The sequence below is a fragment of the Loxodonta africana genome, chromosome 3 (assembly GCF_030014295.1).
Source record: "Loxodonta africana isolate mLoxAfr1 chromosome 3, mLoxAfr1.hap2, whole genome shotgun sequence".
Lineage (NCBI taxonomy): Eukaryota > Metazoa > Chordata > Mammalia > Proboscidea > Elephantidae > Loxodonta > Loxodonta africana.
In genome coordinates this window covers 72,932,299-73,004,387 of record NC_087344.1, presented here as the reverse complement: position 1 = coordinate 73,004,387, position 72,089 = coordinate 72,932,299, and positions in this window count along the sequence as shown.

Below are 72,089 nucleotides of genomic sequence, written 5' to 3'. Positions count from 1 at the left end.
CAGTAGACCCAATGTCTTTTCTGTCTGATTTTATTCTTCTGTACATTTCCCTAATTGTCCCTTCTCTCTTCTGAAAATAAATCATACTTGGAGATTAAATTGCTGTCTTTCAGTCCTTTTGCCCAAAACAGGCAGGAAAAGCAAGAGTTTTTAGCTGGCATTCAGAAAAGAGCCAGGATGGCTGCCTGGTGTCACCTGCAGGGGGTGGAGCAGGCAGGAAAACAGCAGCTGTGGGCTGTAACCAACTTCACTTTTTTGCAAGGCTCCTGTAAACTCAGATTCTTCTCGATTGTCTCCTGAGTTGTGGTTCTTTCTTCCTTTCTTTGAAGGTAGGATGATACTCTCAACCTTCAGCAGTAAATAAGCTCCATGTTTTTCACTTTCCCTGAGAGGCGGCTGATGTCAGAACTAGAAACAGCTCCGCCCTGCACATGGACCACCCCTGCACTTGGCCTCACATTATCATCTAACTTTTGTCTCCTCGGAAGTTCTAAGGCCAGCTTACTCTCAGGGGAGAGAGAAGTGTCTTCTACCTCTCTCTCTTGTCTTTTCCTTTCCCCTCTCCTCTCCCTTCCTCTTTACTCACCTCCACCTTCCTGCCTTCTCTTCTTTTTCTCTCCCCCTTTACTCCCTGCCCTCTGTTCCAATCCTCTTGCCAGTTGCCCTCATTGCTTCCTCCCTCATCTTGTCCCTCCCTCTTCCCTCTCTTCCTCCCTCCCCCCTTGGTTCACACTTTTCCTTCCTTCCTTCCTATTGTTGATAGCCCCAACTCATGGGACCTCATGCACAATAGAACGAAACACTGCCCAGTCCTGTATCATCCCCGTGGTGGGATGGGGATCAGACCATTGTGATCCATAGGGTTTTCACTGGCTGATTTTTTGGAAGTAGATTGCCAGGCCTTTCTTCCTAGTCTTTCTTAGTCTGGAAGTTCTGCTGTAACCTCTTCTGCATCATAGCAACACGCAAGCCTCCACTGACAGATGAGTGGTAGCTCTGCGTCAGGTGCTTTGGCCAGGAATCAAACCCAAGTCTCTCGCATGGAAGGTGCGAATTCTACCACCAAACCACCACTGTCTCCTCCCGCTTTCCTAGGTTTATATTCTCCACAGGCCACCCAAGACTCAAACCCACTGCCATTGAGTCAATTCCAACCCATAGTGACCACACAGGGCTTCCAAAACTGTAAATATCTATGGAAGCAGACTGCCACATCTTTCTCCTGCAGAGCTGCTGGTGGTTTTGAACCACTGAACTGTCACTTAACAGTCAATGGCTTTAACCCCTGTACCACCAGGGCTCCTTATCCACAAGCCACAGCATCCTGAAAATACCTCAGGCTTAAAAATCAAACACTTCTTGGTTCAAACCCCAGCTCTAACACTTTGCTTCAGTTTTCTCACCTATAATATGGGACAAGTAAGACCTCCTTCTCAGGGCTGTTGTGGAAATCCAATGTGATCGTGTAGGTAGCTGTGCCTGCCCTAGGACAAGGCACAGGGAAGAGCTCCACCTATTTTTATTTCACCTCCCCAAGAGAGCTAACACAGATTGGCGTTTCCTCCTAGAGGCAGAAGGAAACGGATGAGGAGGCTAAATCAGAAAGCCCCCTGCTTCTCATTACCACTTTGCAATTTGCTGAGAGGGAGGCTGCCCCTGGGACTCAATGCCACCCTCTCCCAGCACCTCCCACCCTTGCTGGAGGGGTTGGGAGGGATGTCTGGCACTGGCTTCTCCAGCAGGAACCACCAAAGTGCCACCAGCACCATCTGGTCTGCCCACATCCGCATCCTCACACAGAATTTATTACCTATTCCCTCCATTAGCATAAATAATATGGAGCTTGGGTTTCATGATGGTTTACATAATAAATAAAACAGGTCAATTGCCCACAAAACTAGTCTCTGTGAACAGTAACAGATTTAATTAGATTTATTTTGCCCTGGGTTTTCTGGAGTGAGGCAGATGTCTCTTGTGCCAAGGATAAACCTCCCCATAAACTTCTATTTCTCGGAAGGCAGATCCCCAGCCTTCAAGGAGAGAAAAGAAGAGGGAAGAGGGAGGGATGAAAAGAGGGGGAGGAGGCGACAGAGAAGACAGAAAGGAGGAATAGGAACAGAGGTGCGGCCCTATATCACCCTTCACCTTGCACAGGTCATCTGGTCCCTCCCCTGTCTCTGTGCAGACACACCTGAACCACCCCAGCTACCTCAGACCACACACATCTGAGTGAACCGCTACCCTGCTCAGAACCCTTTACTGGCTTCCCATTGCCCAAGATCAAGTCCAAGCCCTTAGCAGGCCTCTCCTTCCCATTATTTTCCTTCCCAACCCCGTCAGCCTTAGCTCTCACCAACCCTCCGACAACCTGTCCCCATGTAGACCCTCCAGCCACACATGTCCACTTGAAGGTACTAAACGTTCCATCCTCTCTCAGGTCTTCATACCTTTGTTCGGGCTGTTACCTCTTTCTGGAACACTTTGCGTCCAGGCCACTCCTGGCTTTACCTGGCTAACTCGCAGTCATCCTCCAAGTTTAAAAGCCAGTTCATAACTCCAGGCAGACTTCCCTGCCAAGACTCACCTCCCAGCTAGCATAGGCACCCATCCTGTGTGCTTTCCAGGCACCCTATGACCTACTCGACTGTCTGTTATATCTGTATGTGTGTTCTCCCACACTGAACGGATGTCTGTGAAGGTCATAACTCTGTGTGCATCACTGCTTAGTTCCCAGTACTCCGAACAGTGCCTAGCCCATGGTATTCACTCCTTATCTTGAGCACATGGGTGGTACAAATGGTTAATGTGCTCAGCCACTAACCAGAAGGTTGGACGTTCAAGTCCACCCAGAGGCACTTCGGAAGAAAGGCCTGGCTATCTAGTTGCAAAAAATTAGCTATTGAAAACCTTGTGGAGCACAGTTCTGTTCTGATACACATGGGTGGAGTCTCCATGAGTTGGAATAGGCTTGACGGACTGTTGTTTTGTTTCATTTTGTTTTTCCAGAACACCTCACAGTTCCTGGCATGTGGAGGTTTTCAATCCATGTGTGGCAAATAACTTATTCTCTCAAGAATTTCTAGTCTTAGTTAGGGGAGGTGGAGCCAAGATGGTAGAAAAGACAGATGCTTCCAGCAAGCCCTATTTACAACAAAGACCCGAAAAAACAAGTGAAACGAGTATATTTATGACAAGCTAGGAGCCCGGGGCATCGAAGGCAAAGTTACAAAACAAACTGAGCGGCAGGTGGAGGAAGAGACAGCTCAGAAGCAGAGATGAGTTACCGGTCCTGAATCGTGGGGAGCCCTCAGGCACCATTCCCAGAGTGGTGGCGGCAGGCAGGTACTAGCATTCAGCTGCAGTTTCCTCAGGGAGAAGAAGCCAGCCACACAGCCCATTCACACCTCCGGAACCTGAGAAGAACGGCTCTCTCGGTAAAAGCTAAGTACTTGCCTATATTTTACCGTAACCCACCAACCCCCAAGCCGGCTTCAGTGGCTGAATTCCCTGGGCCTGAGATAGGCACTGCTGAGTCCCTAGAGCCATCCTCCCAGCCCTAGAGAAGGAAAAAAATTGCGATTAGGTGAAAAGATAATTTGCCAACTCCACTAACTGGGGGAGCTCAGGACAGAAGCAGCTCCTGTCAAGGCATAAACGGTCCATGGACTTTGAGTACCTTTCCCCTCTGCATGGACCTGTGTGGGTCTGTTTCAGGAGAATAGGCCCTTGTTGGCAGACACCAACCTTTTCAGCTGTGCTGTGGAGACGTGACTGTTTGATGTTTGACATTGCTTTGCCTATTAAACAAGGTCCTCATCTACCCACATCAGGGGCCTAAGGACTGGTAGCTCCACTCAGGGCACCCAGCCACCCGTGACAGGGGCCCAAGGATAACTGGTACCTCCCAGTCCTTACAACCAAAAGCCTTGGGTGCCCTTGCTCCATCTGCAGAGCCCACCTACCTGCACGCTCTAGGGAACAGGGACACGCTTTCCTCAGAGACACTCGGGGGTTGGTTCTCAGTCCCCTGCCATGTTCAGAGCCCCCTGCTGCAATCAGATACCGATAACTACACCAATCACCCCTGTGCCTCTAAACCTGTAGGACAGAGCCTGTACCACACACTTGATGATCAGCTACCTGGACAACTGAGCTGAATTCAAACAAGAAAAGTGAATGGACTCCTAGACTGATATACCTGATAACAGCTCTAGCCATCTGGGGGCAGGACTTCAGAGCTCCAAAGGTGAAAATAATCAAGCTAGCTCACTCAAGCAACCAATTTGGGCATATCAAAAAAAAAAAAAAAAAAGCAAGAAGCTACGACACAGTAAGCATGCATAAACTAATACAATAACTTATACATGGCTCGGAGACAACAGTCAATATCAAGTCACATAAAGAAACAGACCATGACCACCTCAACAAGCTCTCAAAACAAAGAACCCAGGGATCTTCTAGATGAAAGTGCATTCCTGGAATTAACAGAGCCAGAATACAAAAGATTAATATACAGAACTCTTCAAGATATCAGGAATGAAATGAAGCAATACAAAGAACAAGCCAAGGAACACACAGTTAAAGCAATTGAAGAAATTAGAAAGATTATTCAGGAACATAATGAAAAAATTAATAAGCTGGAAAAATCCATAGACAGACAGCAATCAGAAACTAAGAAGATTAACAATAAAATTACAGAATTAGACAACTCAATAGAAAGTCAGAGGAGCAGAATTGAGCGAGTAGAAGCTAGAATTTCTGAACTTGAAGATAAATCACTGGGCACTAATGTATTTGAAGAAAAATCAGATAAAAGAATTTTAAAAAAATGAAGAAACCGTGAGAATCATGTGGGACCCTATCAAGAGAAATAACCTACGGGTGATTGGAGTACCAGAACAGGGAGGGTAACAGAAAATACAGAGAGAATTCTTGAAGATTTGTTGGCAGAAAACTTCCCTGATATCGTGAAAGATGAGAAGATATCTGTCCAAGGTGCTCATCGAACTCCACATAAGGTAGACGTTAAAAGAAAGTCACCAAGACATATTATAATCAGACTTGCCTAAACCAAAGATAAAGAGAGAATTTTAAGAGCAGCTAGGGATAAACAAAATGTTACCTACAAAGGAGAGTCCATAAGAATAAATTCAGACTATTTGGGAGAAACAATGCAGGCAAGAAGGCAACGGGATGACATTTAAAAAATTGAAGGAAAAAAATTGCCAGCCAAGAATCATATATCCAGCAAAACTCTCTCTTAAATATGAAGGTGAAATTAAGACATTTCCAGATAAACACAAGTTTAGGGAATTTGTAAAAACCAAACTAAAACTACAAGGAATACTAAAGGGAGTTCTTTGGTTAGAAAATCAATAATATCAAGTATCAACCCAAGACTAGAACACTGGGCAGAGCAATCAGAAGTCAACCCAGACAGGTAAATCGAAAAACAAAGCAAGATTAAAAAAAAAAAAAAGCTCAAAACAGGGAAATAACGATGTTATTATATAAAAGAAGACAACATTAAAACAATAAAGAGGGACTAAGAAATGTAATCATATATCTTCCATATGGAGAGGAAGATACGGCAATACAAAGAAATAAAAGTTAGGTTTCAATTTAGAAAAATAGGAGTAAATAATAAGGTAACCACAAAGGAGACAAACTATCCTACTCATCAAAATAAAATACAAGAAAAAAATAGAGACTCAGCAGAAACAAAATCAACAACAACGAATATGAGGAAAGAACAATATATAAAGATAATCTACTCAGCAGATAAAATTAAGTAGGAAAAAGAAACTGTCAACAACACACAAAAAAAGACATCAAAATGATAGGACTAAATTCATACTTATGCATACTTATGCTGAATGTAAATGGGCTAAATGCACCAGTAAAGAAATAGAGAGTGGCAGAATGGATTAAAGAACAAGATCCGCCTATATGCTGCCTACAAGAGACACATCTTAGACTTAGAGACACAAACAAACTAAAACTCAAAGGATGGAAAAATATATATCAAGCAAACAACAATCAAAAAAGAGCAGGAGTGGCAATATTAATTTCTCACAAAATAGACTTTAAAGTTAAATCCATCAGAAAGGATAAGGAAAGACACTATATAATGATTAAAGGGACAATATACCAAGAAGATACAACCATATTAAATATTCATGCACCCAATGACAGGGCTGCAAGATACATAAAACAAACTCTATCAGCATTGAAAAGGGAGATAGACAGCTCCACAATAATAGTAGGAGACTTCAACACACCACTTTCGGTGAAGGACAGGACATCCAGAAAGAAGCTCAATAAAGACACAGAAGATCTAAATGCCACAATCAACCAACTCGACCTCATAGACATATACAGAACACTCCACCCAACGGCAACCAAGTATACTTTCTTTTCTAATGCACATGGAACATTCTCTAGAATAGACCACATATTAGGTCATAAAGTAAGCCTTAGCAGATCCAAAACATTGAAATATCAAAAAGCATCTTCTCTGACCATAAGGCTATAAAAGTGGATATCAATAACAGAAAAAGCAGGTAAAAGAAATCAAACACTTAGAAACGGAACAATACTCTGCTCAAAAAAGACTGGATTATAGAAGACATTAAGGATGGAATAAAGAAATTCATAGAATCCAATGAGAATGAAAGCACTTCCTATCAGAACCTTTGGGACACAGAGAAAGCAGTGCTCAGAGGCCAATTTATATCAATAAATGCACACATCCATAAAGAAGAAAGGGCCAAAATCAAAGAATTATCCCTATAACTTGAACAAATAGAAAGAGAGCAACAAAAGAAATCCACAGGCACCAGAAGAAAAAAAATAACAAAAATTAGAGCTGAACTAAATGAAATAGAAAACAGAAAAACAATTGAAAGAATTAACAAGACCAAAAGCTGGTTCTTTGGAAAAATTACCAAAATTGATAAACCATTGGCCAAACTGACAAAAGAAAAACAGGACAGGAAGTGAATAACCCGAATAAGAAATGAGATGGGTGATATTACAACAGACCCAACTGAAATTAAAAGAATCATATCACATTACTACGAAAAATTATACTCTAACAAATTTGAAAACCTAGAATGGATGAATTCCTAGAAACACACTATCTACATAAACTAACACAGAGTTAGAACAACTAAATAGACCCATAACAAAAGAAGAGATTGAAAAGGTAATCAAAAAACTCCCAACAAAAAAAAGCCCTGGTTCGGACGGCTTCACTGCAGAGTTCTACTAAACTTCCAGAGAAGAGTTAACACCACTACTACTAAAGGTATTTCAGAGCATAGAAAAGGACGGAATACTCCCAAACTCATTCCATGAAGCCAGCATATCCCTGATACCAAAACCAGGTAAAGACACCACAAAAAAAGAAAATTGCAGACCTATATCCCTCATGAACTTAGATGCAAAAATCCTCAACAAAATTCTAGCCAATAGAATTCAACAACATATCAAAAAAATAATTCACCGTGACCAAGTGGGATTCATACCAGGTATGCAGGGATGGTTCAACATTAGAAAAACAATTAATGTAATCCATCACATAAATAAAAGACGAGAATCACATGATTTTATCAATTGATGCAGAAAAGGCATTTGACAAAGTTCAACACTCATTCATGGTAAAAACTCTCAGTGAAATAGGAATAGAAGGAAAACTCCTCAACAGTATAAAGGGCATGTATACAAAGCCAACAGCCAACATCATCCTAAGAGGAGAGATTCTGAAAGCATTCCCACTGAGATCGGAAACCAGACAAGCATGCCCTTTATCACCACTCTTATTCAACATTGTGCTGGAGGTCCTAGCCAGAGCAATTAGGCTAGATAAAGAAATAAAGCGCATCCAGATTGGCAAGGAAGAAGTCAAAGTATCTCTATTTGCAGATGACATGATCTTATACACAGAAAACACTAAGGAATCCTCCAGAAAACTACTGAAACTAATAGAAGAGTTCAGCAGAATATTGGGACACAAGATAAACATACAAAAATCAGTTGGATTCCTCTACACCAACAAAAAGAACATCGAAGAGGAAATCACCAAATCAATACCATTTACAGTAGCCCCCAAGAAGATAAAATACTTAGGAATAAATCTTACCAGAGATGTAAAAGACTTACACAAAGAAAATTATGATACACTTCAGGAAGAAACCAAAAGAGACCTACATAAGTAGAAAAACATACCTTGCTCATGCATAGGAAGACTTAACATTGTAAAAATGTCTATTCTACCAAAAGCGACCTATACATTTAATGCAATTCCTATCCAAATTCCAATGACATTCTTTAATGAGATGGAGAAACAAATCACCAACTTCATATGGAAGGGAAAGAGGCCCCGGATAAGTAAAGCATTACTGAAAAAGAAGAACGAAGTGGGAGGCCTCATTCTACCTGATTTTAGAACCTATTATACTGCCACAGTAGTCAAAACAGCCTGGTACTGGTACAACAACAGTTACGTAGACCAATGGAACAGAATTGAGAATCCAGACATAAATCCATCCACATATGAGCAGTTGATATTGACAAAGGCCCCAAAACAGTTAAATGGGGAAAAGACAGTCTGTTTAACAAATGGTGCTGGCATAACTGGATATCCATCTGCAAACAAATGACACAAGACCCATACCTCACTCCATGCACAAAAACAAGCTCAAAATGGATCAAAGATCTAAATATAAAATCTAAAATGATAAAGATCATGGAAGAAAAAATAGGGACAACGTTAGGAGCCCTAATGGCATAAACAGTATACAAAACATTACTAACAATACAGAAGAAAAACTAGATAACTGGGAGCTCCTAAAAATCAAACACCTATGCTCATCCAAAGACTTCACCAAAAGAGTAAAAAGATTACCCACAGACTGGGAAAAATTTTTTAGCCATGACATTTCTGATCAGCACCTGATCTCTAAAATCTACATGACACTGTAAAAACTCAACTACAAAAAGACAAATAACTCAATTAAAAAATGGGCAAAAGATATGAACAGACACTTCACTAAAGAAGACATTCAGGTAGCTAACAGATACATGAGAAAATGCTCATAATCATTAGCCATTAGAGAAATGCAAATCAAAACTACAATGAGATTTCAACTCACTCCAACAAGGCTGGCATTAATCCAAAAAACACAAAACAATAAATGTTGGAGAGGCTGTGGAGAGATTGGCACACTTACACATTGCTGGTGGGAATGTAAAATGCAAATCGATTTGGTGCTTCCTTAAAAAGCTAGAAATAGAACTACCATACAATCTAGCAATCCCACTCCTTGGAATACATCCTAGAGAAATAAGAGCCTTTACATGAACAGATATATGCACACTCATGTTCATTGTGGCACTGTTTACAATAGCAAAAAGATGGAAGCAACCAAGGTGCCCATCAACAGATGAATGGATAAATAAAATATAGTATATTCACACAATGGAATACCATGCATCAATAAAGAACAGTGATGAATTTGTGAAACATTTCACAGCATGGAGGAATCTGGAAGGCATTATGCTGAGTGAAATTAGTCAGTTGTAAACGGACAAATATTGTATAAGACCACTATTATAAGAACTCAAGAAATAGTTTAAAGAGAGAAGAAAATACTCTTTGATGGTTATGAGAGAGGGGAGGGAGGGTGGGAGAGGGGTATTCACTAATTAGATAGTAGATAAGAACTACTTCAGGTGACGGGAAAGATAACACACAATACAGGCAAGGTAAGCATAACCGGACTAAACCAAAAGCAAAGCAGTTTCCTGAATAAACTGAATGTTTCGAAGGCCGGCATAGTAGGGGCGGGGGTTTGGGGACCATGGTTTCAGGGGACACCTAAGTCAATTGGCATAACAAAGTCTATTAAGAAAACATTCTGCATCCCACCTTGGAGAGAGGTGTCTGGGGTCTTAAATGCTAGCAAGCGGCCATCTAAGATGCATCAATTGGTCTCAACCCATCTGGATCAAAGGAGAATGAAGAACACCAAGGACACGAGGTAATTACGAGCCCAAGAGACAGAAAGGGCCACATAAACCAGAGACTACATCAGCCTGAGACCAGACAAGCTAGATGGTGCCCAGCTACAACTGTTGACTGCCCTGACAGGGAACACAACAGAGAACCCCTGAGGGAGCAGGAGAACAGTGGGATGCAGACCCCAAATTCTTGTAAAAAGACCAGACTTAATGGTCTGACTGAGACTAGAAGGACCCCGATGGTCATGGCCCCCAGACCTTCTGTTGGCCCAGGACAGGAACCATTCCCAAAGCCAACTCTTCAGACAGGGATTAGACTGGACAATGGGTTGGAGAGGTATGCTGGTGAGAAGTGAGCTTCTTGGATCAGGTGGACACTTGAGACTACTTTGGCATCTCCTCCCTGGAGGGAAGATGAGAAGGTAGAGGGGGTTAGAAGCTGGCAAAATGGACACGAAAAAAGAGAGCGGAGGGAGGGAACGGGCTATCTCATTAGGGGGAAAGGAATTGGGAGCATGTAGCAAGGTGTATGTAAGTTTTTGTGTGAGAGACTGACTTGATTTGTAAAAATTTCACTCAAAGCACAATAAAAATTAAAATTAAAAAAAAAGAATTTCTAGTCTCCTGAATACTCTACTCCAACGGGTTTCTCTATAACTATTATGTGATGGCTTGAGGTCAAATTTGACTAAATATGGAAAGGGTTAGAAATGTCCTGCTATAACCCTGATACCAAAACCAGGTAAAGACACCACAAAAATAGAAAATTACAGACTTATATCCCTCATGAACATTGACACAAAAATCGTCAACAAAATTCTAGCCAACAGAATTGAATAACATATCAAAAAGAGATTCATCATGATTGGGTGGGATTCATATCATGTAATCAGGGATGGTTCAACATTAGAAAAGCAATCAATGTAATCCATCACATAAATAAAACTAAAGAGAAGAACCACATGATCTTATCAATTGATGCAGAAAGGGCATTTGACAAAGTCCCACAACCATTCCTGATAAAACCACTCAGCAAAATAAGCATAGGAGGGAAATTCTTCAACATAATAAACGGCATTTGTACAAAGCCAGCAGCCAACAGCATTCTAAACAGAGAGTGTATGAAAGTATTCCCCTCGAGAACGGGAACCAGATAAGGATGCCTTTTAACACCACTCTTATTCAACATTGTGCTGGAGGTCCTAGCCAGAGCAATAAGGGAAGAAAAAGAAATAAAGGGCATCCAGATTGGTAAGGAAGAAGTAAAAATATCCCTATTCACAGATGATATGATCTTATACACAGAAAACCCCAAAGAATCCACAAGAAAACTACTGAAACTAATAGATTTCAGCTAAGTGTCAACATACAAAATAAACATACAACAATCAGTTCGATTCCTCTATATCAAAAAAGAGAACTTCAAAGAGGAAATCACCAAATCAATACCATTTACAATAGACCCCAAGAAGATAAAGTACTTAAGAATAAATCTAACCAGAGATGTAAAATACCTATACAAAAAAACTATAAGACACTACTGCAAGAAACCAAAACAGACCTACATAAGTGGAAAAACATACCACGCTCATGGATAGGAAGACTCAACATCGTGAAAATGTCAATTCTACCCAAAGTGATCTACAGATGCAATGCAGTCCCAATCCCAAATCCAATGGCATTTTTTAACGAGATGAAGAAAAAAATCATCAACTTTATATGGAAGGGGAAGAGGTCCTGGATAAGTAAAGCATAACTGGAGAAGAACAAAGTGAGAGGCCTCACACTATCTGATTTTAGAATGTATTATACTGCCACGGTAGTCAAAACAGCCTGGTACTGGTACAACAGATACATAGACCAATGGAATAGAATTGAGAACCGAGATGTGAATCCACCCACCTTTGAGCGGCTGATATTTGACAAAGGCCCAAAGTCCATTAAATGGGAGAAAGACAGTCTCTTTAAAAAATGGTGCTGGCATAACAGGATAGCCATCTGCAAAAAAAACGGAACAAGACCCATACCACACACATGCACAAAAACAACCTCAAAATGGATCAAAGACCTAAATACAAATCTAAAATGATAAAGATCATGGAAGGAAAAATAGGGATGACAGTAGGAGCCCTAATACAAGGCACAAGTAGTATACAAACCATAATTACAATGCACAAACACCAGAAAAGAAACTAGATAACTGGGAGCTCCTAAAAATCAAACATTTATGCTCATCAAAAGATTTCACCAGAAGAGTAAAAAGAGAACCTACAGACTGGGGAAAAAAAATTTAGCTATGACATACCAGATAAGAGTCTAATCTCTAAAATCTACAAGATACTGCAACACCTCAACAACAAAAAGACAACCAACCCAATTTAAAAAATGGGCAAACGATATAAACAGGTAGTTCACCAAAGAAGACATTCAGGCCGCTAACATATACATGAGGAAGTGCTCACCAATTAGCCATTAGAGAAATGCAAATCAAAACTACAATGAGATACTATCTCACCCCAACAAAGCTAGCACTAACCCAAAACACACACGCACGCACACACACACACACAAATAAATAAATAATAAATGTTGGAAAGGTTGTGGAGAAACTGGAACATTTATGTACTGCTGGTGGGAATGTTGCTATGAGTCACAATTGACTCAATGGCAATGGGTTTGGTTTTTGGTTCTGGGTGGGAAAGCAAAATGGTACAACCACTTTGGAAGTGATTTGATGCTTCCTTAAAAAGCTAGAAATAGAAGTACCACGCAGTTCAGCAATCCCACTCCTTGGAATATATCCTAGAGAAATAAGAGCCCTCTCCCATGTTCACTGCAACACTGTTCATGAGAGCAAAAAGATGGAAACAACCTTGGTGCCCATCAACAGATGAATGGATAAATAAATTACAGTATATACACACAATGGAATACTACGCAATGATAAAGAACAATGAGGACTCCTGGGAAACATCTCACAACATGGATGAATCTGGAGGGCATTATGTTGAGTGAAATTAATCACAAAAGGACAAATATTGTACAAGACCACTATTATAAGAACTCAAGAAAAGGTTTAAACACAGAAGAAAGCATTCTTTGATGGTTATGAGGGTGAGGAGGGAGGGGAAAGGATCATCTTTGGTGAAGGCAATACAACAACACAAGGCAAATTTAGCACAACTGGACCAAAGCAAAAGATAAGGGGTTTCCTGAACACATCCAAACACTTTGAGAGACAGAGCAGCTGGGGCTGGGACCTAGGGACCATAGTTTCTGGGGACATCTAGATCAACTGGCATAATGAAGATTATTAAATGTTCTGCATCCCACTTGGGTGAGTGGCATCTGGGGTCTTAAAAGCTTGCAAGCAGCCATCTAAGAGGCATCAATTGGTCCCAACCCATTTGGGGTAAAGGAAAATGAAGAACACCAAAGACTCAAGGAGACTATTAGCCCAAGAGACAAAAGGTCCGCATAAGCCTGAGACCAGAAGAACTAGATGAAGCCTGGCTACCATCAATGACCACCCCGACAGGGAACACAACAGAGTCCCTGACGGCACAAGAGAAAAGTTTGGTACAGAACTCAAATTCATGTTAAAAGACCAGACTTAATGGTCTGACAGAGACTGGAGGAGTCCCCTAAACTATGGCCTCTGGACGCTCTGTTAACCCAGAACTAAAGCCCTTCCCAAAGCCCACTCTTCAGACAGAGATTAAACTGGACTATAAAACAAAAAAATAATACTGATGAGGACGTATGCGTCTTAGTTCAATCAGATACATAAGACCAAATGGGTGGCTCCTCTCCAGAGGTAGGATGTAAAGGCAGGGAGGGTTAGGAACTGGTTGAACGAACACAAGAAACTCGGAGTGAAAAGGGGGGAGTATGCTGTTACATTGTAGGAATTGCAATTATTGTCACATAACAATATTTGTATAAATTTTTGAATGAGAAATTAACTTGAGCTGTAAACTTTCACCTACAGCACAATTAATAAAAAAAAAAAAAAAGGATGGAAGAAATGTCCTGCTAGTAGTGGTCATCTTTCAGGTATGCTGTGCAACATCTGTTCCCTTTTGGTAACAGGATCTTGATGTTCCCTTAGGAAGCCCCCTTCTCTCACTCATAGTTTGTCTTCATTATCTAGTGCTGCTGTAACAGAAAAGCCACAAGTGGATGACTTTGACAAAGAGAAATTTATTCTTTCACAGTCTAGGAGGCTAGAAGTCTGAATTCAGGGTGCCAGCTCCAGGGGCTTTCTCTCTTTTTCAAACTCTGGGAGAAGGTACTTGTCATCAATCTTCCTCACTCGAGGAGCTTCTTAACACAGGGATCCCAGGCCCAAAGGGCGTGCTGCTATTCTCCTGGCTCTTGTTTCTTCATGGTATGAGGTCCTCATATCTCTCTGCTCAGTTCTCTCTCTTGCATCTCAAAAGAGATTGACTTAAGCAAAACCTAATCTTGTAGATTGAGTCCTGCCTCATTAACATACCTGCTGCTGATCCTGCTTCATCAACATCACAGAGGCAGGATTTACAACTACAAGAAAATCATGGAAACCCTGGTGGTATAGTGGTTAAGTGCTACAGCTGCTAACCAAAGGGTCAACAGTTCAAATCCTCCAGGCGCTCCTTGGAAACTCTATGGGGCAGTTCTACTCTGTTCTATAGGGTCACTATGAGTCGGAATCGACTTGATGGTACTGGGTTTGGTTTTTTTTTTTTTGTTTTAAGAAAATCATATCAGATTACAAAATGGTGGACAATCACACAATACTCGGAAACATGGCCTAACCAAGTTGATACACATTTTGGAGGGACACAATTCAATCCATAACATAGTCCATTGGTTTGAGTGGACAATTAATCTCCAGGCTTCAGGTGTGGGATCCAGGACTCCTGCCTCCAAGATCAGTTCAGAGATGGGCATGAGACACAAGCTGGTCCAATGAGGCTCAGCCCAGGAGTTTTGTGGACTGAATAGGAAAGAGATAGTCTCTCTTTGTGCAGATAACTAAGCTGGCAGGATGTAAGCCTGGAGCTACTGCAGGAAGAGAGCCCTCCTGGGAATTAAGTCACCACAGAGAAATGCTGAGCTAAAAGATGGAGGGACAGAGGCTGAGCTCCAATGACATTATTTGAGTCCTGGCTCCCACCATAGTAGAAGCCATGTCTATCTCCAAGAATTTTCCACTGCATGTGAGTGAATACAACCTCCACCCACACTTGTTCAGTTTTAGTAAACCAGCTTGAGGGGGATTTCTGTCATTATAACCAGAGGAATTTTGATTGATGTCCTATCATTTGGCACAGAAATTCTACTTCTAGGAATTTGACTTAAAGAAATAATCTAAGAAGTAGACAAAGATTTTTGTACCGGGGTTCCTATTATATGTCTTCCAAGATCCACTCAAATAATACCCCCTCTAGAAAGCCCTTCCCACCCCTAAACTGAAGGAAGCACTCCTTCCTTGATACTTCTGTAGCACCTTGTTCATACCTCTTCCTCCTTGCCAATAGTAATAACCTATGTAACCAGAATGTGCCACTTCTCAGCTGAACACTGCCAAAGGAGGTCACATTCCCAGACTCATGATGATAATTTAGACCATTCTCCATCACCTGCCCTTGCAAGAGCCTTGTTGTTAGTTGCCATCGAGTTGGCTCCAACTCATGGAGACTCCATGTACAACTGAACAAAACGTTGCCCAGTCCTGTGCCATCTTCTTGATCGTCAGTATGCTCTAGTCCATTGTTGTGGCCACTGTGTATTCTGAGTGCCTTCCAACCTAGGGGGCTCATCCTCCAGCATTATATCAGATAAAATTCTATTGTGACCTTTAGAGTTTTCATTGGCTAAATTTTGGAAGTAGATTATGGAAGTAGATTCCTAGCCTGTCTTAGTTGAGAAGCTCTGCTGAAACCTGTTCACCATGGGTGACCCTGATGGTATATGAAATACCTTTGGCATAGCTTCCAGCATCAGAGCAACATGCAAACCACTATAGTAGGGCAGAATGACAGATGGTGGTGGGCAAAAGCCTACCTCACCTCAAAGTGTCTCTCAGTGTGCTGTCCAACGTTTTCTCAGGACCACATCCATCCACCATATTCCCCCTGAGCCCCTTCCTCACCCTGTTACATGGCCTCTTCACATTTCACTGCTCTGGGATGCCAGCCTCCGTTTGGGCCCATGCTGATACCACCAAGGGGGCTTCAGAAAAGCAGGAACCCCATCCTTGCCTTTATCACTCTGTCTCAGACAGGGAAGAATCCCTTCCCTCATTTACCCCAGCACAACTAAGACTAGGTCACAACGTTTAATAAGGCTGTACTGAAGGTTTGAGATAATAGAAGGGGAACTCAACACACAGTAACCTACAAACACTCTTAGCTTCTCTCTGAGTCTACTCCAGCACACATTCATGAGGTCCTGTAGCAGACATTTCTTTGCCTGGCTTCTGCCTGTTCTCACAAAGCAGAGGGGCCAGCTCAGCTCAGTTCCACCCAATGATACAGATTCAAAGGAAAAAAGTGACTCTCCATTCCTCAGCCCCAGTCCTTATTTCCTCTCTCAGCTGCTTCCCTGGATGATTACAGGAGAAAGCTGAGGCCTAGGAGAAGGGCATTTCCCAAGATCACACACAAGTCAGATCAACCTGATACTTTGATCCAAGAAAATAAGTGGAATACAGGGGTGGGAGAGTCAAAGCTGCAAATCGAGGGGGCCCTGTATTCTTGGGAAGGGGCAACAGGCCCTGCTCTAGCCTTGGCTTGGCCCCAACGCTGCCACTGCCCCATGGCAGCCCAAAGGCAAAGGTCAGCCCAAGGAGACCAGCAGGCTGCCTGCATGCCCAGAGCAGACCATGGGGTAGAAGGAAGTGGCTGATTGCCCACAGATAATTTCATAAACAAGAGGAAGAAGCCAGGGGCACCAGCCTAGCCCATCAACTTCCTTTGGGGAGCTCATCTCTGCAGAAATTATGCAGCCTTCTTAGCCACAAAAAGAACCTGCTAACTACTAATGTGCACTCTACCTGCTGGGAACCCATGCTGGGGCTGGTGGGGGAGGGTAAGGGGGGCCTCAATTAAGGAGGAAATTGGGCAGAGTGAAGGTTTAAGGCCTGGCAAGACAGGATAACACCCCCTCCACACTTGTCACACTCCTGGTCTCTCTTTGGGACAAGGTCAGGGACTAGAATGTCCCTGTCTGAACTACTTCAGCCCTGTCCCCCGAAGCCCTGCTCCTTCTCCAGGCTCAGCTGTCACCTGGTCTAGCAATCTGGAGGCTGAGTCTCCTTTGTCCTGCAGTCTGTTTCCCCATATTCAGTTCACTTTCAAGCCTCACTAAAGGCACCACACATCATCTCTGAAACCTGGGTTCTCTGAGTCTAGAACCTGCTCATCTGGTCCCTCAGGTGATACCCTTGGACATTTTTCCCAGTGCCACATAATGTGTAGAGGTGCTAGCTAGGTCAGCCCAGCCATGACTGACAGAAGAACTGGAGGTGAAAACTGACCTTCTTGTTTGAAATCAGATAGAAAAATTATGACAGATAGATTGAGAAGAATCTATCCTCTCTAATTATGGTTAGACTCCAGATTCAGACAGAATTTTTTTTTTTTTCCTTCAAAACTTTTTTTTTTTAAACTAGAGAGGAGAAAATTCCAATAAAACAGACTATGGAATATACCATAATCTAAAGCAGTGGTCTTATCGCTCTATACTAAGAAGAGCCTTCTTATGAAAACAATTTACTAAAGGAAAAAAAAGTTTTTTTTTAAGAGGCCTCAGTTTTTTTTTTTCAATCATTTTTTTTTTAAATGGCTCATTTGTTCTCTGTGCCTACAGTTTTTTTTCTTTTCCAGAACGTCCTACAAGCTTTCATTTCTCTTGGATAAATACATAGGGATAGGATGCCTGGGTCACACAGTAGATGTATGTTGAACTTTATAAAAATCTGCTTAATTATTTTCCAAAGGGGCTGTACCATCTAGCATTCTCATCAGCAGTGTTTGAGAGCTCCAGTTTCTCTGTATCCTCACCAGCACTTTGTCTTGTCAGTTACTTTTTTTTTTTTTTTTTTACTTTAGCCATTCTAATAGATGGGTAATGGTATATCACTATGGTTTTATATACTGACTCATTAAAACAAGTGATGAAAGGTGAAGTGATAAAACTCTCCACCTAATTGATTTTGTGCTTGGCCATATGTTATGGATTAAATTGTGTCCTACCAAAATATGTTAGAATTCTAACCCCTGTACATTTGGATGTAATCTAATCTAATGCAACGTTATCACCTTTCATAATGTAATCTAACATGATGTGATCAATCCGTCACCTAATCACCTCTGAGTTATATAAAAAGCAGCATAGACACAGAGACATGAACTCACAAACTAGGGAAGACAGACGCCATGTGAGAATGGTCAAGGAACCAAGGACTACCCAGGGCTACCAACAAGGAAGGAATTGATATGGCCAATCTCCTGATTTGGAATTTTATCCTTAAGAACTGTAAGAAAATACATTTCTGTTCTTTAAAGTCATCCATTAGCGGTATTTCTGTTACAGCACCACTAGACAACTATGACACCATATGACTTCTTCTGGCCAATGATGTGAAAGTGACAGTGTGTGAGTTCTGAGCTTCATTCTTCAGCATCGTATAGTGTTTCTGCTTGCCTGTCAGAGAGCTTTCATGTTCATCATGAAAAGAACATGCCCCTGATGGCACTGCCCCTATACCCTGGGATGGAGATAAGGAGCAGACCTACCATAGTCACTTTGCAGGCCTACCAAACCAAACCCATTGCCATCGAGTTGATTCTGACTCATAGCCACCCTATAGGACAGAGTAGAACTGCCCCATAGGGTTTCCAAGGAGCAGCTGGTGGATTCAAACTGCTGACCTTTTGGTTAACAGTCAAACTCTTAACCACTGCACCACCAGGCTTCCTGCAAGTCTACATCCTGAGGCAAAAGCACCCCAGCCAACCTTCGGAGCTGCGAGCATGAGAATGAATGCTTGCTGTTGTTTATCACAGAGTTTTGAGGTGGTTTGTTATATAGCATTATTGTGGCAGTAGTTGACTAATATACTAGACAATTCATAGTTAATATTTAAGGTTTTCAGCAGAGAGTTGAATGAATGGGCTTATTTTTATGTTCAGTAAATTTAATTTATTTCTTTAAAATGGGGCAAAGTAAGTTTTAAAAAAGTAAGATTTAGATGGAACTGGAGCTACTTGGCTGAGAGGAAGGCAGAAAAAAAAAGAAAGATAAAGAAGGAAAAATGATAAGTAATACTTAAATACTCATTAGAAACCAGTGAAGACAAGAAACCACAGTGCAGAAAAAAGGAATCAGTGATGTGGAGGACAAACTTTTAAAGTTTCCCAAAATGAAAAAAAAAAAAAGACAAAAAAATGGAAACAGTGAAAAAGAAGTGAGAGACAATATATGAATAATTACTGTGTCTAAAGAAGCTACAAGTAGAGAGCCAAAGCAATAATCAAAGATATAATAGAAGAAATGTTTTCTGTGTTAAAGAAAGAGTCCATAATTGGAAAAGGATCACATGGGGTCACCACGAGTCAGAATCAACCCAAAGGCAACTAATAACAACGACAAAGTAGCAGGCAAAAATATCAAAAAAAAAAAAAAAACAAGATCAAAACATATCCTGGCTAGTTTTAATTTTTTAATGTAAAAAATTATCCTCAAAGCAGACCTACAGAAATAGATTCCTACAAAGAAAAACGGAATCAGGCATAGACTAATGTTCTCGAACTGCTCTGACGAATACAGTAGCCACCGGCCACATATGACTACCTAAAACGTGGCTGGTCCGAATTGAGATGTGCTGTAAGTGTGAAATACACACTAGCTTTGGAAGACACACTAAAACAAAACAAAACAAACACAAACCTGTAAGATATCTCATTAATAATCTTTATGTGGATTACATTTTCGATGATAATATCTTGGATATGCCGAGTTAAATACAATGTATTAATTTCATCTGTGTCTTTTTATTTTTGAATGTGGGCACTAGAAAATTTTTAATTACATGTATGGCTTGCAGTATATATTTAACATACAGTGCTACCTCTAAGAAATAGTTTGACAAATTGTGACCTGCAGGCCAAATCAGGCCCCCTTCCTGTTTTTATAAACAAAGTTTTATTGTATTGGAACAGAGTCACCCTCTTTGTTTACGTATTGTCTATGGCTGCTTTGATGCTAGAAAGGCAGAGTGAGGTACTTCTGGCTTTTTTACCAAACCAAACCAAACCAAACCTGTTGCCTTCGAATCAATTCCAACTCATAGCGACCCTATAGGACAGAGTAGAAATGCCCCATAGGCTTTCCAAGGGGCTTTGTGACAGGTATCTAAAAATAGTCCCTAGGATTATTAGATGCAATCTGCAGACCCACTGGGCTCACCCAGCCCGGGTTTTCACCTTCACAAAATAGAACTCCCATAGATAACCTCCCCGCCTTGCACAGGTGCCAGGAGGGTATGTCTTTGGGACCTGGCACTGAGGTGGAAGGTCTGTAAATGTCAAGGTATCATGTTTAATTACGATAATAAAGGACATCTTGAAAACAAACAAAAATGTGATTTTTTTTTTTGAAGTAAAGAAATAAAGCAATCTTCCTTTATTTTTTAAAGGATAAACATGGCTGATCTGCAGTAATCATAACATGTTGAAGGGAATAAAACAGTATTCAACATTTGTAGTCTATGAATAAATAATACCCTGCTTTACTTATTCTGATAGGCAAAGAAAAAGTGGAAAATGAGAAAACCGGAAAATGTTTATTGATTTAAAGGTATCAGACAGGATACTTGGTTTTGAGGAAATGAAAACATAAATGGGAAAAATGTTTATAGTAATGAATTTAGCAAAGTAAGACATTTAAAAGTATATACATAAACTTTACATACTCTGCAAACTGAAATATTTTTCAAGTCCTTAATTAGGAAAACAGCAGCAAAATTTAGGACAATTAAAATAGGCATTTGAGAATCTGCCGTATAGTTGCAACATAGACTACACAGCCTGCAAGGCCTAAAATATTTATTGTCTGTCCCTTTTCAGAAAGTTCACCTACCCCTGCTCTAGAGTCCTTAATATCAAAAGGTAGGGTGGAAATTTCAAACAAGTTTTGAGAGAAAAAGTTAGTCTCAGGTCTGATAGAACCAAATTCTCAGTTCCATGTGTTTTTTCTCCTTTAAAATTGGCAGTTTTCTTTCCTTTCTTTCTTTTTTTTTTTTTTTCTCTTTCCTTTTCCATTTATTTATTTTTTAAATTTTTTAATGATAAAATCTGGTGTAGGTAACAGCCTGAGGGAAATGGATGACACATTTATATCCTCTTAAAAAGAATATAAATTTGTACAACCTTTCTGAATGGCAATTCGATAGTAGGTATCAAAAACTGTAAAGCACATACTTTGATCTAGAAATTCTCGCTTCTAGGAATTTATTCTAAGAAACTATTCCTAAATGTGTGCAAAAATTTAGAGAGGTATTTTACTGCAACATTCTGTTGTAATGAGAAATTGGAAGTAGTCTGAATGTCCACCTCTAGAGGAGTGTTTAATTATGGTCTCTGGCCTTCTGTGGTTTTGTTGGGTTGGCTGTCTGTACAGAGAGCCATGTATGCTGTTGTCAGTTGTTGCTGGATACTGTTGAGTTGATTTTCAACTAAGAGCAACTCCATGTGACAGAGTAGAACTGCCCACAGGGTCTTCTTGGTTGTAATCATTATGGAAGCAGCTTGCCTAGCCTTTCTCTCTTGGAGCCACTGGGTGGGTTTGAAATGCCAGCCTTTTGGTTAGCAGCTCGGCACTTAACTTTTGAGCCACCAGGGTTCCTTGTATATGTATACCCATTGCCGTTTGAGTTGGTTTCGACCCACAGTGTCCCTATAGGACAGAGTACAACTGCCCCATATGGTTTCCAAGGCTATAATCTTTACAGAAGCTGACTACTACATCTTTCTCCCAGGGAGCGGCTGGTGGTTCCAACCGCTGACCTTTAGGTTATCAGCCAAGAGCTTTAACCACTGCGCGACCAGGGCTTCTTGTATATGTATAGTGTATGTAAAAAAAAAAAACAAAACCTATTGCCGTCCAGTCGATGATTCTGACTCATAGCGACCCTATAGGACAGAGTAGGGCTGCCCCACAGAGTTTCCAAGGAGCTCCTGGTGGATTCGAACTGCCAGCCTTTTCGTTAGCAGCTATAGCACTTAACCACTACGCCACCACTGTTTCCACAGTATATGTAATATGTAAGTAAAGGAGTCCTGGTGGCGCACGGGTTAAAGCGCTTCCGAAAGATCGCAGCCATGAACTTTTACTTTCTCGACATTGTTTGCAGTTTTTACCGTGACTACAAATTGTTAAAATAATGTCCCTGTTTTGGAAAGCAAGGCATGCTGGTAAATATGGTAATAAGTCAAAAGTGAAAATTAACTCAAAACAATTACTGTAAATGTGGTTATAAGATAAAACATTAACGTCAACACTAATTTTGAAAGCAAAATCCTGGTGTAAAATTTTTAAAAGATAGAAAACCACAGATTACACCAACCGCAATTATAGAAATTGGTCGTGAATGGGTGGAAGGAATCAAAAGAGTGCTTATCTCTTTGTCTTATGGAAAGTTGCTACTTCTTTATTCCTGATGCTGATAGAAAAAATATAAAGGTTCAGGGGTTTTAAATTATTGTTATTTACCTTTAATTACACAAGTAATAGATAAGTACATTCTCTTAAAAGTTCAAATATTAAGTTAAAGTCCTCCTTGACCACTCCACGCCCCTCCCAGCTCCCACCGCCTAATTCAATTCCATTTGTGTCCTTCCAGGCATTTTTCTGAGCCTTTGCAAACAAATATCCACACCAAACCCACTGCCTTTGAGTCGATTCCAATTCATAGCCACCCTGTGGGACCGAATAGAGCCGCCCCATAGGGTTTCCAAGGAGCTGCTGGTGGATTCAAACTGACAACCTTTTGGTTAGCAGCTGAGCTTTAACTAATGCACCACCAGGAGCCCTGCAAACAAACAAATATAGGTACATGGAGAAATAAAGAATTTTGTTCTGTGATTTTTTGTATGTTAACTGAATGGAAGCTTTCTGCTCCTGCCAAGGGACACTAACGGGAACTGGATAAGGACGGCAGAGGCATAGCGAGGAGGATTGGGGGCAGCATTTAGCCCTGGGGGGCCAGACGAGGCCAGCGCAGGGAATATCACCCCACCCCTGGGTGCTCTTTACCCTCCCTATGCCCCTCTGAAGGGACCCCCATTTGAAACAAATAAAAAAGCAGACAAAATACATGAAATAAAATATATTTCAAAATGCATGAAAACCAGACAAAGATATACTTTCAGACATTGGACAATAGGCAGCACAGGACCTTGAGCCCTGGGAGAGAAGAAGCAAATCAGGTGACCCCATGGCTGCTTTGGTGTGCTCCACAGTCAGAAAGGAGGAGCCTAGCAGGTCATCGCCCCGAGCTGAGGAGGTAGAGTTGGGAGTTTGAGGGGGCAGAGGAAGCTGGAGTCCACAGGCAGAGCACAGAGAAGAGACAGCTTTACACAGAGAGGGAGAGCTATGCAGATCTGTAGAAGATGCCTCCGGAGTCTTCCCCTGAGTATTGACCATCTGAAAGGTGCAGACAGAAGTCACGGAACAATCCTAGAGCTCACAGAGTGCCAGGAAGGGTTCATAATCCCAACACCAAAAGTGGAAAAGACTTCAAATACATGAGCCGTGTGGTAGAATACTTAGTAGAGCACCAGTCAACCAACCAGTTTCCATCAAGTCAATTCCAACTCATGGAGATCCCACTTACGCAGAGTAGAACTGCCCTTCATACGGTTTTCAGGGTTGTAACCTTTCTGCAGCAGATCAGCAGGCCTTTCTTCCAAGGCACCTCTGGATGGGTTTGAACTGCCAATATTTTGGTTAGTAGCCGAGCAGTTAACCGTTTGTATTACCCAGGGACTCCTGTTCAGAAAGATTTTGCCTCAATAATGGGGAAAAATTACCCTTAAAGGTAGCTCTGGCCCTGCCTAATAAAACTTAAAAGCAAATCTCAGAAGGGAAAAAGTGTTCCCAAGTGACTTAACTCGAACTCAGAAAAAAAAACTGAAAAATTTCTTACAAAAATGTAAAAAATCCAGGAAAAACGTACATACTATATGATTTCATTTACATAAACCTACAAAATGCAAGCTAATCTATAGAGACAAAATGCCCATCAGTAGTTGCCCTGGTCTGGGCAGGGAGGGAGGGAAGTAGAAAGTACAAAAGGCATGAGGTGACTTTTAGGGGTGATGGATATGTTCATTATCTTGATTATGGTGTGTGCATGTATCACAGGTACGGAAACCCACCTAACTGTACACTTCAAAGAAATTCAGTTATTGTACATCAGTTGTATCAAAACCTAGCTATAAAATTTTTAATTAAGTGGATTTATACTGTATATGGAAACCCTGGTGGCATAGGGGTTAAGTGCTATGGCTGTTAACCAAGAGGTTGGCAGTTTGAATCCACCAGGTGCTCCTTGGAAGCTCTATGGGGCAGTTCTACTCTGTCCTGTAGGGTCACTGAGTTGGAATCGACTCGACAGCAATGGGTTTGGTTTGTTTGGGTTATACTGTATATATTGTTCTGTGCTTTTGATGCTCAACAATATAATTGATAGTGTTTTCCATATCAATTCTTGTACGTCTACTTCATTCCTTTCAACAGCTGCAGGGCATTCCACACTGTAGATCCAGGGTTCACGGGTAGAACTCAGGGGCTCTATAAATTTGAGAGAAGTCGCTGAGCGGTGCAAACAGTTAAGCAGTGGGCTACTAACTGAAAGGTTGGCAGTTCATATGTACCCAGAGGTGCCTCAGAAGACAGTCCTGGAGATCTGCTTCCGAAAGGTCACAGCTATGAAAACCTTATGAAGGGCAGTTCTACTCTGAAATACATGGAGTCTCGATGAGTCAGAATGGTCTCAACGGTAACTTTGAACTTGAGTGGGAAAAGCTTAGATCTTCACTTTTACTAAACTCTATCTGAAATTTAGCATTTCCTTCGGTTCTGAGTACAGGTGTGGTAGGCAGGATAATGACCCCCAAAGATATGCATGTCTTGATTCCCAGAATTTGTAAATATGTTACCTTACAAGGTGAAAGAGACTTTGCAGACGTAATAAAATCGAGAATTTTGAGATGAAGAGATTATTTTGGATTACCCGAGTGAGTCTGATGTAATCACAGGATTCTTTTAAGAAGAAGTCATGAGAATAAGATCAAAGAAGAAGACACGAAGGCAGAAGCAGAAGTAGTGATGTGAGGCCACTAGGCAAGGAATGCGGGCAGCCTCTAGAAGCTGGAAAAAGGCAAAGAAATGGCTTCTTCCCCTAGAGCCTTTAAGAGGAAGGCAGCCCTACTAACACCTTAAGACTGATTTTGGACTTCTAATCTCCAGAACTGTAAGATAACAAATTCGTGTTGTTTTAAACCACGAAATTTGTGCTACTTTATTACAGCAGCAACGGGAAACTAATACACTAGGCAACAAACAACAGTAGGATTAATTCCTTGTCACCAATAGAAACCAGATATTTTCATGTCAGATTTGAGTTATTTCAGGTATCTCAAAATACTGTTTATACTCATCTTAACTTCAAATTTTCAATAATTATTAGACCTGCCTCTAGGTCTTGATATTAATAAAAGTATACCACATTTTTAAAATAGCTTGGTAATTGCATTCAACATCAGTTTCCCTTGTAATTGTATGTAATTTATTTTAAGCATCAAAAACTTTAAAGTCCCTGGGTTACAAACGTCTGATTTATGACAATTCCTATTTGCCTTTTAATGTTATGTAAATTTGCCCTCACTTTGAAATGACTGAACAAACCCTACTCCCAACAAATCCTTCAACACAATCACCTTCACTCGCTGCCCGCGCAGTTTTCTGTCATTGAGAAGGCTTCAAGGATTTTGTTTCACTAAACCCAAACCAAATCCATTGCCATCAAGTCGATTCTGACTCATAGCAACCCTAAGGGACAGAGTAGAACTGCTCCCACAGGGTTTTCAAGGCTGTACTCTTTCAGACACAGACTGCCACATCCTTCTCCCTTGGAGCATCTGCTAGGTTTGAACCACCAACCTTTAGGTTAACAGTCAAGCGTTTAACCACTGGACCACCAGGCCTCCTTCCTTGCATTAAAGTAAGGCTAAATAAGAACCGTATATACCTATTCTCACTTATAGACAAATTCTTAAAGACACACTTAGGAACGGATCTCATTCATAACCTGGGGATGGCCTGTATTCTGAGAAGGAATCCATGGGATTTACCAGACTGCCAGAGAGCTGCGTATTTTTTAAGACTCCTTGCCATGGCCATTCTTTAGTTATTTCATCATTCTTCTATAGAAATATAGTAAGGCTCTTTACCATTGTTTAATCTTATAATGATGAAAGAAACATCTTTACAGCTGCCTCTTTTTTGCGTGTGTGAGAGTAAATCCCAGAGGGTAAATACAAAGAAGTAGAATTGTTTGGTCAAAGGGCATGTGTATTTTTTATTTTAATGGATTCTGCCAAACTGTCTTCACAATGTCAATTCACACCCCTGATGTGTGCGAATGTGTCCTCTTCCCTATATCCTAGACAACCCAGCACCTCACATTTGCCAACCAAATGATTAAAAAACATGTCATTACCATTTTAGTTTTCATGCCCTTGATTACCAAAAAAAGAAATTTTTTAATGGTTTATTGGCCATTTCCCCCTCTGTGAACTGCCAATTCATATTTTTTGTCCTATTTAGTACCTATTTTGTTTTATTTTTAGATTTCTGGGATCTCATTATATCTTCTCCTTATATGTTTGATTATTAATCTTTGTCTGAATAGACACAGATATAAACATAGGTATAGATCAAGTATTTTCTTCCAGCCAATTGCCTTACTTAGCTTAGTTTATGGTACTTTTTGTCATTAAATATTCATGTAGACAGAATTATCAGTCTTTGCCTCTGTGGCTTTTACATTTTGTATCTTAAGAGGATTTTGTCTACACCATGGTACAAACATATCCTTCTACATTTTTTCTACTATTTGCTTAGCTTGTTTTAAGTATTATCTTTAATTTTATCTGAAATTTGTTTTTGTGCATAAGAACCTACATTTGTTTATTTTCTGAATGGCTAGCCAATTGATTCAGGTTACTTATCCTTTCTTCTCTTATTTAAATAGCCACCTTTTTCCTACACTAAAATCACAATCGAGTAGATCAGAGCAACCTGATAGAAAGCCCAGGAATAGATCCTAGCCTAGCACTTAAAATAATTCAGTGAGCAATATGATACTCCTTCAAATTTGTGGGAAAAGAATGGATTACTTAATCCATGATGTTGGGACAACTGATTGACTATTTGGGGGAAAAAAGCTAGATACTTATCTCACCCTCATCAAAATAAACTCTAGGTAGATAAACAGCTTTAAACTACTAAATTTTAAAAGAACCAGAAGAAAATATGAGTATTTATGTCTGACTTTGGGATGAGGAAGGTATTTCCAAGCACTTTTTTAAAAAAAGGGATGAAGCCCAAGGGAAAAAAATGATGAATCTCAAAACATAAAAATGAAACCACCAAGTAGATCAAAATATCATAAACAAAATTAAAAATCAAACAAGAAACTGGGAAATAATATGTGTAACATATATGACAGGCAAGGTGAATAACTCTTACAAATCAATAAGAAAACCTGAAAAGCCCATTAGAAAAACAAGCAAGGACATAAATAAGAAATTTACAATGGAAAACTGCAAGTAACCAATAAATATATGGAAGTTTTTGACATCACTAGTAATAAAAGAAATACAAATTAAAACAATGAGACATGGGGGGTTTTTCGCCTGTCATTTTAGCCAAGCTTTTACAAAATCCTGGCACTTAGGGCTGGCAAAGCTTCAGAGGAAAGAAGACCCTCCCACCCCAGTGGTGGGAATGTAAATTGTCACAACCATACTGTAAGGCAATTTATTTATGTGGATCAAAGGCTTGCAAATGTCCATACCCTCTGGTAAAGCAATTCCATGTATAACAATTTCTCCTAAGAAAATAATTAGAGATACGCACGAAGATTTATTTCCAAGGAGGTTCCTAACAGCATTATCTACAGTAACAAAAAAATTAAAATAGAAAAAAAATGAAGACGATTTATTTATAACCCCTAACACTAGGGAACTGGTTAAATAAATTATGTTGATTCATATGGTGAAATGTTATGTGGTCATTAAAAATCACATTCTTAAATAATATTTAATTTTAAGAGAAAATGCCCAAGGTCTGAAGTCAAGTGGAAATAAAAAGAACACTAGATTGCATCAACTATAAAACTATATGTGTGATAAATTTCACAAATAAGTCTGCTCAATTACTTAACATGTCCCCACTTCCACCCACCCCACCTTTCTGCTGCTCCTGCCAGGTGCTTCTCTCCCCAGCGCAGCCTTTTCTCCTGGCTATCTCGGCCATTCCCCTCAGAGGACATCATCTCTGCTGATCAGTGTCTCTCCCAGCAGGCACCATTATCCCCAGTGGCTTCCAACATGTCCCGCCAGACCCACCATAAAGCACTGGAATCATGTGGTTCTAAAGCTTAGTGGGGACTATCAAACTCTAGAATCCCAACTCAAAACAGCTTGGGTGAAAAGAAGGGTTTATTGGTTCATATGATGAAATCGTGGAAGAAGAGGGTGTTCTTAGATTGCAGGAATGCCAGAATCAGGAGTCTAAATGCCCTTCAAACCCTCCCCCAGCCCCCTCCATTTCTCACCTCTGCTTCTCCTAATGTGGTGGTTCTGTTCTCCCCTACTCAGATTTACCTCTCTAACTGGATGGGGGAGGTGCTACCAGTAGCTTTGAGCATCACATCTCATGGCTTTGCCTTCAGAGAGGGACTGACTCTTTTCCCTTAGATTCAGTTTAAATCGCTCAGGGAAGGTGTCTGATTGGCTGAGCTTGGGTCGTGTGCTCACCCACGTGGTTAGAAGCCTGGATACTGTGATTGGCAGCTCCCACTCGAACCACATGGTTGGAGTAGGAAATGAAGTTGTTCCCCAGAAGAAGGGAAAAATGGCAAACAGGTAGAGAGTATGCCTCTCTCTTGGAGGAGAGGGGGATTGCCAAGGGAGAACAATTAATGTCCTCAAATTCTCACAGGGTTTTTAATAAAATTGCTGTTTTTATTTTTGCTTAAGTTCCCTCCCTCCTTCCAGAGGCATATATGAGTGCATGGGGCTGGGCCATGGGAAAATCTGATTTATAATCACGGTGATACGCTCAGTCTCACCTCTCCCATCTGGCCCTAAGGTTTTGTAACCAGTTACCGTTCACTGGATGCCTTCTGTGTGCCCTTAGTACTTAGTGAGTCTGTACTCAGCATGGTTCAGCTCAACAGGTGAGGTACTAATGCAGATACATCTGTTAGTATGTTTCTAATTATTTAAGTGCCCACCCATCTTAAAAGCAAATAATCCAGTCACCCCACTTCGAAGCCTCTGTCCCCATCTCCTCTGCATTATTCAAAAGTCCTAGGGGGTCAACCTTGTTTCTAAAACCTGAAAGAAACAGGATGGCCCTGTTGAAGAACGGTCCTGCCCGCCCAGTGGAAACATGTGCAGTTAGCAGGTCAGAATCCTGCCAGCACCACATGGGTGTCCAGGGTTCCAGCTTTTTTATTATGTGCACTCAACCACGCACATGCACACACACACACATGCACACCAAAGATCTTGTTACCTCTCAGTAAGTTTGTCTAGTGCTAGCGAGAATGGAGAGACTTAGTTTCATTTACTTTGGACGTATTATCAGGAGGGATCAGTGCCTGGAGAAGGACGTGATGCTTGGTAAAATAGACGGTCAGCAAAAAAAAAGGAAGACCCTCAATGAGATGGATTGACATGGTGGCTGCAACCACGGGCTCAAACGTAGCAACAATTTCCAGGATGATGCAGGACCAGGCAGCATTTAGTTCTATTGTACATAGGGACACTGTGAGTCAGAATCAACTCAAAGTCACCTAACAACTTATATTTGCATTACTCAGAGGAAGATTCAAGTAGCTTCCCCAAACAAAGGAGCTCTGCTCTATTTCTGTCTCTGTCTATACAGAGAAATAGCTAATGGCTTCTGGATATGAAAATACAGTAGTTTGTACCAGATAACAAGTATTATTATCTTGTTGATCCTTTCAACAACCAGTGGCCTGAGCACCACTATTATCCCCCTTTTTATAGACTAGGAAGAGGCAACACGCCCAAGTTCACCCAGCTACCAGTGGTGGAGCTGGTATGCAGACCCAGGGCTGTCTATCTCAGAGTTCACAGATGCTGAGCTGGGCATGCCTAGCCCTCTCTTCCCTTGGGATGAGTTCTTTACCAGGGGACTTGTCTTAGGCTGGGTTCTCTAGAGAAGAAAACTAGTAAAGAGTATAAATACATATAGAGAGATTTATATCAAGGAAATGGCTCACGCTGTTGTAGAAACTAGAACGTCCCAAATCCATGGGTCAGGATAGAGGCATCTCCTAAGTCATATAGCCACAGGGGCTGGTGCACCCAAGATCGGCAGGTCAGAGAGCAGGGCTCTTGCTCACAGGCTGTGAAGATCAACAAAACCCAAGATTGGCAGGCAAGATGGCAGGTAAACTGCTAGCTCAAGTCCCAAGAACCAGAAGTAGACAAACAGGAGGCAGCTGCAGGATCCAAAGTGAGAAAAAGCCCCCAAGCCTTGCCAGAACGTCCACTTATATTCAATGCAGACCACACGCCCAAGAACATTCCCTTTCAACTGATTGGCTACTCACAGCTGATCCCATCATGCAGGTGATTCATTATATCAAATCTCGTCCTCATGGAAGTGATCACAACATCATACGACTGCCAGACTACATCATAACTACCAAACCACTGAGAGTCATGGCCCAGCCAAGTTGACACACAACCTTAACCTTCACAAGGCAACTCAGTCCCAGAAGAAACAGACTAGTGGTGTCCCTGTTATACATTCATCAGATATCCAGGGGCAGGGCTACCCCCGAGCTGGACACAGGTCAGGCATAAGCTGGGAAGCCCCTGAACCCTGCATATGTGCCTAAAGAAAAAAGACTGGAAAGAAACACGATTCAGTGTTAACAGTATTTATTGCTAGATGGTAGGACTGTGCATCAGTTTTATTTCTTTCTTTATGCTTTTCTGTACTTTCTTGGTTTCCAACAATAAACATGAATTGCTTTTATCTTCAGAATAACGGTCAATTATATATACACATATTTAAAAACCTTAACTTTCTGCACCCTAATACTAGGACTAACACTAATGCTTCCCCATATTCTGCGTGTCTCAACACTGTCCTTCAAAAGGTCCTATATGTTGGCTATGCTTCCAGGAGATACATTGGAATGATTCTCTGGACCTCTCAGCAACTAAGAATCATCCTTCTCAGCCCAGGTGGTGCAAGGGGTTTTCAATCAGCTGCTAACCCACCCAGTGGCTCTGTGAAAACAAACAAACAAAAAGTCCTGGCAAACTGCATCCTTAAAGTTACAGCCAATAAAACCCTAAGGGTCAGCTCTACTCTGCACACACATTGAGTCAAGACTGACTCAATGGTAGTTAACAATAACAACAACTCTCAGCCATGTAGCACTTCGGCAGCACACGGGAGAACCTCACTTATCCCAGGAGAACTTTGGGGCCAGAGCTCGAACTCAGAGTGGCCACTCCCCTTCCAGAACCTCCCGGGTTAAGTGGGCTGCCAGGGCCCAGGCTGCTTAAGGGTAGAGGCTGAGCTTGCCCGCTTCCTATAAGAACTTAGAGTACTTGGCACACTAATATATGCTACATGACATGTACCATATATTGGATTAAAAAAAAAAAAGAAAGAAACCAAACCCGCTGCCATCGAGTTAATTCTGACTCAAAGTGACCCTATAGAACAGAGTAGAACTGCCCCATAGAGTTTCCAAGGAACATCTGGTAGATTCAAACTGCTGACCTTTTGGTTAGCAGCCATAGCACTAAACCACTATATCACCAGGGTTTCCCATGTTGGGTCAGGCACTATATATTTATAGCTCCCTTCCTAGCCCCACTGCTCCTTCCCCCAAAACAGCTGCTTAGGATGCTGTTGTGAAAATGAAATAATCCTTGAGTCAAGAGCACCCACCCCGCCTCCAGCCCCACTCCCACCCTGCAGAGCCCATCTGAATGCATGTGAAGACTCAGCTTGTCCTCAGGATCTGGGATAATAATTGGCCACCTTGATATGGGATGCGGCTTCCTGAGCAATTAACCTGGTGTATGGGTGGCGGCCTGGTGAGGTGTCAGGAACAGTGATGAGACAATGCTCTTCCTGGCTCCCAGATGAAGAAAGCCTACAGTTCTCCGCCAGGAGCCAGAAGCTCTTTTCATACCTGCGATAATAGTGAGGGTTTGTTTTCTTTCATTTAAACTCTCCCAAACTTAATTTAAAGTTTCTCCCTTTTAAATACGTCCTGGCTGAAGAGCGAACAGCAACGAGCTGCCAAAGGAAAGTGGAGGTGAGAGATGATTGCCTGCGCAGATATTGCTGCAGCTGAAATAAAAAACTGTGTCCCTGGGAGAGGAGGGGAGGGGGACTGGGGGGAGCACTTGGCCACCAGGACCGGGAGTACTAGGAGGAGGGGTGGGATGGGAGGCTCCCCTGGGAGCAAGAGCAGTCCGGAATAGCCCTGGTCTGACTGGAAAGAGATCTGATCACCCCTCCCTCCACCTCCCTCCTGTCTCTCATAACCGTACTGGTTCTGAACAACACAGGGCTCCTCCTTCCACAGCGGAGCACGCCTGCTGCCTTGACCCCTGGCCCTACTCAAGGCACCAGGGAGCCCACTTCATAGATGTACTCAGTGTTATTCACAGCTGTGCCCAGCTGTGTGCAGGGTTATTCTTCTATACATAAAGGTCTGCTTGCTGGTAGGAGGGGCTCTGCCGTTGGGTACCCCATTTGCCCAGTGATCAGGGGAAGGGAAGGGGAGTTCCTCAGCCTGAACATAGTGCCAGGGGGTCCACACTGAGGCTAAGTCCCACCTCATGCTCTCCCCGAAGCCCCTGATTTGCAGATATGTACCCTTGGCAGGGAGACATTAGACCATTAGCAGCACTGAGTTACTGGCTCACTATCTCCTGGTGGGCAGGTTCCTCCCCTCCCTAGCCCTCAAAAAACAAAAGCTAGTTGCCATGAAATCAATTCCGGCTCATGGAGACTTAATGGGTGTCAGAGTAGAACTGTGCTCCACAGGGTTTTCAGTGATTTTCAGAAGTAGATCACCAGGCTTTTCTTCCGAGGCACCTCTGGGTAGGCATGAACCTCCAAACTTTCCATTATCAGCCAAGGGCGTTAGCCATTTGCACAACCCAGGCGCTCCCTCTGGGCCTCAGTGGCCTCTAAATAAGAGGCTCAATGGATATTTGCTGGGTTTTGACTACGTAAGACCTATTTTCCTCTAATATCACCTGAATTTTTTTTGCGGGGGGGGAAGCCTTACCTCCCCACATTGAGTATTGTCTTGGTGGGAAGAAGACTGCAAGACTTCTGATCTGGAAGCTAACAGAGCCAGACTTCCTCTTCTCCTGACCCCAGTGCAGCCAGGGAATGGGCACAGGGCCTCAGCTCACCCTCCCACATGCCTCTGGGAAGGACACCAGAGCAGGGGGGATGGATGGAAGTCAGTCTTGGACATAGCTAATACCCTCGGACTATTCCTACCCCTGTCTGGAGGCCACATTCTGCTGTCTTAGCCCACCATCCCTCTTAGTTCTGCCTGTTCCTAACCAAACCAGGTGCCATCAAGTTGATTTTGACTCATGACACCCCAGGGCAACCACATTAGAGCTGTGCTCCATAGAGTTTTCATGGCTGTGACCTTTTGGAACTGGATTACCAGGCCTTTCTTTAAAGGCACCTTCAGGTGGGTTCAAATGGCCAAAGTTTCAGTTAGCAGCCAAGCTTTTAACCACCCGGTACTCCTTGGCCTGTTCCTAAGGCTGGTCTAACGCCTCACCCTGACTCAGGGAGCCCCTCAAAGCCTTCTAGTCAATGCCCTTTTGCTTCAAATTGCCCAGAGTCCATTAACAAATGTAAACAAGAACCCATTCTGACCTGGACTGATGTAAGAAGGACTGGGTGTTCCATCTCTTAAGTTCTAATAGGCTATGCATCTATAAATTAGTTGAGGTCACCAAGCAAAGAGCAAGGGCCTTGTGTGGGGTTTGCTTTGAGAGAGGGGCAGTCTCCCCTTCACCACTGCCTCCGTTAATGCTTCTCACTACCACTAATTGCCTCTCACCCTTTCTTTCACAGAGGAGGCGGAGCTGTGGTGTCCTTGACTGCTCAGCCTGCTTCCCTTTGCATCCCTTCAAAGGCCCCTGCCAGCTTTGTTCTGTCCTGAAGAGACCTCATTACTTTCTGTGTCTCCCTGGAGCGGAATCTGAAGGTTCTGCTCACCTTTGCATTCTCTTCTCGTCTCGTCTCCTGTTCCTGACTCTGATGTGCTGGTGTTGCAATCCGGGTCTGGGACAGGCATGGGGGAGGCCTTGGCTGGGTGTCAGAAGCCCCAGCTCTGTCCCTTGCTTGCTCTATGACCGGAGCAAACCTCTATCTCTGTGGGCCTCAATGTTTCCACCTTTAAAAAGATGGAGCCAAGGTCCCACCTTGACAACAGCCTCCTAACGGTGCCCATGCCAATAGTCTCATCCCATGCTGCTCCATCCTCCAGTTACCACATCTGGTTTTTTGTTTATAATGGTCTTTTTTTTTTTTTAATCATGAAAATCTATACAACAAAACATGCGCCAGTTCACCCAGGGGCAAGGACGAGAAGGTAGGAGGGGACAGGAAAGCTGGTATTAGGGAACCCAAGGTTGAGAAGGGGAGTGTTGACATGTTGTGGGGTTGTTAACCAATGTCATAAAACAATACATGTACAATGAGAAGCTAGTTTGTTCTGTAAACCTTCATCTAAAGTTCAATAAAAATGGTAATAATAATTTTTTTTTAAATATGCCAATTCAACAGTTTCTACATGTATAATTCAGTGACACGGATTACATTCTTCAAGTTGTGAAAGCATTCTGGTTATTCTTTTCCAAATGATTCCACCATGGTTAACATAAACCCATTGTCCCCCAAGCAAAACCTCCCCCTTTCTCCTTCCCTCCCACTCCTGGTAACCACTAATAATTTTTTATTTCTATATGGTTGCTCAATTGCTAACAAAAAGGTTAGCAGTCTGAATCCACCAGCTGCTCCTTGGATACTCTATGGGGCAGTACTACTCTGTCCTATAGAGTTGCTATGAGTCAGAATCAACGCAATGGCAACAGGTTTGGTTTTTTACATAGTTGCTTATTTCGTATAAGTGAGATCATACATTATTTGTCCTTTTTGCAACTGACTTATTTCACTCAACATAATGTTTCCAAGGTTCATTCATGTAGTCGCATGCATCAAGACTTCATTTCTCTTTATGGCAGCCGTTGTATGTATATACCACATTTTGTCCATTCATCTGTTTTTTGGTTGTTCTTGTTGTTATTTTATTGTACTTCAGATGAAGGTTTACAGAGCAAATTAGTTTCTCATTAAACAATTAATACACATTTTGTGACAGTCTTTGCCAACCCCACATGTCAACACTCTCCTATTCTTGACCTTGGGTTCCCCGTTACCAGCTTCCTTGTCCCCTCCTGCCTTCTCATCCTTGCCCCTGAGCTTGTGTGCCCATTTAGCCTTATTTTGTTTCACGGGACTCTCTCATCTTTGGAAACCCTGGTGGCATAGTGGCTGCTAACCAAAGGGTTGGCAGTTCGAATCTGCCAGGTGCTCCTTGGAAACTCTGTGGAGCAGTTCTACTCTGTCCTATAGGGTCACTATGAGTTGGAATTGACTCAACAGCACTGGGTTTGGTTTAGGGTTTTTGGTCTCATCTTTGGCTGAAGGGTAAACCTAAGGAGTGACTTCAGTACTGAGTTAAAATGGTGTCCGGGGTCTGTTCATCCATTCATCTGTTGATGGACATTTTGGTTGTTTCCACATTTTGACTAGCGTAGAAGGTGCTGCCATGAATATTGGTGTACAGGTCTCTGTGTGTCTCTCTTCTTTCACTTCTTCTGAAAAAAAAAAAGAGAGATTGCTGGATCATATAGTAGTTCTAAGTTCAATTTTTTGAGGAACTGCCAAACTGTTTTCCACAATGGCTGTACCACCACATCTAGTTTTGCTACTCCTTTGCCTCCACTCTCTCAGAAGCTTCACTTTGCTCCAGACCAAACTAGTTGCCGTCAAGTCGAATCTGACTCATGCTGACCCCAGGTGTGTCAGGGCACAACTGCGTTCCATAGGGATTTCAGTACCTAGTTTTAGGTAGTAGATCGTCAGGCCTTTTTTCCAAAGCATCTCTGGGTGAACTTGAACCTCCAACCTTTTGTTTAGTAGCCAAACTCCCTTAAGTGTTTGCACCCAGGTTTTCCATTTGTGGCCTCATCCGTCCTGGGGGTGATGTTCCAAAAATCAAACAACCAGTTTGGGTGTGGCACAGAATCAGACCAATCAGAACAGATGCCCTGGAGCAGATCTTGGAGGCTCCCTGAGGTGACAGGCTTTAACCCTTTCATTGCTGGATCACTGGAAGGTCCAGAAGGCTCTGGAGGAGGAGCTAGAGGTGGGGGTGGGGTGAGGAGCACCTGGGGGGCTGGGACAGCCATGCTGTACAGCATGAAAGTATTTCAATCTATTATCCCCTGGTACAGTCATGCTACATTCCTGGGTGGCACGAGTGGTTTGTAATTGACTGCTAACCTAAACATTGGCAGTTCGAACCCACCCAGTGATGCTGTGGAAGAAAGACCTGGCAATCTGCTTTCATGAAGATTTTAGCCAAGAAAACACCACGGAGCAGTTGTACTCTGTAACACCTGGGGTCGCCACGAGTCGGAATCAGCTCAACAGTGATGGGTTTGCAGTCATGCTGTTTGGCTTCCCCACCCTGCCATCATCTGTATAACCAACCCTGCATTAAACAACTCTATCCTAATTGTTTAGAGAGGTTTCTCTTTTCCTGGCAGGATCCTGACTGATATAAAATCTGACACCAGAATGCCTCTTAGGGAAGCCAATGTCTTTGTATAAGAAAATACCTTGATAAGGCACTTGGGGGGAGCTAACATCCTGAGGGTACGATTTGACAGGAGACAAGGAGCCAAAAGAGCTCGCTAAACTGCTCTGCGTGGGAATCTGAGGGCAAGGGAGAGAGGGGGAAAGAGAAGGGAAATAACAAAAACACTGCGGCAGGCGGCTGAAGCTCCGCTGGTGGAAATGGCTGAGGGGCTCTTAGGAGCAGAAATATCAAAGATGGGCTTTCACGTTGCTTTCTTTTTTGCCGTCTAGAAATCCCTTCTTCTCCCCAGCCTTTGGAAATGTCTTATCCACAGAGGCTGTGTCTGCCCAGCAACGCTTTGTTTTAGGGGTGGGGCTGACTTTTTTTTTTTTTTTTCAATCTTTAATAGAACGTGAAGAAAAGGATTGAGGTCTGTGTCTGGGCTGACTCAGGGTAGAACTGACAACACCAGCAAGGGCGGGGGCGGGGTGCGGGGAGGTGGGGAATGAGAAGATGTATAAACTGAATTAATTCTCTGCAAGGAGAAGGTCAGAGCTAGAAGTGACAATAAGAGCTAATCGGGCATAGTGCTTACTATGTGCCAGGGGGCAGTGGTGGTTCAGTGGTAGGATTCTCGGCCCCCATGCAGGGAGCCCCGAATTCAAATGCCCGTCAATGCATCTCAAGTACAGTCTGTCACTGAAAGCTTGAGTGTTGCTATGATGCTGAACAGGTTTCAGCAGAGCTTCCAAAGTAAGATAAACGAGGAAGAAAGACCCGGTGATGTACTTTAGAAAATCAGCCAACGAAAATTCCAAGGATCACAACAGTCCGTGGTGCAGGAACGGGCAGGTGCAGAACTGGGCAGTGTTTCCTTCTGCTGTGTATGGAGTCGCCATGAGTCGGGCCGAGTCTGTGGCTGCTAACAACAACAACAACAAACTATGTGCCAGATTCTGTTCTAAGCATTTCACGTGATGAACTCAGTTAATTCTCAGAGCAACCCTAGGAAGTAGGTACTGTCAATAACCCCCTCTTATAGATGTGGAAACAGAGGCACAGAATAGTTAAGTAACACGGGCCACTCTAACAAAGGGTGAAGCTGGGATTCAAAACCTAGTGACGCAGTGGTGAGCCCTGGTGGCACAGTGGCTAAGCACTAGGTTGCTAACCAAAAGGTTAACGGTTCAAATCCATCAACAGCTCCTCAGAAGAAAGATGTGGCAGCCTGCTTCTGTAAAAATTACGGCCTTGAAAACCTTATGGGGGCAGTTCTATTCTGTCCTATTGGCTGCTGTGAGTCGGAATTGGCTCAACAGCAATGGGTTTGGGTTTGGGCTTCAGTCTGCGTCTGGGCTCCTAACCACTCCTTGTGAGAAGCCCTCCAGGAATTTGCAGGAAGCTTACAGGTTCTTGGTGTACACAGTCTGTTGAACGGAGTTTGACTTGATCTGACTTGGAACTTAAGGGGCAAAAAGAGCCCGCCTGGCATCTGGGTTGATCTGCTTTTCCATCCATCTCTTTGACTAGCTCTGCGCTCCCCCAGGACAGGGACCATGCTTTATTCCTCAGATCTACTAAAGATCCTGGCACAGAGTAGGAAGCAGCTCAGGTTCATGGTTATTGATTAAATGAGTGGAAGGAAGGGAGAGAAGGAGGAAAAGCTCCGAAGGTCACCCAGAATGTTTGGGCTAGACTGATCTGAAACCAGGGCAGAGGAGATACTTGCATTCTTTGTTGCTTCTCCTTCCCGCCCCCAGTGCTAATCCACCACTGCCACCTCCCAGGCAGGCGGGAAGCTGTGGGTTTTTCCTAATTGAGGAGGAACACGTCTTCCGGCTAGTCAAGGCAACATCAAGGCAGGACTGTGGAGGCAGTGCGGGCGGGCGGGCTGGCAGCAAACACTCAATGCGTCTCAGAACTGCTTTTCTTGTACATGGCGCGTTTGACTCTCCTTGTGTTTTAAACTGTAAGAGCCATGACACCCTCTTTGAAGGCCCCAAAGAGAGACAGTGCTGGTATCTCAACAGGGACAGCTCCCCGGAGAGGTGCGGAGGGGATGAGGGGACTCTACAGCACAGGAGTAATCACTCTCTTCAATATTGTCTCTTCGGGATCTATTCGAGCATTCTTTGTTTCATTTTCATGTGGTAAAAATTGAGATGTACAACTCTTGTCTCAGCAAACACGAACTGCAGTCAGCTGGAAAGAGCTTTGTTCGCCCGCGTGGGTGGGTGACAGGAGAGAGACAGGCTCTGGGGAAACATTTCTGGGGACTTTGGGTATAGGAGCCCCTCTCTGATCACCCTCCAGCATGCACTCACACACGCATGCACATGCAAGCACATGTACACACGGGTGTATGCATACACATGGGTACACATGCGTGCATGTGTGTGTGCACACGTTCATGCACACACACACATGCACATTCCCCTTTAGGCCAGGCCTCAATTCTAAAGGGCCTGTCTCCTCTGATCTGTTCCAGGTTCAGCCAGGGTCTGAGGAACAGAAGGGCCAGAGGCCTGTCCTGATGACCTCTGCAAACACCTCACTGCCTTTCTTGGGCCAGAGCATTGCTGGGATCAGGGGACTGAAGCTGGGACGCCAGTAGGCAGCTATGGCAGTAATCTAGGCAAGGGACGCTGGTGGCTAGGACTAAGGTGGTGGTGTTCACAAATGAAGAGGAAGGGCAGATTTGAGAGATATCTGGGAGGTACACCTAGCAGGCCCTAGTGATTGAATGGAAGTAGAGGAGCAAGAGAGACAAAGGAGTCAATGGCGGGACCACAAGGTTCTGGCTTGGGTGACTGAGTGGTTGACAGAGGAGATGCTCCCTGACACAGACACCCCTAGAGATGAGCAGAAAGATGATGAACTCCGTGCTAGACATGGAGAGTTTGGAGGTCAGTTGGATACGCGGGTTCGGTGCTTAGAAGAGAGGCCCAGGCTGCAGATACAGATGCTGTATCAGCATACAAAGGGCAATCATACACCCAGTGAATGGGCTCCCCACGGAGAGTGTGAGGAGTGGAAAGAGAAGAAGGGTAGAACTCTGGAGAGCATCAATACTGAAGAGCCTTGGGAGAAAAATGAGATCGAGAAGCTGGGGCCAGACGGTGAGAAGAAAACCAGGAGAGAGTGGAGCTCTCAAAGCCAAAGGTGTTTCCAAAGAAGGTAAGTGTAGACATCAGTCCCAAAGGCTGCCAAGGTGTCAGGTAAGAGGGGGATTGAGGACCATCCACTGAGCCTATAATCAAGGATGTCACTTGTAGATTTCACCTTGGAAAGATCTTAGTGGGAACAAAAGACCAACTATGCAGGCACACAAGACAAGTTAAGTGTGGACTTAGAGACTATTTTTCAAGAAGCTTGGCTTCAAGGCAAAAGAAAGAGAGGATCAGAGCCAAAGATGATATTGCTGTTTGTTTGTTGGCTTGTTTTTACAATGGAAGAGACTTCAGAAGGTTTACAGGCTGTGTATCCAGGGTGGCAGAGGCTTCTGATCTCCTGTAACTTCACAAAGTGAAAGGAAAATCAAGATCAACAGCCCAAGGCCAGTTTCTATGATGCCAAGGTCAGACATGCCATCTCTCTCCACCACACTTACCAGTTCTGACACCATCCAGCCCTCCCACGTGCCTCTCTGCTGGGTTCGATAATTCACTGCAATGGCCACACAGAAATCAGGCAATACTCACTATTATAGGGTTTATTAGGGAAGTAAGAAGTTATAATTCAGGTCGAGGAATGCTCAGGATACAGTTCTTCCATGAGGACAGTCTTTTGCCAGCTATGCTTGCAGGCATGCGTCTCCTTGCCTTTCAGCCGCTTTCCTGCTCAGGCAAACGTTACAAAGCTCTTTAAACTCTGCTGATAAGTGCCTGGAGGCACCCCAGAGTGCTCAGCTCTAGCTCTGTAGGTCAGCAAACATAGCTCCACCAAGTTCCTGGAGGCACCCTACTCCACTAGCAAGCCTCCTGCCTGAATGTGCTCAGCTTTCTCACTCTGTGGGCCAGGAAACCTACCATACCATCTCCTGCCAGCCTGTCCTGATGCCATTTCTCTGCCGTCATTTCTCACTGTCTTCAGTGTTACAGCTCTCTCTCTCTTTTTCTCTCTGTCTACAGGTTCCAGGAGTTTCTCAGCACAGGGATCCCAAGTCCAAAGGACATGCTTCGCTTTTGCTGTCCTTCCTTGGTGGTGGTGGGATTCTCTCTCCCTCCTGCCTCTGGGAAGGCTCACCTCAAGCCCAGCAAGATGGCAAAACTGACCAATTCCTTTGGTGGGTGATAATTACCATATCTGCACAATCCTGCTGAATCACCTGGGTGGGAGTTACAAGACAATGGCAAGAAAGGCCACACGAAATGATCCACTGCACCACACAGGCTAAAAGGGAAAAGACAATAATGAGGTAGATAGCTGCCACTGAGTTGACTCCAACTCATACCGATATTATGTACAACAGAATGAAACATTGCCCAGTCATGCATCATCCTCACAATCAGTAGCATGCTTGAGTTCATCTTCAGGGCCGCTGTGCCAATCCATATCACCAAGGGCCTCCCTTGCCCTCGCTGATCCTCTATTTCACCAAACATGATGTCCTCCACCAAAAATAGATCCCTCCTGATGGTGTAGTAAGGAGATAGAGGTTGTGATATAGAAGGGAGAGGAGTTATTAGTGGAAAAAGATCCCATGAGAGAAGGTAGTAGGGATGGGGTCAGGGCACAGGTGGAGGTCGACCTTGAACACCAACAACTGCTTGTCTGAGATGGGAGGAAGGGTGAGAGGATGGAAATGGACATAGATAAATGAGGTGGGACAGGGAGTCTAGGGACCCTCAGTTCCAAGAAGACTTCAAAGAATGGGAAGTAAAATGCTGGGCCTCAGCCTTGAGAGAATGGGAGAGAAAGGGAGCTTAGGGAAGTGGTAAAGTTTTGGCACGTTCACTGAGGAGAACAGGAGAGAGAGCTGGGCAGGTGGGCAGCTCCAGGCTGGGAAGTGGTCCTTTCCTTCATTCCATATGTTTGCTGCTCTGCTATGTGATCTCTTTTTCTTGAAGCTTCTTAAACCTTCCCTAGCTAGACTGAGGCCAAGGGAGCTGGTAACCAGGGATGGATTATCCGATAAGCAAGGCACGCAAGGACTTAATTGTGTTTATTTACTAATCTGTAGTGCACAATTTCACCTGGTTTCCACCTAGTAAACAAACTTAAGCCCCTGCGTATCTTACTTACTGTAAGCCAGTGCATACCGTGCTCACTAGTTAATCTGCCCCTGCTGACAACAGGTCCAGGAAGGGGAACTCAGCTTAACAGGGAGAATTCCTATCAGAGCTTCTGGCAGTGCTGTGGGCTGCTGCTGTGGAAAGTGGCGAGTTCCCCATCAGCCAAGAGATCTAAGCTGAAGATCTCAGTTAGGGGCTATAGAGGATATTCCCACACTGGATGGGAGATTGGAATATGACTGTCAATATCCAATCCTTCCCTGGGTCCTAGAAGCCGGGGACAGGGTCTATTTTTCCCTCTGCTTCTTCCAGGTTGGGACAGATAATGCTGAGTTGAACCAAGCTAGTGCCATGTTGACACCCTCCTCAGTTCCTGATGTCCCCACACGGCTTTTAGGAGCTCCTATGCCCCAACCATCCTAATATTCTGAGAAGCCTCATCCATTTGGTTTCATTTCCTGTTAAGCCCAATCAATTAACGCCTCATTTTGGGTTTAATCTCTTAAATATTCCCAATAGGATCTGACTGCTTATTTTCTATAATTTCCAGATGGAGAAACGAAGAGTCAAAGAAGTTAGGACATTTACCCAAGATCACAAAGCCAGTGGGAGAGCAAAATGAGACCCTATAGTTCTGGGCTTGTGTCTTTTCAATTCCACACAGCTGGGTCCACTACTGCCTCCCCACCCGCCCCCCCACCTCGCCACCTACCTCACCGTTGGCAGATCTGCTGCCCAGCCCCGAGCAGATGCATCAATACTTCAGCCACACCACTGAGTAGTGAAGCTGTCCCCTGCCCCCACCCAGCCTTCACCATACCAATCACTGAAACCAGAGCCCACCTGGAGCCTCCAAGGATGGGCCTTGGACACCCAATGCCCTCAAGTCTAGCTCTCTCCTCTATCTGTCTTAAGAGTTGTAGTCCAGAAAACACATAACCCAAGTGAGTGCCCTGGCCTTTCCAGCCAAGGGATACTGCACTTCCTAGATAGATAGATAGATAGATAGACAGACAGACAGATAGATATAGACAGAGAAAGAGGTAGGTAGGTAGGTAGGTAGATAGGTATAGAGAGATAGATAGGTATAGAGGTATAGCCATCGAGACAACTCTGACTCATGGTGACCTTATGTACAACAGAATGAAAGGTTGTCCAGTCCTGCATCATCCTCACGATTGCCAGCATGTCTGAGTCCCTCACTGCAGCCATTGTGCCAATCCATCTGATCAGGGTCTCCCTCACTCTCACTGGCCCTTTACTTTACCAAACATGATGTCCTCCTCCAGGGATTGATTCCTCCTGACACATCCAAAGCAAGCAAGTCAGACAATGTTCTCTTGTGATCCATAAGGTTTTCATTAGCTAATTTCCTTTTTTTTAATAATTTTTATTGTGCTTTAAGTGAAAGTTTACAAATCAAGTCAGTCTCTCACACAAAAGCCCATATACACCTTGCTACACACTCCCAATTACTCTCCTCCTAATAAGACATCCCACTCTCTCCCTCCACTCTCTCTTTTCACCAGCTTCTAACCCCCTCTACCCTCTCATCTCCCCTCCAGGGAGGAGATGCCAACATAGTCTCAAGTGTCCGCCTGATCCAAGAAGCTCACTCCTCACCAGCATCCCTCTCCAACCCATTGTCCAGTCCAATCCACGTCTGAAGAGTTGGCTTCGGGAATGGTTCCTGAAGGTTAATTTTCAAAAGTAGATCACCAGGCCTTTCTTCCCAGTCTGTCTTAACCTGGAAGCTCTGCCGGAACCTTTCCCCCATGGCTGACCCTGATGGTATTTGAAATACCAGTGGTATAGCTTCCAGCAAGACAGCAACACACAAGCCATCACAGTACAAAAAACTGACAGACGAATGGTGGTCCTAATTCACTAGTCCTCATGAAAATCTTGTGGCCAGGTGAAGAAACTGAGGCTCAGAGAAGTGGCATGGCTTCCTCCAGGACACACAGCCAGAAGTATCCAGGCTACATCAAGAAACTAAGTCTCCTGATTCACTAACTAGTGTTGTTTCCACTCCACCCTACCCCCTTCCTAGTTCCCCAGAAAGCCAGGCTTAATCCACTCTCCAGTTAGCTGGCAAATGCCCAGATGTGGGCACTGCCTAAGTCCCAGCCCCTCTCAGGACAGGTGTCAATCTGTAGATACAGGTTCTCTCCCTGCCTCCTTCTTGGGGTCTCTTTGGCAATACCTTAAGAAAGGCCTAGCCAAGGGTAGAGGGAGCTCAGGGTTGCTTAGCTTGGAGCTGGGAAGACATGGTCACTTGCCAAAGATCTGCCAGGGGACATCTTCTGCGGCTGCATCCTGGGTGTTCCTAGCATGGCAGAGCTAGGACCACTGGGTGAGATGAATGAGTCAGGATGGAGATTTTAGCTCAGTCAAAAGAAGAAGTCCCTGCAGCAATGAATGCTGCCTTGAGATAGAAAGTCTTGCTTTAGGATGCGGTGAGCTCCCTGTCCGGGTGGGGAGGATACCCACCGGGCAGCTATGTTGTAAAGAAATTCCTGCAACAATTCAGGGTCAAGTTAATGATCCCAAATGCCCTTTATCTCTCTGAGATACTGTGGTTTCTTAGAATGCAGCGTGTGGATCCCAGTCTCCCTATCCCTCCCGCCCACCAGCCCACCAGTCTCACACTCACATCTGCATCCTTTTCTATGACATGAATATTTAAATGTCATCTGATTGCATTATGCGTCATGAATCAGAAAAAAAAGCAGGTCCTGAAAGGCCCCCCTCTCCCTCCTCCCCTCCCTCACTATCTTGCAAGAGCCAGAAAAACAAAAATCATCCCTAAGTCACAGTTTCCATAGGCTCCTTCCTTCTCCCTCCACCCCCAACCCACCTCCTCTCTCCTGGCAGCCACATATAGACCAGAAACAGGCACCACCTGGTCCTGAGCAGCCAGGGGGGCAGCTCGCTAGTCACAGGCAGTGGGACCCCAGGACTCCCAGCTTTTCTTCACATAGAAGGTCTCACTTCAGAGCCATGAGCCTCCTTTTTATGTTGACCCCTCCCCCAGCAACCTGGTTGCATAATGGTTAAGAGCTACCGCTGCTAACTGAAAGGTCAACAGTTCAAATCCACCAGGCTCTCCTCGGAAACCCTATGGGGCAGTTCTACTCTGTCCTTTAGGGTCACTATGAGTTGGAATCCACTCGATGGCAAAGGGTTTGGTTTGGTTTTCTCCCCCAGCACAGTGGTGGAATTTGGAATTCCTGCCTTCCATGTGGGAGACCCAGGTTTGGTTCCCAGCCAATGTACCTCAAGCACAGCTATCACCCATCTGTCAATGGAGGCTTTTGTGTTGCTATGATGTTGAACAGGTTTCAGTGGAGCTTTCAAACTGAGATAGACTAGGAAGAAAGACCTGGCAATCTACTTCCAAAAATCCTATGGATCACCATGGTCCCAATCTGCAACCAGTGGTGAGGATGTCACAGGACCAGGAAGCGTTAAGTCACCATGAGTCAGGGGGCAGCTTAAGGGCAGCTAACAACAACAACAATCCCCAGCACATCACCCAGACATGGTCCCTTCACCATTCACCCAACCCACCCTTTCCCCTCTTTTTGCCTATCCCAAGCTGGAAGCAGACAGTAGCATCCTGTCCCAAAGTCTCAACCCACTTTTTAGCCAAGTCATCCCTGTACCCCAGAAAACAAGTCAGGTTAAGCCAGAAGGAAAGAAGCAGGACTGCAGCTGATGTAGAAGGGGCTTCCCAACAGGACCTGTGAGCTTGGGTAGAGGAACTATGGTCAGGCAGGAAGGGAACCAGGGAGTAAATACACCACCCTCTCTCTCCTCCTGCCCTCTGATCTCCTGTCAGTGTTTCCCATTGGCCAAACCCAATGGGAAACCAGAAGCAGAGGAGCCTCTTGAGACCATAGATGTTCATACAGGTCACGACCGAGAGCCCAAGGCACAGAGGAGGGTGGAGAAGGGTGGAAAAAGGATCCGGACGAGAATAAAAAAAATCCCAAACCCACTGTCAATTCCTACAGGGCAAGGGTGGAGGACAAATGAAGAATACCCAGCATGCCAGGCTTCCCACTCTCCCTGGCTCTTCCCAGTCCCTCCCTCCTCTGCTTCATCCCTTTCTCCTCCCTTTCTCTCAGGAGAAAAACTAATTCCTCCCATTTTCTCATGCAGAACAGTGTAGCCAATTTGTTGTTCTTATTGCCTTGGCTCCTGCCAGCATCCTGCCCTCAGGATCTCACCTTCTTGCCCGGGCAGCTTATCAGGGTATTCCCAAAAACAAAGATCCCAAGAGGAATTGTTCTGTCAAGCTGTTAAGTAATCATTTTTTTCACCTTAGGTACAAAAGGGAGAGAGAGAGGGAGGAAGGTGTTCCCAGAGGGAGAAATCCTGTCCCAGACACCTCCTGCCTAAGTCTAGAAGCCAAAGGACAGGCTTTTGGGCCCCTGCCAACTTGTGGTCCTGGGGTGGTGACTGAAGCCCCCCTCTTCCCACATGCTCCCCAGAAAAAGCAGGGTGATTCCTTGGGCCCCACCTCCCTGGGATGGCCACCTGTAGGGCCACCACCAGTCCTTCTCACCCAGAGCCAGCCAAGATCCCAAACAGCCCCACTCCTACCCTTGGGGTCTGCCCTCGGCCTCCAGGGGCAGCACTGCGAGCTCCCCCCACCTCCCTCCCCTTTCCAGTGGGGACTCAGGGCAGCAAACGGGGCTGTTAACAAAGGCTTCCTGCTGAGGCCTGAGGTTTCTCCTCCATGAGACACTTTGCCAGCTAAATACCACCCTCTCAATATTTGGTAATGACCTTTTTAAGCCTCTACTTTCCTGCCTTGGTATTTAGAGAGCAACCTGGTCTCTGGGGAGGGAAGGGAACAGAATACTTATTCACGGCACTTCAGAAGGCTGGCTCCACAAAGAGAAGAAAGAAAAGGCTCACCTCTCCCCTCTGGAGGCTGATGCAACCGCCAGAGCCACGATTCTCCTGCCCTACAGCAGCCACTCACACAGCATTGCGGAGTTTTGACAGCTGTCATTCAGGCTTCCTAAACTAGCATGCACACACATGTGTGTGTATGTGCATGTGTGCACTTGCACCAGCAAGGGGGAGTATCTCTGCATGCACGTGCATGGGCCAGAGGAAAGATGGGCCCCTACCCGTGTGCGTACAGGGCCATGGGTATGCATTGGGGTTGTGTGCATATCCATTCCTCTGTGTATGTACGTAGGGAACATGGACATGCTGTGCGCTCATCTATAGTGAAATCAGAGCCCTGTTCGTGTCTTTGTGCACAAGGAGCCCAAGTATGTTTATGGACACATATATGGGCACAGGGTCTGTGTGTGATTCTGACTCTGCTGGGCCAGCAGAGATGGCAGGTCAGTTTCCACAGCAGGGAATCTGGCCCCAGCAAAAAGGTGCCTGTGGCTTCTGCAGGGACCCAGATAGGGTCTGCATGGGGAGTATGCTGCTCCACTTACCCAGAGCCCCACACACATCTGGCTGTCATCCGAGCCCCTCCCCAGACCCCCAGACTTCTGACACCCTCCCCTGGGGGTTTGCTGATCCCCTCACCTCACTGCTTCACTAGCGGGAGCTTTGAGAGCGGGCCATCCTGGCACTGCCCAGGTCCTGCTGGACTCAGCACTGCCCACCTTAACTTCTGTCAACCAGCACTGCCTAGTCAGCCTCCCTGAAACTGGCAGGTTGGTTCCATGCCCAGGAGCTGACTTCCAGCAAGCACCTGGCGAGTATCCCAGGTCCTAACTCAGTGCCTGGCACCGAGTGGGCACTCAATAAAAGTGTGTTGAATAAATAAATAAAGACAGAGAGAGCATATTCTAAGCAGAGAGAAGAAACTCTCCTGAGGAGCAATGATGCAAACAGCACATTGTGTTTGGGGAACTGTAGCCGGCCAGGTAAATTCATTCGGCAGTGGTTGGATATACAATCCTGGTACTTGCTCAGAAAAGGTCAAGGCTGTAAATTTAGCCTCGGGGTTGTATTGTAGATGCTGTGGTGCACCGCCCAGATCCCGCCTGCAGGACGAAGCCCTCATTTCCCCATCTGCAGGGAATGTGGGCTGCTGTCAGCTCTGTTGTTGTCGTAGTGTGCTGTGAGGTGGGCTCTGAGTCATAACGACCCCATGTGATGGACTAGAACTGCCTCACCAAACCGCCAGCCTTTCAGTTAGCAGCTGAGCTTAACTGTTGCACCACCAGGGCCCCTGGCTGTCAGCTTTAGCTGGGTCATTCTGCAGGACTTCCTTTGGCAGGAGGAAGCTGCCTCGCCCGAGGTAACGCCCCCAACGCCCTCTCCCCGGGGGCGCTCACAGCCAACGACTTGCCCATGCAGAGGTACAAAGGCCAGGCTCTCACCTCAGTTTGGGATAACTCTGAAGGGCTATCCCAGGCCCAGAGCCCCATCAAGGGATCAGCTGAGGCCTTTGTTGCAACTGTGTCACAGTTCAATGCCTCCCTCTGTGCAATCCTGCCTCCTCTATGACCCCCAGGTGTGTTCCCATGAGCAACCTTCAATAAATATTCCGCTCACAAATCTTCACCTCAGAGCCTGATTCTAAGGAATGTGCCCTAAGACGGACACCACTGGTGGAGCCAAAACCAAATCTGCTGCTGTCAAGTCAATTCCAACTCATGGCGACCCCGTGTGCTACAGAGTAGAACTGCTCCACAAGGTTTTCTTGGCTGTAAACTTTACAGAAGCAGATCGCCAGACCTTTCTTTCTTGGAGCCACTGTGTGGGTTCAAACTGCCAATCTTTAGGTTAGCAGCCAATTGCAGATTGCTTGCACTGCCCAGGCTCCTTAACGGTTAGATAAAATTAGGAGTGGAGAGGTACCCTGAGATGGTGAGTACAGTAAGACAAAGCAGGAAAGGAAGGCAAATTGATGAGGGAAGAGGACAAAGATGAACCTCTGAGCAGCACTATTTTGGGAAAAAATAACAAAAAGAATTGATTCAAGAGGTAGAAAGAAAACCTAAAGATCATGTTATCAGAAAGTCGAAACTGTAGAATATATCTAGGAGAGAGTGGTCAATAGCATCGAACTGCGCACAGAAGTCCAATAAGATAAAAACTAAAAAAGTCATCATCCGATTGGCAACAAGGAGGTTGCTGATGACCTTAACTAGAACAGCCTCCATGGAGTGATGGGGTGGAGACAGATGCCACAAGGGTGAGCAGTAAGACAGGAGAGGACATGGAAAGAAGGCCCTAGATCGTTCTCTGAAGAAGTGAAAGCAAGAAGAAACAGGAGGCAATGGGTACAAGTGATGTTATCATCATCATCATTGTTTTTTAAGACTGGGGAAAACTTGAGCCCAAACTTTGAGAATTTTCTAACCAGAAGGCTCTCTCCATCCATGGGCCCCAGAAACATCTCAATATTTGGCCATGTGGGCTTTCCTTATGCCAATAGCAAAATTAATAATCCCAACCACTTAAACAAGAGAGATCCACTATTTTTAACTAATAGGACACTTGTCATCACAGGAACACCCTACTCCTGAGTAAAATAGATACCAGCTGGTGACAGCCTCGGCAGACTGTTGGGGTCTCCCTGAGTGCCCACTCCCTTTTGGTCATTGTTGCAGGCATTGTTCATCTGGCATTTGGCCTTGGAGGGCAGCCCAGGAAGGAAGTTCAGAGAGTAATGTTCTTAGAGTGAGGTGACATATGGAGCTGTGATCCCAAACCAAGGAACTCCCAAGTTGTCATTGTTTGGGTCAATTTTGTGGTTTCTGTAGAACTGGAAGACTGCCACTTGTCATTAGCCAGTTCTAGCATGTGGTGAATTGCTCCTCCAATGCCACTGGGCAAGGAGGGGATGTTGAAGCTGCTACAGTAGGACTTCAGGCAATAGTGGACATCTGAGATTGACTGTCATTTCAGCACTGACTGGAAGGCTGAGTAGAGGAATAATTACAAGCCTAAGCTCTGGTGTCAGGCAGATTGAATATCAATCCCGGGCCTCACTACTGTGTAAGTTAGGGAATGTGTTTGGCTACAAGTAACAGAGGCTTGACTTAAACACATATGGGTTTATTCCCTACCAAAAAATAAGTCCAAGAGAACATGAATCAGGGCTGGTATGGTGGAGCCACACATTCACCAGAAAATTCAGTTCCTATCTTTTTGCTCTGGCATGCCTAGCTGTGATTCTCAAGGTCTCTTCACGGTCTAATATGGTTGAAAGAGCTCCAGCCATTGTATCTGCATTCTAGGCAACAGGAATGAGGACAAGAGGAGAAAAAGAAAAAAAAGACTTGCCCCTCCCTTTTAAGGATGCTTTTAGAAATGGTCCTAACACACTTCTGCCCACATATTATTGGCTAGAATTTAACCATGTAGCCACCTCTAACTGCAAGAAGGCTGGGAAACGAACTCTTTTATCTGGGCATATTGACAGTCCAAACAAAATAGGGTTTTGTTAGTAATGAGGAAGGGAGAATGGATGGTAGGATAATCAACTAGGAGTCCTTAGGTGGTGCAACGGTTAAGCACTGGACTATTAAACAAAAGGTTGGCAGTTCAAATCCACCCAGAGGCGCCGCTGAAGACAGACCTGGAGATCTGCTTCCAAAACGTCACAGCCTTGAAAACCCAGCTCTGCTCTGCACACATGGGGTCACCGTGAGTAAGAATTGATGTGACGGCAACCAACAACAACAGTCTTTCCCACAAACACTTACTGTGTGAACTCAAAGAATTTACTTGAGCTTCCTGGGCTTCCTTTTTTTTACTTGTAAATATGGTAACAATGGCCCATTACCTTTGTTGTAGTAGATTGGTATCACCAGAAGAGGTCCAAAACCCAAATGCCTATAAAGCTCGCGAAGATAATTTAAACATGTGACAGTTGGGAGTGGTGGAGACTGAGGTTTAAACTGGAATAGCAAGCTCTGTCTAGAAAAGGAGGTCTCTATTCAAGTCTAGCTTCCTATGAAGATAGAAATGTTGGCTCAGCATTTCTAGACTTTCCAATTTTTCGAAAGAAACTGAAAACCTGAATTTCATGTGTAAAATCTCTCTAATTCTAAATTTTGTAATAATTCATTTTTTTAAGCCTTTAAGGATCAAAATACACACATACACACACATCTGTTGGCTAAATGTGACCATGTGGTGTTGGCTACCCTGGTCTAGAGACAACAATACCATCCCTCTTCTTCACCTTCTCTCAAGGCATCTCCTTGACTTCTTTTGGTGTATATACACTGTTTCTCCGGTGACAAAGGTATATTTTGGTGAAAGGCAGGGCGAGCATGCCATCCAAAAGTTTTTATAGTGAAAAAAGCGGGTTTTTGTGGGTCTGAGTCTGTGTATGTGCTCGCTAAAAGCATTTGAAACAACTGTTGCAGACCACTACATTCCACCCCTTGCTTATTACATGCATCAAACACTGGGTACAACCAATTAAACATCATCAGTAACAGCACAATGCTGTATGCAGTTTAAGCCTTTAACCAAACAGTTGGAGCAAATCCAATAAGGCTCCTGTGTGGTGCAAACAATTTGCACTTGGGCCAAAAGTTTGGTTGTTCAAATCCACCCAGTGGCCACTGTGGAAGAAAGGTCTGGCAATCTACTTGTATAACATTACAGCCATTGAAAACCCTATGAAGCACAGTTCTACTCTGGCACACATGGGTTCACCATGAGTCAGAAAGGACTCAACAGCAGTGGGTTTGGTTTTTCATGTTTTGTTTTGTTTTGTTTTTGAGCAAATTAACAAAAATTTGGATTGGAAACCTAGGTGCTATTCACAATTTAGGGGTAAGCCTCTAGCCATATGATTTGATCACTATCCCTCTGTAAACCATATTGAAAATGATATATGCATTCCAACTTCCTGGCTCACTTCATGCTAATTTCCATATTTCAATAACCTTATGGACTCCAGCTCTTTTACAGACTTAGAGTACGTGCCTTAGCCATCATTACTGACTTTCATGCTCAGATTGTCCCTGCTTGACCGCCCTAGCAGGGGAGAAGGACCCTCTTTGGGCTGGCCTCTGTGCCCATTCCAGTCTTCCCACAGGCACCTCTGAAAGCATCATTACCTTCCATCTCCAAGACTTCTCCACTCCAAGGTCCAGCACAGCTTATCCTTCAGGGAATCCTTGCTTCCTTTTGGTAAAAAGTGATTTAAAAGGACTAATCCACAGTCAGTGGCTGCACAGTTATATTACGACACCTGGGGTAGGCTCATCAGGCGAGAGGCATCCTGGATTATTTCCATGATTGAACAGAAATGTTAAAGTCATGAATTCATGCTGTTCTTTTCAATTCAACTCCCAGGCTTCTAAATTCTGTCCTGTCATGCTCTAATACACGTCCCTCAATTCCTATTCTCCCTTTCCTTGCTCTTCTCCTCTCTTTTATACATGACATCCCCCATCCCTGATTAAACATATCATGCTAAATGTTGTCACATCAAACCATGTGTTGAATTACTATGATGCCCAAAGCTTGAGAAACATCAACACTCAAATGCCAATCTGTTCATATCCCTTTGGGCCAGTGGGCCCACGCCTCCAAGGCTCTTGCATTTAACTTCCCTACTTTACTCAATTTATTAGGAGCCGTTTTTGTAACTGATGGATTCAGGATGGTTTGTAATGGTGCCAATTTTACTCAAGGCTCTGTATCTTCCTTGGATAAGATTGGACCTTGTCCACATGTCTCATAAAGAAATACTCGTGAGGTATGTGCCTGTGTGTAATGACACTATTATGAAATTTTGCACATTTAAAATCATCTTAGACACAATGTGCTGGAAATGGCCAGGATAGCACCAGGATAAACAGCATTGGGTAGTCCAGGCAGGCTGTGTGTGTTGGCAGCTGGATGACTGTGGCAAGTTTGGATTTTGCTGGTGGCATCTGCTCTAACAAAACCAGTCATCATTTCAAAACATAAATCAGATCACGCGTCTCCCCCTGCTTTAACCCCCCCTCCCAATAGCTTCCAATGCCACTTGGAATAAAAGCCAAACTCTTCACGCTGACTTTTTTAAAAGCCTGGTGAGGAAGTGGCCCTTGGCCTGCTGCATCAGCTCGCTCCTGTGCCACGTCCCTTCACTCACACCTTTCCAGCCAGATGGCTTTCCTCTGCACCTTGAACACACAGAGCTTGCTCCTGCCACAGGCACTTTGTACCAGCTGTCCTCTCTGCCTAGCAGACTCTGCCCCCACATTCTGCATGCCCAGAACTGTCTTGTCATTCATTGTCACCTCCTGGGAGACACCTTCCTGATCTCCTAAAGTGGGCCATTGGTCATTTTCTATCTCAGCACTATGAATTCTGTACATAGCCCTTCATATTACCTGATGTTTTTCTTGTTTCTTTATTTTGTGTTTGCTGGCTGTCTATCCCCATGAGACTTGAAGCCCCATAAAGGCACAAATCTTGGGTGTCTTGTTCATTGCTGTAGCCCCAGCACCTAGCACAGTGCCTGCAAATGGCAGGTGTTGAATAAATATTTCTGGAATGAATGTATCATTGGAAGAAAGCAAGAAGTCAAGAGAGAAAGGAAGAAAGGAAGAGTTGTTTCCTGCCATTGTGTACTGTGTGGGGAAGAGGCATGAAGGCTGTCAGGAGGTGATGGGGAAGAAATGAATCTGGACATCAAGCTCCTAACCTTCCAGCTCCCTTCTTCCTGCCTAGCCAGCATCACTCCATCCATGCCCAGCCCTGACCATGGATGAAGTTGCCCCAAAGGCAGACAGAGGGTACCTCCTGCCCTCCTCCTCCCTGATAAGGACTGGCCTCTGCTGACGGTAGGTGGTGGAGCAGAGGCTCAAGAGCCAGTCCACCCATCACTCAGAGGGAAGAGTCACAAATTCTGAGGTCTCTGTCTCCACCTGTCATGCTCAAGGGTAAACTTGCCATGGCTGTGGTGCAGAGCCACTCCTCCCCACTGACAGCTGTGCTGGCTCAGGGTCTCACCCAGTGACTAATCTGTTGTCTACTCAGCAGCATCCACTGACCAAGGCTGGGGCCAGGGCCAGATGACTGCCAGAGTAGAGAAAATTTACAGCCAAGTTCTCCTTGGATAAACTTCCCTGGGGACAAGACAGGGAAATCCCACTGTGAATACCCAGCCAAGGGTAGGGGCTGCCCCAGCAGGAAGCACTGGCACCATTTCCCAACAATGCCACCCCACCTCCCCCAGGTGCCCTGGGGATTATCCTGTGCAGGGGCTGTATCATGTCCCAGATCCTCCATCCTCCACTCAGCACAGACCTAGGCCCTTGGGGTTCCTCATGCTATATCCCGCTGTTGGCCTGAATTAAAACGACTGACCGCTTCCATTTTATTTAGCCCTGGGTAATGGTCAAGATCACCATCCACGTTATGGTAGCTTGCATGTTGTTATGATTCTGGAAGCTATTCCACTGGTATTTCAAATACCAGCAGGGTCACTCGTGGGAGATAGGTTTCAGCAAAGCATTAGACTAAGACTGACTAAGAAGAAAGGGCCTGGTGATCTACTTCTGAAATTTAGCCAATGAAAATATTATGGATTACAACAGAATATTGTCTGATATAATGCTGAAAAATGAGTTCCCTAGGTTGGAAGACACTCAAAATACACAGTGGCTGCGACAAGGAACTATCATGAACGTGGCACAGGAGTGGGCAACATTTTGTTCTGTTATACATGGGGTCGCCATGCGTCAGAGCCACGTCAGCAGCAATTAACAACAACAATGGTCAAGAACATCCACACTGGAGTCAGACAGACCTGGATTTGAATTCTGGCTCCACGTCCTCCACGTGACCCTGAACAGGTTGTATCTCCATAGGGTCTCTGTGAAAATTACATGAAATGCCTGTGAAGTGCTTCCGTAGTGCCTGGCAAGAAGCAAGCACTCAAAAATGGCATAGGTTGAGATGTTGTTGTTGTCATCATCGTTGTTGTTCATGTTACAGTCTGCCTCCTTAGCCCAAAATGCGTTAACCCGGAAGAGGTGGCACGGTCATCTGATGGGGCCAGTGGAGAAAGGAGGCCAAGAGCAGGACCCTTCTTCCTGGCCACAGCTCCTGTAAAGAGAGAGCATACTGTGAAGAAGGGGAATGAGGAATAGCCATATCCTGGAGGACTCTCCCAGAAGCCCCAAAGAGCAGCCATGGTAGCATCTGAACTTCTGGGCAGCACAAAGACTTCTCAAGTTGTGTCTGTCATTCAGGAAAACTTGGACAAAAAAAGATCTCTCCAGGCCCACCATCCTTCCCCGATTCCTGGAAGTTCTATAGTCAGTCTGCCTCCCCCAGCAGTTTCCCCACCTGGGTCACCCCACCACACACACGTACTCATACACTCATACATACACTCACACACACTCACCTCACACACACTCGCATACACACTAATATGCACACTTACACACTCATACACACGCACTCATGCACTCACATACATTCAGTGTTATGGATTGAATTGTGCCCCCCAAAAACATGTGTCAACTTGTTTAGGCCAGGATTCCCAGTATTTTGTGGTTGTCCTCCATTTTGCGACCCGATGTGATTTTCCGATGTGTTGTAAATCCTAACCTCTATGATGTTAATGAGGCAGGATTAGAGGTAGTTCTGTTAAGGAGGCAGGACTCAACCCCCAAGATTAGGTTGTATCTTGGGTCAATCTCTTTTATATATATATATAAAAGAGAGAAGCGAGCAGAGAGAAGAGGTGCTTCGTTACCACCAAGCAAGAAGAGCCAGGAGTGGAGCATGATCTCTGGACCCGGGCAGCCCTGTGCTGAGAAGCTTCTAGACCAGGGGAAGATTGATGACAAGGACCTTTCCCCAGAGCCAATAGAGAAAGAAAGCCTCCCCCTGGAGCTGGTTTCCTGAATTCAGACTTCTAGCCTCCTAAACTATGAAAGAATAAATTTCTGTTTGTTAAAGCCATCCACTTGTGGTATTTCTGTTATTGCGGCACCTGATAACTAAGACACTCACATACTCATACACGCACTCACATACACACATGTGCACACTCACATACTCTGGCTACCACAGCCGGGCCCAGCCTTTGGCTCAGACCAACCCGCCGTCCTCCATTCCATCTCCCTACTAATCAAAACTTACCCCTCTGACATCCCAACCTCTCAGAGCCCCGCCTTGAGTACTAAGAGGCAGCAGTTAATTCAACCCAATAGCACAAAATGATGCCTGCCCTCCCCAGGAACAGACACGCATTTCACTGGGGTCAAAGCTTTAATCGAGGAGTGACCCTGAGGGTGGGATTCTAGGGGTAGTGGCAGGTCAAGGGAGTGAGATCTGGGGACAGAAAGGTTGCCGGTGTCACTACCTTCACACTGGCAGGGAGCTGCCTCCTTGGTCAATGCACATGGCTGGCCCTGAGCTTCTTAGAGAGTCTTTCTCTGCCTGCCTCCTCCCCTCATCCCTTCCAATACGAGTGCTATAGAAGCAAAATCAGAGAGGCCCCACTCCCTGCAGGAACTGAGGTGGGGGCCAAGCCATGCCCTGGCCTGGCTACCCAAGGCAGCCACAGTCCCTCCCCCCACTGCTTCTTGCCCCCAGAAGCCAGGCAATGGTCGGTCCCCTCAGCCCTGCTACCATAGTTTTCTTCTGTTGGGGTCAAAGACAGAAGGGTGAGAGGGGCTCTGCCTGGGCAGCTCTGGGCCTGGGGGAGCTGCAGCCTGGATTCTGTCCTTATCAGCACTGCTCTGTCCCCTTCAGGGCTGGCTTGGCGGTTTTAATGAGGATCCAGAGCCACCAAAGACTTTAGGGCTTTCAACCACCATCATGCAGAGGCAGGAATATGGCCCACTTTCATGCAACAGGTTGAATTAATAGCTGCAGACTGGACAATCTGATGATAATCCCTAAACACCACCCCACCTGACCTCACACCTTCCCTTCTTCTTACAGAGGAAGCACAGAGTTCCCACTGGGACAGGCAACAGAGCCACATGGAGCTTTGTTTCTGGGCTATTGTCCCTCACCAAAATCCCCTCAGCCCAAAGGACTCAAGAGAGGTTAATCAGTGCATTCCCCTACCCCCTCCCGCACAAGCACAACTATGTGCCCCAGCCCCAGTGGAATACTTTGTCATTCATTCATTTATTGAGAATCTACTGCATGGCCTGTGGCTGGGCACAACCCTTCCCTTGCAACCACTCCCCTCGGTCTCCCCATTGGGGCAATGCAGGGATGATGTACGGTAACATCTGGGGCCTTTACAGCCCTGACACTGGAGAGTCATTCCACACTCCCAAGACCATCTTGAATTTGCCTTAAACAACCCAGGTCCCTCAAATATTCAAAAGGAATCCCCCACCCTGCCCACTGCCATTCTGGTGTCTTGAATGCAGTGATTATGCTCCAGCTCACCCTGGGCAGTCTCTTGCTGATTCCGCAGCCCCAACACCATTTATTACCATTTGTGGTTGAGTTCATGCTTAGATTGTACACCTATTAGGATGGCAAACATGAGAAATTCTGACAATACCAAGCGCTGGAGAAAATGTGAGACATTCTCACATATTGCTGGTAGAAATACAAAGTGGTACAACCACCCTAGAAAGCAGTCCGGGAGTTTCTTAGAAAGTTTATCATATGACCCAGCAAGCCCACCTCTAGGTATTTATTCACCCCGGAAATGAAAACTTATGTTCATCAAGAACTTGTATGCGGATATGTATGGCAGCACTATTCATAATTGCCGAAAACCTGAAACAACCCAAGCGTCGTTCCATACGTGAAGGGATAAACAAACTGTGGCACATTGATACAATGTAATACTACTCAGCAATAAAAAAAGGACTGGATGATTGATACGTGCAACACCATGGGGGAATCTCAAGTGCACTACGCTGAGTAAAAGAAGTCAGTCTCAAAAGATTCCATGCAGATCATTCTATTTATATGACATTCTGGCAAAAGCGGAACTATAAGAACAGTGAACAGATCAGTGTTTTCCAGGGGTAGGGATGGGAGGAACTAACTACAAAATGCTACCAAGAGAATTTTCTGGAATGTGGGATTTGTTTTGTATCTTCTTTGTGGTGGTTGTTCCAAGAACCTATGTATGTGTTAAAACTCATAGAATTGTACACCAAAAAAAAGTTAATTTTGCTGTGTGCAAGTTAAAAATTTAAAAGTAAGTGGATTGTTATTTGTTATTAGGGGCCATCGAGTCAGTTCCTACTCAGAGCCACGCTATGTACAACTAAAAAGTAAGTGGATAATTACGTATTTTTTTAATCCACGTATGCATACTTAGGAGGCTAACTGCCTAGGTTCAAATCCCAGGTGAGACACTTGGGGCCAGGAATATCCCTCCCACCCCCAGAGATCCATATCCGCACCTTATCACTTCTGTCTTCTCCCCATCCTATCAGCTGCCTCTACTCCCCTAAGGGACTCCAAGCTCCCTCATCCTCTATGTGCTCCGGGCCAGCTCCCTGCTCCAATGCTGCGCTTTTAGGTTGCTATGGAACTCCAAGCTGGGCACCTGAGAAACGGTGGGTTCTGCCAATGCCATTTCCCCCGGTGGGAAGGGAGGGAGCAGGTGGGGTTTCCCAGCATGCTTCAGGGGTGGGCAGAGCTAGGAAAGCCTGAGTCACCCTCCTGGGAGGGAGGAAAGAGCAAAAGGGAGTTGGAGTCGAACCCAAATTCTTCACTGACAAACCACATGTCTTAGGGAAAGCCCCTCTCTTCTCTGTAAACCTTCCCTGTAAAATGGGATTCACAATCCTAATCCCATAGGATTATTCGGAGGTTTGAAATCTCTTGTTTATTGGGTACCTGCTTTGCACCAGGCCCTGTGATACCAAAAACCAAACCTGTTGCCGTTGAGTCAATTCCATCTCATAGAGGCCCTATAGGGCAGAGTAGAACTGCCCCACAGGGTTTTTTAGGCTGCAGTCTTTACGGAAGCAGATAGCCAGGTCTTTTCTCCCATGGAGCTACTGGTCGGTTCGAACTTCTGACCCTTTACTTAGAATCAAGTGCTTAACCACTGCGCCACTAGGGCTAGGCCCTGTGATAAGCACTTGGGATTCAAAGATGAACAAGCAAGATCCCTCTAGAGCTTAGGAGGAGGAGTTCTAGAAAGCTCTGTGCCGCTTCGACAAGGACTCGAGTCTGTAAAAATCACAACACTGATTAACCACTTAGTCGTCCAGGTTCCTTTCTAAGCGTCGCAGCAACTTTATGAGGTGGTGGTGGTTGTTGTTGTCAGGTGCCATAGAGTTAATTTCGACTCATAGCGACCCATGTGACAGAGTAGAACTGCCCCATAGGGCTTTGTTGGCTGCAGTCTCTATGGAAGCAGATCACCCGGTCTTTCTCCTTCGGAGCTGCTGGGTGGGTTCAAACTGTCAACCTTTTGGTTCGCAGCTGTGCACTTAACCATTTGCACCACCAGGGCTCCTTGCTTTGTGAGGAAGGTAATACAATTATCCCCATATTACAGGTGAAGAAAACGAGGCCTAGAGAGCTTAAGAACTAGCCAAGTAGTAGTCCAACTGTGGAGTTCACGCTCATGGCCCCTCTGCAGTTTTGCCTTTGTGATGTAGTTTACGTCCTCTATATGAGGGTCTTCTTGATATTCTCCCCTTGCATTTAGCTGAGTTCTTTTGGAAAATAGTCTGCCTTTGTTCTGCTGAAGGGGACAAGGAATGGGGGTGCACTTTGATGGGGGTGATGTGGCACCCCATTCTCAAGGAGCAGCAGAACCTGAGTGAGAAGCCCCCAAGGGAAGCCCCTCTCTACCGTCAGCACATACAGAGTCTCTGTCTGGAGCCTTAGCCCTTCAGTTTCAGAGGGTGGGGCGTCTCCATGCAGGTAAACGAGACTGTTGTTTCCTTGTGATGTTTGGAACGTTTGCTCCCAGATGCTACAAAATGGCCCAAACTTGTTTTTGTTAATTGTTATTGAGTTGCCTTCTACTCATGGCAACCTTATATACAACGGAATGAAAACATTGCCCAGTCCCGTACCATCTTCGTCATTATTAGTATGTTTGAACCCATTGTTACAGCTGTTATGTAAATCCATCTCAAATTTAGTGACACCAATAATTGTTACCATTCGTGGAGTGTTTGCCAGGTGCTAGGCACTGGCTAAGCATTTTGCTGATCACCAATAATCTCCACATGGCTTGTGTGTGGCAGAGCAGAAATTGAGACCCAGGGCTCCCTGAGTGCAAAGCTTTATCATCAAACCCGGTACACCTCCCTGCCTCTCCTCCGTGAGCTCTCTCCTCCATTATCCAAGTGCCTGGTTATACCCCCATCAGCAGCAGGAAGTTTAGAGCAGGTTAAAAGACCCAGGCCTATGGCCCAACCTTGTAATGATCTAGATCAATCAAAAACTGCCCTCTTGACATAGTTCATAAAGAAAATGTTCTACATCCTGCTTTGGTGAGTAGCATCTGTGGTCTTAAAACCTTGAGAGCAGTCATCTAAGATACATCTATTGGTTCCATCCCATCCAGAATGAAAGAGAATGAAGAAAACCAAAGACACAAAGAAAATATTAGTCCAAAGGACTAGTAGACTGCATGAACCACAGCTTCCGCCAGCCTGAGCCCAGAACTAGACGATGCCTGACTACGACCACCAACTATTCTGACAGGGATCATAACAGAGGGTCCCGGACAGAGCATGAGAAAATGTGGAACAAAATTCAAATTCACAAAAAAGACTAGACTTACTAGTCTGACAGAGACTGGAGGAACCCCTGAGACTATGACCCCTGGACACTCTGCTAACTCAGAACTGAAGCCACTGACAAAGTCCACCTTTCAGCCAAAGATTAGACAGGCCTATGAAACAAACAATAACACGCGCGAGGAACACGCTTCTTAGTTCAGTCAAGTATACGAGACCAGATGGGCAACGCCTGTCCAAAAGCAAAGACAAGAAGGCAGGGAAGGACAGGAAAACTAGATGAATGAACATGGAGAACCCAGGGTGAAAAGGGAAAGGAGGAGAATGCTAACATATTGTGGGGATTGCAACTAATGTTACAAACCAATTTGTGTTTAAATATTCGAGTGAAAAACTGATTTGTGCTGTAAACTGTCACCTAAAACGCAATAAAACGATTTTTAAAAACGTTGCCCTCTTGGGTGGGTGGATATTGGAAGAAATACGTAAAACAAGCACTTGAGTCCATTTATAAAATGTTTGCAGCCATGTTCTTCCATAGCCCAAAAGAGAATTTCAAAGCCAACCACCTCTATATTATAAAATGTCAGCAGTGTAGAACATAGTTTAAATATTAATGCCTAGTATTTTCTTCCATTATTCATGAAATTATATATGTTAGATGACATGGTACTTGAGGGACAGGCCCAGATATATGGTGCTTGGGCCTCGCACACACATGCTCACAGTTATACATGCCCACGTCTAGCTCATACATTTAGTAAGAATAGAGTTTCTTAAGGGCTTATTCTGTGCCAGGATTGTGCTAAGTGCTTTACATGTATGATCTCATTGAGTCTCACAAAAACCCAGTAAGGTACGTACTATTATTGTCCCCACTTTCTCGAAGAGAAAACTGAGATACTTAATTTCCTTAGGTCTTACAGCAAGTCGATAGCAGAGTGGGAACCGATTCCAAAGCCCTTTGTTCCTTGCCTCACATTCCAAAGCTATGCCTATATTTTAAAGGATGTATTGCTCTTCCATTAAGGTCACAGAATAGCTCAACTACTCTCTGGAGCGTAATTGCCAAGGGGTGGTTTTGGCCCCACCAAAATCTCTATCAACGTCTCACCTCCGGAGCTACTGTAAAAAAAAAAAAAATTCTTCGATATGGGTAAGTGATGTTTTCTCAGTCTTGAGTAAATTATAGTCATCTGTATAAAATTGTTGCTAGTTGTTTTGATCTGTAATGTACAATTGTGTGCTCTCTAGGCAAATGTATCTTCAACACAAATCCCCTAGCTACACCTCAAACCACTGCCAACCAGCTTGTTGCCCCAGTTCCTCCCATGAAGAAATTTGGAGACTCCCCTATGGAGTTTCTGTTTGAGATGGAAGCCTGCCAAGGCAAAACCAGGCTAGAGTTGCTCAAGGTGAAAATGTACGTTAATCTAGCCTTTTGAAGAAGCCACCTTGAGGGGCTTTCTGTCTTACTCAACCAGGACTGGTGAAAAGTATATGTTGGGACAGCCCTCGACCATGGGCAAAAGTGAGGCAGGGGCAAGGACTGGGTCAGAGGTCAGGGAGACCCCAGGTCAAGAGATGCCACAGCCATATTCTGAGAAGTCCCCAGTGGTGACCTTGAGTGGGAAACCTCTCATGCTTCCATTAACTCAGAAATGTTTCCCTGCTTTTCTTACTTTGTTTCTTGGCAGTAGTTAGTATTAAAAAGCTCTAAGGAAACACAGAAGAGGGGTGTGATTCCTCCAGAAATGGTATCTGAAATAGCTGTGCTTTCTGGGGACTCACAAAGGGCTTGGTCAGGATAAAAGTAGGCTGGATTGAGTTGAGCAGGGCGAGGGGAGAGGCTGGGATGCTCCCTCCAACCCTGCAGCTTCTGAGATGAGAGGAATGGGACTAGGGCAGCCATTATCAACCCAGGCTGCATGGTAGGATCACTTCCAAAACCCACTGCTGTCCAGCCGATCCTGACTCATAGTGACGATATAGGACAGAGTAGAACTGCCCCATAGAGTTTCCAAGGAGCGCCTGGCGGATTCAAACTGCTGACCTTTTGGTTAGCAGCCATAGCACCTAACCACTATGCCACCAGGGTTTCCAGGATCACTTGGGCAGTTTTAAAACTACCCTTGCCCAAGACCCACCCTAGATATTCTTCAATTGTCTGGTTGGAGCCTAATTTATAAACCCAGTTGCCATCAAGTCAATTACAATTCACGATGACCCCACGTGTTTCCGAGTAGAACTGCTCCATGGGGTTTTCAACAGCTGTGATCTTCTGAGAAGCCTCTGGATGGATTCGAAACACCAATCTTTCACTTAGTAGCTGAGTGCTTAACCATCTGCACCATCCGGAGATTCATATAACTACTAGACTTTATTTTTAGTATCATTTTAGATTTACAGAAAACATTCAACAAATGGTACAGAGTTTCATATACCCCCACAAAGTTTCACCGATTATTAAAAACTTGTGTTAGCATGGTATACTTGCTACAATTAATGAACCAATATTGATACTTTATTAACTGAAGTCTGTAGTTTACCTTAAGGTTCACTCTTTGTGTGTGCCTATGGGTTCTGACATATGCGTAATAGCATGTACCCAGACTACAGTTACACACACAGCAGCTTCACCAGACTGAATATCCCCTGCACTTCGCCTGTTCATCCCGCCACCACCCGAAACCCTGACAACCACTGATCATTTTACTGTCTCTATAATTTTTTTTTTCTTTTTTATAGTTTTACCTTTTCCAAAACGTCATGTAGTTGGAATTATACGGTATACAGCCTTTAAGACTGACTTCTTTCACAATATGCATTCATTCCTCCATATCTTTTTATGGCTTGATTGCTCATTTCTTTTTATTGCTGTATAATATTCTCTTGTATGGATATACCACAGTTTATTCATTCACCTATTCAAAGACTTCTTGGTCGCTTCCAGTTCTGGGTGATTATGAACAACGCTGCTATAAACATTCATGTACAGGTTTTTGTGGATTTAAGTAAATACCTAGGAGCAGGATTGCTGGATCCTATTTATGGTAAGACTATCTTTATCTTTAGCATCATAAGAAAGTGTCAAACTGTCTTCCAAAGTGGCTATACTACTTTGCATTCCCACCAGCAGTGCGATGAAAATTCCTGTTGCTCCACATCTTTGCCAGCATTTAGTATTGTCAGGTTTTGTTTTTGTTTTTTTATTATTTTTTTTTAAGCCATTCTAATAGGTGTGTAAGGTCCCTGGGAGGTGCTCGTGGTTTGCGATCAGCTGCTAACCTAAAGGTTGGTGGTCTGAACTTAGCCAGTGGCATGATGAAAGAAAGACCTGGCGATCTGCTTCCATAAAGATTACAGGCAAGACAACACTATAGAGCAGTTCTACTCTGTAATACATGGGGTCACCATGAGTCAGAATTGACTCAATGGCAACAGGTTTGGTTTGTTTAATAGGTGTGTAGCGGTATTTTATTGTTATTTTAATTTGCAATTCCCCAATGGCATGATAAGGAGCCCTGGTGGCACAAAGTTAAACGCTTGGTTGCTAATCAAAACGTCGGCAGTTCCAACCCACCAGCCACTTCTCAGAAGGAAAGACCTGGCAGTCTGCTGTCATAAAGGTTTCAATCTAGGAAACCCTACAGGGCAGTTCTACTCTGTCCCAGAGAATCGTTATGAGTTGACATTGACTCGACTGCACCCCTCAACAGCAACAATGACATGATGTCGAGCACCAGTTCATATACTTATTTGCCATTTGTATATCAAGCCACGGTACTTTCAATCGCCTTATATGCTGGGCAATGAATAAGGAAGACCGAAGAAAAATTGATGCCGTTGAATTCCGGTGTTGGTGAAGAATATTGAATATACTACGGACTGCCAGAAGAATGAACCAATCTGTCTTGGAAAAAGTTCAGCCAGAATGCTCCTTAGAAGTGAGGATGGTGAGACTTCATCTCACATTCTTTGGACGTGTTATCAGGAGGGACCAGTCCCAGGAGAAGGACTTCATGCTTGGTAAAGTAGAGGGTCAGTGAAAGAGAAGGCTCTCTGTGAGATGGGCTGACACAATGGCTGTAATAAATGGGCTCAAACATAGCGACCATTGTGAGGGTGGCACAGGAACCAGGCAGTGTTTCATTCCGTTCTGCGTAGTGTTGCTATGAGTTGGAACCAACTCAACAGCACCAAACAACAACAACAACATCTACTTTGGTGGAGTGTCTTTTCAGATCTTTTGCCCATTTTGCAATTGGGTTGTTCGTTTTCTTATTGTTGAGTTTTAAGTATTTCTTTGCATATTTTGGCTTCAAATCCTTTATCAGGTATGTTTTGCAAATGTTTTCTCCCACTCTGTCTTGTTCCTTCATTCTCTTAACATTTTTCTTCACAAAGTAAGAAGTTTTTAATTTTAATAAAGTTCAACTAATCAGTTTTTTCCTTCACGGGTCATGCTTTTGGTGTTATATCTAAAATTCATTGCCAAATCCAGCATCACCTAGATTTTCTCTTATGTTAAACTTAACTAATCTTTGGAAGTTTTATGGTCTTGTCTGGACACTTAGGTCTAAAATTCACTCGGAGTTCATTTTTGTGAAAGACATAAGGACTGTGTGTAGATTTTCTCTCTCTCTCTCTTTCTCTTTGAATACGCATATCCAGTTGTTCCAGCACGATTTGTTGAAAAGACTATCCTTTTTCCACTGAATTCCCTTTGCTCCTTTGTCAAAGATCAGTTGACTATATTTGTGTAGGTCTATTCCTGGGTTCTCCATTGTATTGATCAATTTATCTAATCATTTGCCAATATCCTGCTGTCTTGATTACTGTAACTACAGTAAGTCTTAAAGTTGGGTAGTGTCAATCCTCAGATTTTGCTGTTCTTCTTTGCTATACTGTTGGCTATTCGGGTCTTCCGCCATTCCAAATAAAATTTGGAATCAGTGAGTAGATAACTGGAATTTGGAATGGAATTGTGTTGAATCTATAGATCAAGTTGACATAGATTAAGAATTGACATCTTAACAATATTGAGTCCTCCTATTCATGAAAGTGAAATATCTCTCCATTTACTTAGATTGTCTTTGATTCCTTTCATCAGAGTTTTGTGTGTTTCCTCATAACAGAGCTATTCGATTTTGTTTGGTGCTAATATTAAATAGAATTGTGTTTTTAATTTCAAATTCTAATCATTCCTTGTGACTATAGAGGAAAGCAGCTGACTTTTGTATATTAACCTTATTTCCGGTGACTCTGCTACAGTAACTTAATAGTTCCAGCAGTTTTTTCTTGTTGTTTTATTTTGTTTTTGGTCAATTCTTTTGGATTTTCTATATAGAAATCATGTTATCTGCAAACAAAGACATTTTATTTCTTTCACGCCAATCTATCTTTTATTTCTTTTTCTTGCCTTGTTGCATTAGCTAGGACTTCCAACTGGTGTTAGTAGGAATGGAGAGAAGGGGTATCCTTGCCTTACTCCTGATCTTAGGGGGAAAGCATCTAGTTTCTCACTATTAAGTGTGACGTTAGCTGTAAGTTTTTTGGAGATACTCTCTGTTACATTGAGAAAGTTCCACCTCTAGTCACAATTTACTCAGAATTTTTATCAAAAGTGTTTGTCAAATACTTTTTCTATATATATTGATATGTTCATATGATCTCTCCTCTTTAGATTGTTGTTGTGATGGATTACATTAATTGATTTTAGATGTTGAAACAGCCTTTGCATACCTAGAATAAAGCCCACTTAGTCCCAAGTGTCTGAGACCTAGACATAGATGTTTTTTATACCTCCTTTGGTCATTCAAATGGGCAGCCAGGATTGAGAACCTCTGAGCTAGAGTGAAGAAATGAAGCTGCCAAGAAGAACAAGGGAATGGTAAAGTTACTCCCTGAAATCCATAGTAAAAGGGACTAACCAAGGATTAATTTAGAAACTATGTGCTTGCTAGGTGGTATGATAAGAACCAAGGATAAAATAGTGAACAAGGCCTGGAGACTGATGAAAAAAACAGACATTCATCAAGTAAACTCTGTGAGTGTGTATGCATGTGTGCACATGCACATATATATGTGCATACAAACACACACACACACACACAAATAGGGGCAAGTGCTCAGAGAAAAAGAACAAGGAGCTGTGAGACTTGATATGATTTAGAAGGTCATGGAAGGTTCCTTGAGAGATGCAGAAGGTGGGAGAGAGTGATTCAGGCAGAGGGAACAGCCCATGCAAAGTCCTGAAGGGGGGTGGGAAGCTTGGCACGTTCGCTTCAGGGGTTGAAGGAAAGAAGGCTGGACTACAAAGGGGAAGGGGACAAGTGCCCTGAAATGAGGCCAGGGATGTGGCAAGGAACAGCTCATCTGGGTCTCATCAGGAGTGATGAGAATCCAGTGTAAGGATTTTAGGCACAGAACCGACATGATCAAGATTTTGTTTGTTTGTTTGGTTTTTGTAGTTGGTTTAATTGTGATAAAATTCACATAACATAAAGTTCACTATTTTAATCATTTTAAAGTGTACAATTCAGTGGATTTTAGTATATTCACAATGGTGAGCAATCATCAACACTATCTAATTCAGAACATTTCCATCAGCTCAAAAAGAATCCCAATACCTGTTAGTGATCACAGTCCCGATACCTGCCCTCACCCCAGCTCCTGGCAACCATTAATCTATTTTCTGATTCTATAGATTTGCCTATTCTGGGCATTTCATATAAATAGAATCATATAATATGTGCTCTTTTGTGCCTATCATTTTTCACTTAGCATAATTTTTCAAGGTTCATTCATGTTTTAACACGTATCAGTACTTCATTCCTTTTTATGACTGAATAATATTGCATTGTGGATATACTATATTTTCTTTATCCATTCATTAGGTGATGAACATTTGGGTTGTTTACACTTTTTGGCTATTACGAACAATGCCACTATGAACATTTGTATACAAGTTTTTGTGTGAACACATGCTTTCAGTTCTCTTGGGTATACCTAGGAGCAGAATTGTTGGGTCATATGGTAACTCTCTGTTTAAATTTTTGAGGAATTGCCAAACCGTTTTCCACAGTGGCTGTACCATTTTACATTCCCACCAGCAACACATAAAAGTTCCAATTTCTTCACGTTCTCACCAACACCTGTTATTTTCCATTAAAAATTTTATTATTATAACCATTCTCATGAAGGTGAACTATTCTCGTGACAATGGTATGTCATTGTGGTTTTGATTTTCAATTCCCTAATGACTAAGGGTTGGTAGTTGGAAAATATGGCCTTGGAGATAGAAATGATGCCAGAGATCGCATGATAGAATTTTGCAAGACCAACAACTTCTTCACTGCAAATACCTTTTTCAACAACATAAACAGTGACTATACACGTGGCCCTCACCAGACAGAATACACAGGAATCAAATTGACTACATCTGTGGAAAGAGACGATGGAAAAGCTCAACATCATCAGTCAGAAAAAGGACAGGGGCCAACTGCAGAACAGGCCATCAATTGCTCATAACCAAGCTCGAGTTGAAGCTGAAGAAAATTAAAATGAGTGCACAAGAACTGAAGTACGACCTTGAGTATATCTCACCTGCAGACCATCTCAAGAACAGATTTGATGCATTGAACACTAATGACCAAAGACCAGATGAGTTGTGTAATGACATCAGGCACATCATACATGAAGAAAGCAAGAGGTCTTTAAAAAGACGGAAAAGAAAGAAAAGGCCAAAATGGATGTCAGAAGAGACTCTGAAACTTGTTCTTGAATGTGGAACATGGAAGAAAAGATGAAGTAAAAGAACAGAACAGAAGATTTCAAAGGGTGGCTCAAGAAGACATTTGTGCAAAGACCTGGAGTTAGAAAACCAAAAAGGAAGAATACGTTTGCCATTTCTCAAGCTGAAAGGACTGAAGAAAAAATTCAAGCCTCAAGTTGCAATATTGAAGGATTCTACTGGGAAAATGTTAAACAATGCAGGAAGCATCAAAAGAAGATGGAAGGAATACAAAGAGTCACTATACAAAAAAGAATTGATTGACATTAACCATTTCAGGAGGTAACATATGATTAAGAACCAATGGTACTGAAGAAAGAGGTCCAAGCTGCACTGAAGGCATTGGTATAAAACACAGCTCTAAGAATTGACAGACTACCAATTGAAATGTTTCAACAAACAAATGCAGTGCTGGAAGTGCTCACTCGTCTATGCCAAGAAATTTGGAAGACAGCTACCTGGTCAACTGACTGGAAGAGATCCATATTTATGTCTACTCCCAAGAAAGGTGAGCCAACTTAATGTGGAAAATATTGAACAATATCATTAATATCACATGCAAGTAAAGTTTTGCTGAAGATCATTCAAAAGCTGCTGCAGTAGTACATTGACAGGGAGCTGCCAGAAATTCAAGCTGGATTCAGAAGAGGACATGGAACCAGGGATATCACTGCTGATGTCAGATAGATCCTGCCTAAAAACAGAGAATACCAGAAAGATGTTTACCTGTATTTTGTTGACTATGCAAAGGCATTCGACTGTGTGGATCATAACAAATTATGGATTACATTGTTAAGCTGCAAAGAATGAGAATTCTGGAACACTTAATTGTGGTCATGAGGAACCTGTATGTAGAACAAGGGGCAGTCTTTCAAACAGAACAAGGGGATACTGCATGGTTTAAAGTCAGGAAAGGTCTGCGTCAGGGTTGTATCCATTCACCATACCTATTCAATCTGTATGCTGAGCAAATAATCCAAGAAGCAGGACTATATGAAGAAGAACAGGGCCATCGGGATTGGAGGAAGACTCATTAAAAACCTGCGTTATGCAGATGACACAACCTTGCTTGCAGAAAGTGAAGAGGACTCAAAGCACTTACTAGTAAAGATCAAAGACCACAGCCTTCAGTATGGATTACACCTCAACATAAAGAAAGCAAAAATCCTCACAACTGGACCAGTGAGCAACATCATGATAAACAGAGAAAAGATTGAAGTTGTCAAAGATTTAATTTTACTTGGATCCACAATAAACATCCATGGAAGCAACAGTCAAGAAATCAAAAGACACATTGCATTGGGCAAATCTGCTGCAAAAGTCCTCTTTGAAGTGTTAAAAAGCAAAGATGTCACCTTGAAGATTAAGGCGCTCCTGACCCAAGCCATGGCATTTTCAATTGCTTCCTATGCATGTGAAAGCTGGGTGATGAATAAGGAAGACTGAAGAAGAGCTGATGCCTTTGAATTGTGGTGTTTGCAAAGAATATCGAATATAGCATGGACTGTCAAAAGAAGGAACAAATCCGTCTTGGAAGAAGTACAGTCAGAATGCTCCTTAGAAGCAAGGATGACGTCTCACATATTTTGGACATGTTATCAGGAGGGACAAGTCCATGAAGAAGGACATCAAGCTTGGTAAAGTAGAGGTTCAATGAAAAAGAGGAAGGCCCTCGACAAGATGGATTGACATAGTGGCTGCAGCAATGGGCTCAAGCATAACAACAATTGTAAGGAAGGTGCAGGACCAGGCGGTATTTTGTTCTGTTGCACATAGGGTGGCTATGAATCGCAACAGACTCAACAGCATCTAACAACAACAATGACTAATGATGTTGAGCATCTTTTCTTGTGTTTACTGGCCATTTGTATATCTTCTTTGGAAATTAGATTTGCAAATATTTTGTCCCATTCTGCATGTTGTCTATTCATTTTCTTTTAGAGTTTTCAATTTTGTTTAAGTTCAATTTATCTATTTTTTCTTTTTTTGCTTATACTTTTGGTGTCATATTTAATAAACCACTTCCTAATTCAAGGTCTTGAAGATTTACACCTATGCTTCTTTCTAAGAGTTTCACAGTTGTATCTCTTATATTTATGTCTTTAATCCATTTTGAGTTAATTTTTTTATATGGTGTAAGGTAGGGGCCCAGATGAATTCTTTTGCCTGAGGATAACCAGTTGGCTAGGCATCATTTGCTGAAGAAACTATTTTTCCCCGTTGAATGGTCTTGGCATCATTGTCAAAAATCAATCATAAAGGTATGGGATTATTTTCTAACCTCTATTCTATTCTATTGATCTATATGTCTCTCATTATGCTATCAGCACACTTTTTTGATTACTATAGCTTTGTACTGAGTTTTGGAACTGGGATGTGTGAATCCTCCAACTTTGTTCTTTTTAAAGATTGTTTAGGTTATTTGGGGTCGCTTGCATTTCCGTATAAATTTTAGGATCAGCTTTTCCATGTCTGCAAAAAAAGGCAGTTGGAATTTTGAGAGGGATTACATTAATCTTGTAGATCAAGTTGGGGGTGTCATCTTAACAATATTAAGTCTTCTAATCCATGAACATGAATGTGTTTCCATTTATTTAGGTCTTCTTTAATTTTTTCCAACAATATTTTCTTTGTAATTTTCAGTGTACAACTTTTTTACTTCCCTGGTTAGATTTGTTCCTAATTATTTTATTATTTTTGATGCTATTAAAGACAGGATTGTTTTCTTACTTTTGTTTTCAGGTTGTTCATTGCTAGTATATAGAAATACAACTGATTTTTCTATATTGATCTTTTAACCTGCAGCTTTGCTGACCTTGTTAGCTCTAATTTTATGTGTGTGTGTGTTCTTTAGGGTTTTCTTTATATAAGATCATGACATCTGCAAATAGAGGTAGTTTTACTTCTTTCTTTCTAATTTGAATGCCTTTTATTCCACTGTCTTGCCTAATTGCTCCCTGGCTAGAACTTCCAGTGCAATGTTGAACAGAAGCAGTGAGAACAAACATCCTTGTCTTGTTTCTGATCTTAAGGGGAAAGCTTTCAGTCTTTTACCATTAAGTATGCTGTTAACCATGGGTTGTTGTTGTTGTTTAATAATTTTATTGTGCTCTAAGTGAAAGTTT